General features: G+C 39.6%; 2 protein-coding genes across 5 annotated transcripts; both read left to right on the forward strand.

Annotated features, from left to right (window-relative positions):
• The first annotated feature begins 9,014 nt into the window (after positions 1–9,014).
• On the forward strand, positions 9,015–25,973 carry MS4A7 (membrane spanning 4-domains A7). Its single transcript, XM_038569321.1, is given in 8 exon segments — positions 9,015–9,170; positions 13,270–13,429; positions 17,821–17,955; positions 19,378–19,434; positions 21,163–21,369; positions 24,727–24,828; positions 25,777–25,826; positions 25,828–25,973. Coding segments are annotated over 7 exon segments (732 nt in total). The 5' UTR covers positions 9,015–9,170; positions 13,270–13,282; the 3' UTR covers positions 25,862–25,973.
• A 5,380-nt stretch (positions 25,974–31,353) lies between these two features.
• Positions 31,354–58,544, forward strand: MS4A14 (membrane spanning 4-domains A14). Of its 4 annotated transcripts, none has more exons than XM_038569322.1 (7): positions 31,354–31,626; positions 33,509–33,637; positions 34,019–34,108; positions 39,999–40,049; positions 42,881–43,030; positions 45,754–45,852; positions 56,295–58,544. In XM_038569322.1, the coding sequence occupies exons 1-7, from the start codon at positions 31,489–31,491 to the stop codon at positions 58,341–58,343; spliced, it is 2,706 nt and encodes a 901-aa protein (XP_038425250.1). In that variant the 5' UTR covers positions 31,354–31,488; the 3' UTR covers positions 58,344–58,544. The 4 variants fall into 4 exon arrangements, with proteins under 4 accessions (XP_038425250.1, XP_038425251.1, XP_038425252.1 ...); XM_038569323.1 differs by lacking the exon at positions 34,019–34,108 and adding an exon at positions 39,228–39,308; XM_038569324.1 differs by lacking the exon at positions 34,019–34,108.
• Positions 58,545–60,948: the final 2,404 nt, after the last annotated feature.

Below are 60,948 nucleotides of genomic sequence, written 5' to 3' on the forward strand. Positions count from 1 at the left end.
CTTGGAAACTAGCCCTTTATCTGATATGTCATTTGCAAATATCTTCTCCCATTCTGTAGGTTGTCTTTGAGTTTTGTTGACTGTATCCTTTGCTGTGCAAAAGCTTCTTATCTTGATGAAGTCCCAATAGTTCATTTTTGCTTTTGTTTCTTTTGCCTTCGTGGATGTATCTTGCAAGAAGTTACTATGGCCGAGTTCAAAAAGGGTGTTGCCTGTGTTCTTCTCTAGGATTTTGATGGAATCTTGTCTCACATTTAGATCTTTCATCCATTTTGAGTTTATCTTTGTGTATGGTGAAAGAGAGTGGTCTAGTTTCATTCTTCTGCATGTGGATGTCCAATTTTCCCAGCACCATTTATTGAAGAGACTGTCTTTCTTCCAATGGATAGTCTTTCCTCCTTTATCGAATATTAGTTGCCCATAAAGTTCAAGGTCCACTTCTGGATTCTCTATTCTGTTCCACTGATCTATGTGTCTGTTTTTGTGCCAGTACCACACTGTCTTGATGACCACAGCTTTGTAGTACAACCTGAAATCTGGCATTGTGATGCCCCCAGATATGGTTTTCTTTTTTAAAATTCCCCTGGCTATTCGGAGTCTTTTCTGATTCCACACAAATCTTAAAATAATTTGTTCTAACTCTCTGAAGAAAGTCCATGGTATTTTGATAGGGATTGCATTAAACGTGTATATTGCCCTGGGTAACATTGACATTTTCACAATATTAATTCTGCCAATCCATGAGCATGGAATATTTTTCCATCTCTTTGTGTCTTCCTCAATTTCTTTCAGAAGTGTTCTATAGTTTTGAGGGTATAGATCCCCTACCTCTTTGGTTAGGTTTATTCCTAGGTATCTTATGCTTTTGGGTGCAATTGTAAATGGGATTGACTCCTTCATTTCTCTTTCTTCAGTCTCATTGTTAGTGTATAGAAATGCCACTGACTTCTGGGCATTGATTTTGTATCCTGCCACGCTACCGAATTGCTGTATGAGTTCTAGCAATCTTGGGGTTGAGACTTTTGGGTTTTCTATGTAGAGTATCATGTCATCGGCGAAGAGGGAGAGTTTGACTTCTTCTTTGCCAATTTGAATGCCTTTAATGTCTTTTTGTTGTCTGATTGCTGAGGCTAGGACTTCTAGTACTATGTTGAGTAGCAGTGGTGAGAGTGGACATCCCTGTCTTGTTCCTGATTTTAGGGGAAAGGCTCCCAGTGCTTCCCCATGGAGAATGATATTTGCTGTGGGCTTTTCATAGATGGCTTTTAAGATGTCGAGGAATGTTCCCTCTATCCCTACACTCTGAAGAGTTTTGATCAGGAATGGATGCTGTATTTTGTCAAATGCTTTCTCTGCATCCAATGAGAGGATCATATGGTTCTTGGTTTTTCTCTTGCTGATATGATGAATCACATTGATTGTTTTACGGGTGTTGAACCAGCCTTGTGTCCCAGGGATAAATCCTACTTGGTCATGGTGAATAATTTTCTTAATGTACTGTTGGATCCTATTGGCCAGTATCTTGTTGAGAATTTTTGCATCCATGTTCTTCAGGGATATTGGTCTGTAATTCTCCTTTTAGGTGGGGTCTTTGTCTGGTTTTGGAATTAAGGTGATGCTGGCCTCATAGAACGAATTTGGAAGTACTCCATCTCTTTCTATCTTTCCAAACAGCTTTAGGAGAATAGGTATGGTTTCTTCTTTAAACGTTTGATAAAATTCCCCTGGGAAGCCATCTGGCCCTGGACTCTTGTGTCTTGGGAGGTTTTTGATGACTGCTTCAATTTCCTCCCTGGTTATTGGCCTGTTCAGGTTTTCTATTTCTTCCTGTTCCAGTTTTGGTAGTTTGTGGCTTTCCAGGAATGCGTCCATTTCTCCTAGATTGCCTAATTTATTGGCGTATAGCAGTTCATAATATGTTTTTAAAATCGTTTGTATTTCCTTGGTGTTGGTAGTGATCTCTCCTTTCTCATTCATGATTTTATTAATTTGAGTCTTCTCTCTCTTCTTTTTAATAAGGCTGGCTAATGGTTTATCTATCTTATTAATTCTTTCAAAGAACCAACTCCTGGTTCTGTTGATCTGTTCCATAGTTCTTCTGGTCTCGATTTCAGTTGAGTTCTGCTCGAATCTTTATTAACTCCCTTCTTCTCTTGGGTGTAGGATCTATTTGCTGTTTTTTCTCTAGCTCCTTTATGTGTAAGGTTAGCTTTTGTATTTGAGTTCTTTCCAGTTTTTGAATGGATGCTTGTATTGCGATGTATTTCCCCCTTAGGACTGCTTTTGCTGCATCCCAAAGATTTTGAACGGTTGTATCTTCATTCTCATTAGTTTCCATGAATCTTTTTAATTCTTCCTTAATTTCCTGGTTGACCCTTTTATCTTTTAGCAGGATGGTCCTTAACCTCCACGTGTTTGAGGTCCTCCCAAACGTCTTGTTGTGATTTAGTTCTAATTTCAAGGCATTATGGTCTGAGAATATGCAGGGGACAATCCCAATCTTTTGGTATCGGTTCAGACCCGATTTGTGACCCAATATGTGGTCTATTCTGGAGAAAGTTCCATGTGCGCTTGAGAAGAATGTGTATTCAGTTGAGTTTGGATGTAAAGTTCTGTAGATATCTGTGAAATCCATCTGGTCCAGTGTATCATTTAAAGCTCTCGTTTCTTTGGAGATGTTGTTCTTAGAAGACCTATCGAGTATAAAAAGAGCTAGATTGAAGTCACCAAGTATAAGTGTATTATTATCTAAGTATTTCTTCACTTTGGTTAATAATTGATGTATATATTTGGCAGCTCCCACATTCGGGGCATATATATTGAGGATTGTTAAGTCCTCTTGTTGAATAGATCCTTTAAGTATGATATAGTATCCCTCTTCATCTCTCACTACAGTCTTTGGGGTAAATTTTAGTTTATCTGATATAAGGATGGCTACCCCTGCTTTCTTTTGAGGACCATTCGAATGGTAAATGGTTCTCCAACCTTTTATTTTCAGGTTGTAGGTGTCCTTCTGTCTAAAATGAGTCTCTTGTAGACAGCAAATAGATGGGTCCTGCTTTTTTATCCAGTCTGAAACCCTGCGCCTTTTGATGGGGTCATTAAGCCCGTTCACATTCAGAGTTACTGTTGAGAGATATGAGTTTAGTGTCATCATGATATCTATTCAGTCCTTGTTTTTGTGGAATGTTCCACTGAACTTCTTCTTAAAGGGGAATTTTAAGAGTCCCCCTTAAAATTTCTTGCAGAGCTGGTTTGGAGGTCACATATTCTTTTAGTTGCTGCCTGTCTTGGAAGCTCTTTATCTCTCCTTCCATTTTGAATGAGAGCCTTGCTGGATAAAGTATTCTTGGTTGCATGTTCTTCTCATTTAGGACCCTGAATATATCCTGCCAGCCCTTTCTGGCCTGCCAGGTCTCTGTGGAGAGGTCTGCTGTTACCCTAATACTCCTCCCCATAAAAGTCAGGGATTTCTTGTCTCTTGCTGCTTTAAGGATCTTCTCTTTATCTTTGGAATTTGCAAGCTTCACTATTAAATGTCGAGGTGTTGAACGGTTTTTATTGATTTTAGGGGGGGGGATCTCTCTATTTCCTGGATCTGAATGCCTGTTTCCCTTCCCAGGTTAGGAAAGTTTTCAGCTAGAATTTGTTCAAATACATATTCTGGCCCTCTGGCCCTTTCGGCGCCCTCGGGAACCCCAATTAAACGTAGGTTTTTCTTCCTCAGGCTGTCGTTTATTTCCCTTAATCTATCTTCATGGTCTTTTAATTGTTTGTTTCTTTTTTCCTCAGTTTCCCTCTTTGCTATCAACTTGTCTTCTATGTCACTCACTCGTCCTTCCACCTCGTTAACCCTCGTCGTTAGGACTTCTAGTTTGGATTGCATCTCATTCAATTGATTTTTAATTTCTGCCTGATTAGCTCTAAATTGTGCAGTCATGAAGCCTCTTGAGTCCTTTATACTTTTTTCTAGAGCCACCAGTAGCTGTATAATAGTGCTTCTGAATTGGCTTTCTGACATTGAATTGTAATCCAGATTTTGTAACTGTGGGAGAGAGGACTGTTTCTGATTCTTTCTTTTGAGGCGAGGTTTTCCTTCTCGTCATTTTGCTCAGTGCAGAGTGGCCAAAAGCAAGTTGTATTGGGAAAAGGAGAAAAAGAGAGGAGAGAAAGAAGGAAAGAAAAGAGAAAGAGAAAAAAAAAGGGAAGAAAAAATAAACGAAAAGAAAAAAAAAGAAAAAGAGAAAGAAAAAGAAAGGAGAAAAAAAAGGGGGTGGGGGAAGGAAACCAATCAAAAAGCAAAACAAAACAAAACAAAACAAAACAAACAAAACAAAACAAAACAAAACAAAAAAAAAGAACCACCGGGGAGTATCTTCTGATTCTGTGTACTTTAAGTCCCTTGGCTTCTCCTGGAAGTTGTCAGTCTAGCTGATCTTCTGGGGGAGGGGCCTGTTGTGCTGGTTTTCAGGTGTTAGCAGTTGGGGGAGCCGCTGTGCCCCTGCCTGGTGCAGGGCTCGGTGGGGGTTGTTTACCCCGTGAGGCCGCAGGAGGAACAGCCCCAGTGGCGGGGCAGCTCTGGAAACCTGGATTCAGCTCCGGCAGGAACTCCGTCTGCAGGGCCTGGAGGCTCCGGGCGGGGCCGCTGCTCTGCTCAGCTGGGGCAGGAGCGTCCTTGCTGTCCTGGGCCCTCCCGGCCTCTGCCTGTCCCGGGGGAGGCGGGATCCTGGGCTGTGTCCCGGCGCCCTGTGCTCCGGAGCCTGCGCTGGTGGATTCGCGCTCCCGGGCCCCGCAGCCCCCTCCGCGGAGCCGCCGCCCGAGCCCCCCCGAGCTGCTCCTGGAACCGCGCAGCCCCCTCCGCACGGAGCCTCCTCCTCTGCCCGAGCCCCTCCGAGCTGCTCCCGGGGCCGCGCAGCCCCCTCCACGGAGCCGCCCCCGAGCCCCCCGAGCTGCTCCGGGTCCCGCCGGGTCCCCCGTGCGCGCTGCAGCCCTTAGGGAGCTCGGCGCACTCTCCCGGGGCGCAGGTGCCTGTTAGTGTCCCCGGAGCCCGAGGGCATCCCCGCCCTCCTGGGTCCTGCTCCACCTCCCCGCGAGCCCCTTTCCCCCGGGAAGGTCGGTGCAGCTCCTGCTCCTCCGGGACGGGGCTCTCCTGTCCTGGGGACACTCGCCCCGGCCTCAGCCCGGCTCCTCGCGGGCCCCTCCCCCTTGGAGGCCTTTTGTGTCTTTATTTCTTTTTCCCCGTCTTCCTACCTTGATAGATGCGCGAACTCTTCTCACTGCAGCATTCCAGCTGGTCTCTCTTTAAATCTCAGGCCGAATTGATAGATTTTCAGGATAATTTGAAGGTTTTCTAGGTAATTTGGTGGAGACAGGTGATTTGGGGACCCTGCTCTTCCGCCATCTTGCTCCTCCCCCCGCTTTATGAAAATTTAACCAATATTAGGAATCTCAAATCACATGTGTATGGAACCAGAAGGTTCATAAAGATTTTATCAGATAAGATTTGACACGTGTCAAAGAGTAAAATAAACATCATCAGAGCTACCAAACAGAAAGGAAAAAAGGGAAGAAAGAAAGAAAGAAAGAAAGAAGAAAGAAGAAGAACGAAAGAAGAAGAACGCAATAAATAAAGAATCACGCCACACAGAACTAATCAAACATCAGAATAGAAGAATAAAGAACGAACGAAAGACAGAAAAAAGAGAAAGAAGAAAGAAAGAAAAAGAAACTAAGTTTATGTGTTTTTACCTGTGTGCAGTAAGGAAACAACCTGGAAAGGAAATTCATTAAGAAATCACTGAGTGAGGGATCCCTGGGTGGCGCAGCGGTTTGGCGCCTGCCTTTGGCCCAGGGCGTGATCCTGGAGACCCGGGATCGAATCCCACGTCAGGCTCCCAGTGCATGGAGCCTGCTTCTCCCTCTGCCTGTGTCTCTGCACCTCTCTCTCTCTCTCTGTGACTATCATAAATAAATAAAAATTAAAAAAAAAAAAAAAGAAATCACTGAGTGAGGAAAGTCAAGATTTTTCCAACTGTAAGAAGGACGTTTCTTATTGGGAGGTGTTATGCTGAGTCAAATAAGTCAATCATAGAAAGACAATCATCATATAGTTTCACTCATACATGGAATATAAGAAATAGCGAAAGGGACCTTAAAGGAAGGGGGGAACTTGAGTGGGGAACAATTAAAGAAGAAGACAAACCATGAGAGACACCTAACTCTGGGAAACGAACAAAGGGCTGCAGAAGGGGAGGGGGGTGGGGGTGACTGGGTGACGGGCACTGAAGAGGGCACTTGATGGGATGAGCACTGGGTGTTAGACTATATGCTGGAAAATTGAATTTAAATATTTTTTTTAAAAGAAGGATGTTTCATGATGGTTATGTAAATTAAAGACTGAAAACTAGCACTCTGGCTGGGGAAAATGAGTTGTTTAGAACAAGTCCTGCCGTTCAAAGTTTATAATCATTTATCAGCTTCAGTTGGTTGAATCAGTTGTTAGGAGACATAATATTCAGTTTTGATTTATTTCCTAGAAATATTTACCTCTCACACTCAAAGTTAATTGCTAGCCAAAATTATAGGAAAAAAAAAAAACTGGTGAAGAAATTTTGGTCTTCAAAATGCCATTAAAATTTGATATAATATAGGTGTGGGTGTGTGTTTAAAAATGAAATATAAAATTCTTCCAAATGCATTTTAATGATATGTGCAACGTGATGGTAAAATGATTTCATATCCTTACACTGCTACTGTCTGGCTTAAGAAAATAGGAAGAAATCTTCTCAAGATGTGTCATTTCACAGTTTTTCAGATATTTTCAGCTATATCTTCAAATGAGTTCATAACCAGCTTATGTGAACTATGGACAGAATCCAGCTCACCAAGATGAATGCACACACTTCAACAGAAATGAGCTCACAATTCAACACTAATTGTAGCAAGATAATTTGCTTCTTCATTGTAGGGCCTCCCTATCTTTCTCACAAAATCATGGTGATTTCATTCAGGAATGGTGCCGTGTAAAGCTAAAAAACAGTATTTTCTAGCCCCCCTTGTGGATGGAAATGGCAATTCCATTGTCCCCCTTGTGGATGGAAATGGCAATTAAGACATGAGACTTAAGAAGAATTTTGCTGAAGATTCTTGGAAATGGGTCAATTTCCTGTTTAGGTGCTAACCTTCCTCTGTGCTATCTTCCTTTTGCCTCCTGGTGGGGGAGCACCCAACTTGCTACTACCATGCAGCTTCCATGAGGATGAAATTCTACATTGATTATGGATATCTGAGCAGAAAGAGGGAAAGGAGGAGCTCGAATGTCAAAGAATACAATGAACTATGCTCTCCTGAATAGTCTGCATCTCCTGTTTCTGGAGAAAAGAAATCTCAGTCATCTCTGTTCCAGATTGTAGATCTGAGATATACTTCATGTAATAACTTCAGGGTCAGTCTGGGCCAAGGCGGGTGGGAAATTGGGAAATCGCTAGACTTTCACCCTTGAAGCAAATTTAGTGCCGTGAGTCATTTGCCATCTACAGCACCAGGACTCTGAGAAGGGCCGAGGAAATTCTAATCAATACACAGGAGCAGGAATATAGAGTAAATGTAGAAAAACTACACATAGAGACCAGAGATCAATCTAGACGTGAAATGAACTTTTCTGTAAAGGGGGTTGGAGAAGGTGTTGGGAAAAGAACACAGATTTTTCTGAATTCTAATATACGTCAGACTTATGCTGGGCACGCTATATAGACTTACATATATGACTTAACATACGACTAAGTCCTCACAAAAATTCTGAAAACATTTTTATTATCATATTATATATGAGAAAATAGGTTTTCCCACAAATTCCTTCTCAGACTCAGAAGAGGTGTAAGAGAAAGCTCAGCAACCAACATCCTTCTTTGACAATTTGTTCAAAGCAGGTCGCAGACCCAGAGGAAGGTCTGGACCATGAGAGTTTTCCTCAGTGATGATGATGATGTTGGCCATGGAGATGAAGATGATGACAAAATGATAGACTGTGGCCCCGATGAACACCTGGACCCAGCTGCCACCAGGACTTGGATTCTAGTCCTAGTTCTTCTGCTGACGTGATGAGTGATCTGTGTTAGGCTCTTTCAGTACTGTCACCTCATTTGGAGAATAGACTATTGGACTAAAATTCTCTCCAAGCATTTTATGAGTTTCTTAAACACCCCCGGCTTAGATTCGCTCCTTTCTCAGGGAAGCATCTGCTTCAGACCCTCATTCATTGCATCCTTCCCCAAATGTGCCTGGACTTCCCTGAGCACAGAGTCCTTAGGAAGATATGAAGCCAGAGAAGAAGAAGTACCCAAGAGAAGAAAGAGCTACCCAAAGCAGTGACAGTTGGGCAGCAAGTCCACATAGGTTGCTTTCAGTTTGCCAAGAGCCTGGGGAATGGAAAAATAAATAAATTTTCCCAAATCCAAAATGAACATCATTGCTATCCCTAGTTACTGAGCGTCTGTTCTTTGTAAGCTCTTTGCTTCCTTGCTCTTTAGTTGTCCCAACAGCCAACAGTGGGAGCATTATTACTCATCCCTCTTAGTAGACAGAAAACTCGGTCTAAGCTAAACCAGTTGACATGCCTAGAGGAATGGGGGAAATGAATTGCATCTGGGATCGTGCAAGTCACTAGTCTTCACAAGCTCTTTATTCTTGTGCATTTCTTGTAATCTGTGTCAGTTTTCAGACCTTGAAACTTAGAAAGAGGAAGCAGAGGTACTTCTCCCGCGTAGATGTAAGTACAGCGAAGCTCATGTCTTGTGTGATCACAACTACTTCTCTGAGAATGGGGCAGGAAGGCTCTGGGGGAAATGAATTCTAATAAGGATCATGTAAGTCACTAGTCTTCACAAGCTCTTTATTCTTGTGCATTATTTGCATTCTGTGCCAGCCTCCAGAACTTGAAATTTAGAAAGGGGAAGCCAAGATAAATTCATGCATGGATGTAACCACAGCAAAGCTCATGTCTTGTGTAATCATGACTACTGATCTGAGAAAGGGGCGGGAAGTCTCAGAGGCTGGAGGCCAGAGGAGCAAGGTCATTCTGGCAGGAATGACCAGTAGGAAGTTCTGGCTGAGAGTTCCCCAACAGAGAGCTGGCCGACCCGCTACCCTCACAGGACTGGGCTGCAAAACAGGTAGGCGTCTTGGTTGGGAAGCTCAATTTTGGGGGGAGATGACTGTTCTTGGAATAGCCAGCCAGGAATCAGATTCTTATTCTATCTTTCTTCTGAGCACCTGCCTGGCCAATGAGGCAATTCCCTGCTCTGGTCATGGTGTACCCACTGTTAAAATAAGAGAACTGAGTGAAACAATCCTTAGGTTTCCTCTAAGATTTGAGTTGATGATTTTCTACAATGCTCTGCACAGAATGTGCTCTCAGAAAATACTGTGCGATTAGACTGGATCCTGCATTAGGACCCATTGTTCCATTCGACTTCTGTCATATAAAAAATTGTTGCATGCAGAGCAATTGTCCTCTAAGCTATGATTTGTCCCCAAAGTGGAGGTTTTAGAGATGTCTGGAAAAGTTGTGGGCCATCCTAAGTTTGCCTCTGCTTGATGGATGTGGAGGGACCAAGCATCCCTCTCAGACTGTGGAGTCTGGGCATGATGGCATCAGTCTGGAGTCTTCCTGTGGAACCATAAAGAACGCTGGCGCCGCAGGATTCCTTCTAAAAAGTAGCACTATGTATGTCGTAGCCTTAAACTGCATAAATCCACTTCTAAATGTTACTCTAAGGAGATAACTGAATAGGTGAGGCAGCACAGAAGTGCAATGATGTTCACTATCCATAGCATTGTTTATAATAATAAAGAGAGAGAGAGAGAATCTAAATAACCGTGACTGGTTAAATGAATCTTGAGACATCTATTCATTTGAATACATTGGCTTTTTTATTGTGGTAAAATATACATAACACAAGATTAAGCATTTCAACCATTTTTAAGTGCATCACTCAGTGGCATTTAGTACATCCTCATCCTGTGCAACCATCCTCAAATTGAACTCCAGAACTTTTCCTTCCACAGACTGAAGCTCCACGCCCATTAAGCACTAACTCCACACTTTCCTCTCCTCCTGGTAGCCATCGTTCTTTCTGTCCTGATGAAATTTTGAGCTCTCCAGGTGCCTTCCAGAGTGCAATCGTACAGTATTTGACTTTTTGTGACTGGTTTATTTCACTGAGCATATTGTCCTCAAGGCCCATCTATGCTGTATCATATGTCAGAGTGTAGCATTTGGCTTTTGAATTTAGGATTTTTATTACCTACATTCATTAGCATCAGACGTATCCACAGAATAATGCTGAGTGCGAAAAGATTTCTGGCTGCCGTGGATGGAATGATTCTGTTTAGATAGAGCAATGAACGTGTGGAAGCACGTTTAGAGAAAGAGAAGGGAAAAAATGCAAGAATGCAAAGGATATGTAAAAAACGGTAGTTATTGCACGGAAGTTGAGATTTAAGGAATTTCGTTTTCCTCTTCAAAATGTATTTCTTTTTTTGATCTGTTTGCTATGTTATACACTTTTCTAAACAAAACAGTTAAAAAATAATAAAAGAAAATAAATGTACATGGTATCCGAGAGTATTGTAAGCGTCCCAATGAGGCTTCCACGTCCTAGCCTTGGGGCCAGAATCAAGTATATCCTGTGGTCCTTGGGTATGAGGACTGAAAAATATAGGGAGAAATCCTATAGGAAAGAATCTAGGACTAGAGACTTGTGTTTTTAAATCCTTAAGTTGGGATTTTATCTATCTATCTATCTATCTATCTATCTATCTATCTATCTATCTATTAGTTTTTTGCTGTGGTAAGAATACTTAACATGAGATCTACTCTCTAACAGATCTCCAAGTGTACAGTACTGTATGTCTAGCTATAGGCCCAGCGCTGTGCAGCAGATCTCTAGAACTTATCCGGCACAACTGAAATTTTATACACATTGTACAGCAACTCCCCATTTCTTCCTCCCTAGAGCCTGGCAACCACCACTCTAAGTCTTTGCCTCTGTTAGTCTGTTTCAGATACCGCATGCAAGTGAGTCGCTCAGCATATGTCCTTCTATGATCAGCTCATTCACTTAGCACAGCATCCTCATGGTCAGCCTCACAAAGGAGGAACTCCTGAAATTTGTGACAATGTGGGCGAACCCCAAGAGACCAGGGACTAAGATTAGAAAGAGGAGGGGTCTACTTAGCACATTCGGGGTTAGTAAACTGCAGGAATGTGGCAGAAGCCAGTTTACCAGAATATGGGAACAAATGTCTAAGGCCAGAAATGCTCCTGTGAGTGAATATGGAGCTGGAGAGTGGTAGTCAATGGACTCGGGCTATGAGGGAGGGAGGGTAGAGGGGCTGAGGGTTGTGTGTGGCTAGATGGGCATGTCCACACCTACCAGGGATATAGAGGAACCCTGACACCACAAGGCCTGGGTTCAAATATTGCCTCCATCATATGCTAGATATATAATCTTGTGCAAACTATTCATCTTCTATAAGCCTCATTTTCTCTCTTTTTTTTTTAAATTTAAATCCCAGTTACTTAACATATAGTGTAATATTAGTTTCAGGTGTACAATTTAGTGATTCAACAGAATTGATTTATTCTGCCTTTTAGTTTGGTTGATGTTTTCCTTCACTGAGATACAAAGCAGAAGCTTTCTATCTGATGAAGTCACAATAGTTCAATTTTGCTTCTGTTTCCCTTGCTTTCGGAGACGAGCCTAGTAAGAAGTTGCTACGGCTGATGTCAGAGAGGTTACTGCCTATGTTCTCTAGGATTTTAACAATTTCCTGTCTCATATTTAGGTTTTTCATCCGTTTTGAATTTGTTTTTGTGTATGGTGTAAGAATGTGGTACAGTTTCATTCTTCTGCATTTTTTTGTCCAGTTTTCCTAACACCATTTGTTGAAGAGATTGCCTTTTTTTCCAATGGAAAATCTTTCTTAATTTGTCAAAGATTAGTTGACCATTTGTTGTGGGTTCATTTCTGAGTTCTATGTCTTGTTCCATTGTCTATGTGTCTGTTCTTGTGCCAGTACCACACTGTCTTGAACACGACAGCTTTGTAATATAACCTGAAGTCCAGAACTGTGATGCCTTCAGCTTTGTCTTCTTTTTTCAATATTACTTTGGCTATTTGGGGTCTTTTGTGGCTCCAAAAAATTTTAGAATCATTTGTTACAGGTAGCTCTGTGAAAAATGCTGTTAGAATTTTGATAGAGATTGGATGGATTTGGTCAGACAGTTTTGCAAATACCAGATAATAATAATTATATTTGCTACCATGTATTAAACACTTTCAATGTGCCAGGCTAAGCACTTGTGTATTTCGTATAAAGAAAATCACTTGAATTTATAGTCCTGAGTTTCTAATGAAAAAAGTGGAGTTAATAACACCTAAGTTGTTATAAATATTGGAGCTACTATGGCCCTAGTGCGTGGAATTTAGCAGGATTTATTTATTTATTTATTTATTTATTTATTTATTTATTTATTTATAAAGAATTTATCCATTCATGAGAGACAGAGAGAGAGAGAGAGAGACAGAGACACAGGCAGAGGGAGAAGCAGGCTCCATGCAGGGAGCCCAACACAGGACTCCATCCTGGGTCTCCAGGATCACACCCGGGCTGAAAGCAGCGCTAAACCACTGAGCCACCTGGGCTTCCCTAGCAGGATTTAAATAAATGTTCATATAACAATTATTGAGCTAACATAGGCAAGGGGGTCATTCATTGTGGGATGAGAGCAATACAAGAAAGAGATGTGAACTGGGATTAATCACCATCTTAATGGAAAGAAAACAAGACTATGATGGAAGACTGAGCAATATAGTTACAGCATAAAAGTACAATATTGGGACCTGTGGTACAGGGATGCACCGCAAGTGGAGCAGAGGTACACAGGTACACAAGGGAGGCTGGAAGCAGGGATTGTTGGAAGGACAGTGACATGGATACTCTCAAGGCTGCAAGGCAAGTTCTATGTGAATTGTTCACCTCTCCATTGTGGGACTCCTCAAAATGTTTAGTTTTCTCCCAGTGACATGCTTTCTGCCCACAGTGAATGGACCCAAGCATGCTGGCCTTCCAATGTGTCCACTGCTTCCCACATTCACCTTTGTTCCTAAAGGACAGGTCACCCCTTGGACAATGGAGAAAACCTTAAATGGTTTCACATCTTCAAGTCAAACTTCGGGTCCTAACTGAGTTCACTGCCTCTTCCAGCATCGTCAGCACCATGCTATCACAGCTGAAGACCAAGGGAATCTGTGACTCTTCTACTCCAAATGGAATTATTGTCCTCAAAAGAGAGAAACCTAGACACGGCTATGAAAAAGAAGGTAATCCACAGAACAATCTGCGGAAAGAAGCTACAGTCCTTGGAGTAAGTGGCTGTCATTATAAGGGGGACACTGGGGAAAATACTAGGAATGTCCTCAGACTACAGATCTGCAGTGGATCTGGAAAAGTTCTTTCTTTCTTTCTTTCTTTCTTTCTTTCTTTCTTTCTTTCGGGAGGGAGTGAGTGGTGGAGTGAGGTCTTTTCTTTGTGTCGGGGGGAGGGGGGAGGTAGTCGTGTCGGGCTTTCTTTCTTTTTTCTTTACTTCTTTCTTTCTTTCTTTCTTCTTTCTTTCTTTCTTTCTTTCTTTTTTCTTTCTTTCTTCTTTCTTTCTTTCTTTTTCTTTCTTCTTCTTCTTTCTTTCCTTCTTTTTTTTCCCTTCTATCTGACTCCAGCCTCTTTGGGACATGAAATGGGGCTTTAAGGGAAGACTCTACCCTCCTCAGGCCTTTCTGTAAACTAAAACCACTAGGTGTCCACTTAAATCTACACAAGGAAGTCTCCTGTAATTTGTTTTTAATATAATAGATTTTAGATTTAACCACGTGATTTTACTCAATAGGATTAAATTAGATCTTTCCATTTTGAGCTCATTTCTTAACCATTTTGAGATGAGACAATCTGGACTAACCTCATTGTACATTTTCTCCTTCTTTGCCTGACTGCAATGCATCAAAGCGTTCACAGTCATAATCCTTCATATCTAGGACTTTAATTCCCACATGGCTCTGACTATCCCCTTTTAAGACCTAACTCCTATTCCTTTCCAACTTTGGAAACCTGTCTAGTTGTGGTCTCTGGAATTCAGAGTCAGTGAACAGCATGATCCTCTTTATTTCCCAATTTGTTTCTCAAAGGTCTCTTTATTGGTTGTGCAGACAGAAACCCAGCTCCCAGGGGCACTTTGTTCACTGTGGCCCTCGCTTCTGGGCAAGGAAGTGAAAGTAGTGTCTCCTTTGTTTCTCGTGGACACTTCCAGATCAATCTCCTCCTCTCAATCTCTAAAAGGTCCTACTTCAGAATCTCATGTCACCCAACTAAGTAATTCACTCTCACTTTTTTTTAAAAAAATGTATTTGAAAAATTCTTGAGTACTGGAAAAAATTATTACCTCAAGTAATTTAAACAGTCATGAACTTCAAAAGGTTCCGTTAGGTAATTCTAATATTAGGAATAATTGAGAATTGATAGGAGAATTAAAATTTCAGAAGACAGTTTAATTTAAAAATCTAAAAATGATCCATGTTTTAGAAAACAGCATTAAATGATGTATTGGCAAATTTTGAAAAGTGATCATTCTTATAAAAATCATTTGAGGAATAGGTTGCCTGAAAATCAAACCAATTAATGTTTCTCATCCTCCTGTCATTTACCAATACTCACTCCTTAATTTACTTCTTCCAACAGTAGGTTCCGTACAGACTTGCCCTGCTCCCTACAACCTAGCCTACGTGTGGCCTAGAATCACAAACACATTTCACTGTGTGCTTCGGCAACCAATAAGGGATTCTGTGAATACACTCATTCATTCATACATTCAGCTGTCATTTTTGAGCACTTTCAGTGTGCTGGCTACTATTTTACACACTTGGGATAATAGGTCAATGATAAGGTTAAAAGAAAAAAAAAGAAACAGAGCTCTATTCTCAAAGTCCTCTTGCTATACAGAGGAACTCTGGGTCATTGCCACTTTTATTACTCCCCTGAAACTCCTAATGCTTCTTCCTTCTCCATTAATTTCCTTGATTCCTAAAATACTGAGAAAATTGAGGCAATCTGGAGAGAATGTCCACAAGCTGCTACACGTCTGCAATTACATCTGTGCCATATATTTTCCTTCCCCTCCCCATTACCAATAAGATGGCCATCTTCTAATTGAAGATTATAACCTTCCTTTTTGTGCAGTAGATCCCATTCCTTATTACTTGTTCCATTAATTCTCCCTATTCCCTCTGCACTTTTTTTTTTTTTTTATCAGTTCCATGAGCAGAGAATCTTACTGTGATTTCTCCCATCTTGAGAACTAAAGAGTAGAAACAAATTATTACTTCACGTGCTACTGCCTCACTGGCTACTTGCCTTTCTAGCAACACTCCTTTAAGGGACAGGAAGTCAATGTTTCCAGTTTCTCTTGAATAATATTCTCTCTTTAATCACATCCAATGGCATTTGTCCCCTTTGCTCCACATTAGTAACCCAATTTCTGAATCTCTGTTGTTTATGTTCTTGAACTAAAGAAGTGTTTAATGCAGCTGACTACTCTCTCCTACTTGAAACATTTTAACCACTTGGATTTGTGGACTCTACATTCTTCTGGTTGTCCCCCTTCTCTCTTGGCTGCTCCTCTTAAACTCCTTTGTTGTTTCTATGTATTTCCCAGATCCTATATTTGGAGTGGCAGCTTAGTCATTGATCCTATTTTGCTTCTGTATCTGCTGCAATGGTGATCCCATCCAGTCATATAATTTTAAATATTATCTTCCCTAATGACTTGGAGGGAAAAAAAAGACTATACCCCTTACCTGGCTCTCCTCTTATATATCCAACAGCCTATGTACATTTCCACTTGGTTATCTTCTAGATATTTCTCCCCTAATCTGCCCCAGACTGAAATCCTAATCTTTGTCCCCAAACCTACCCCTCATACAACATTTCCCAGCTCAGATCAATGTCAATTCCATCATTTCAGATGCTCAAACCAAAACCTTTGGACACAACCTTCACTCCTATGTTTTATAATCCACATTTAAAGTGTTAGCAAATCCTACAGGTTTAATCTTCATTGTGCATCTAGAACCCAACTACTACTTACTATCTCCACTGTCAACATGTTCTTTCAAGTCAACATCATCTCACCTGTGAATTACTGCAACACCCTTTTTATTGATCTCCCTGCTATGTTTCCTTATAATCTTATCATCTATTCTCAATGCAGCAGTAGAATGATCTCCTGAAAATACAAATTGCATCATGTAATCTCTTTGCTCAAAATTATCCACTTTGCTTCCTTTTTCACTCAGAATGAAAGGTTACATGGTATGCCTGAGTGGCTCAGCAGTTTGGCGCCTGCCTTCAGCCCAGGGCGTGACCCCCGGGTCCCAGGATCGAGTCCCACATCAGGCTCCCTGCAGGAAGCCTAATTCTCCCTCTGCCTGTGTCTCTGCCTCTCTCTCTTTCTGTGTCTCTCATAAATAAATAAATAAAATCTTAAAAAAAAAAAGAATGACATAGGTAACCAATGTTACCCTGTGTCAACATTGGTAAAATAGCCTACAAAGCCTTACAATGGTTTGTACCACACCGTCAGTACTTCTCGGATCACATTTCCTACTACTTTGCTCTTAACTCATTCCATACTTTCCAAGGAACATATCTTTAAAGGACATAATAATGGCTAGTGGCAGTGACTTTCACTTGCTTCATTTCCCTGGTGCTAGCCCACAATAGCTATTTAATAAGTATCAGTTGTATGAATGGTTGAATTCTCTTGGCTTTAGGTTATTTCTCCCATGTTTCTATCATCTTTGAATTGCATGTGCATTAAACAGCAGGTTTGAGTGTGGGTTCTAGATCAAAGCAACAGGGCTAAATCCTAGATCTTCCACTTGATTATTTGTGTGGGTTTGTACAAACTATTTTAACTCTTGGTGCCCCATATTTCTTATCCATAAAAGATGAGTTGAATAATCAGAGTTTAGAAAGTGTTCAACAAATATAGAGTATTATTATTATCACTGGTGATCATGAAAATAGTAATTATTATTAAAATCCAATTATGATGAACATAAGATGAACTATGACACTAGAGACTTTCTACTCTATTTTATTTCAACTGAAATTGAGTCCTTTTATTAACTCTCTTGATAAGTTTGCTTTCTACATCCATCCAACTGGGCTACTGTCCAGAAAAATTTTCCTCCATTTGCTTTTCCTAGAACAACAACAAAAAATTGTTCACTATATTTTTCAAAATAAAGTCAAAATGCACATATCATCACTCCCTGACTTGTTAGTTTAATAATCCTATCAGAAAAGGAGCGGTTAGTTATACATGACTTTCTCTTAGAGAATGCCTTCTGGCTCCTTCTAACACATTTTATTTTCCTTTTAATTTGATTTAATTAATTTATTTTTTATTAGAGATATATTGATTACACAAAAGTGTAACAGGGGAAGCAGGAGAGGGAGAGACAAAATCTAAGCAGGCTCCACACCCAGCATGGGGCTTGATCTTACAACCTTGAGATCATGACCTGAGTTGAAATCAAGAGTCAGATGCTTAACTGACTGAGCCACGCAGGCACCCCTTTTTTTTTTTCCTTTTTAATATGATAAATTATAACATATTTTATACTCTATAATCACAATGTACATTCAAGCAATTACTTTCATCTGTTCAAAGAATGTTCCTAGAATTTTCTTTCTTGTCTCTTGTAGATTATCCAGATCCTGTGTTGCCTGTTGATTTCAAGTTTGGGGGCCATTTTGGTTTCTGGTCCCTACTCTTCCCACGTCAAGCCAACAATTTCCACCATTTTGATGTCTGGGTACCCATTTGTAGGAGCTCTATGTGTGAGTAGAGTGGGTTCTCCAAGAAAGAACATGCTTTTTAACACTAAGTAGGTGCTAAATGACTCCCAAGAGGTAGGGAGAGAGGAGAAGGCAGCCAAGCCTCTGACTTTCCCTGTGTCATTAAGTTCCTATGTCACAGTTCTTCAACTCAAGAAGAGCACCAGAGGGGCCTAATCCCTCCTCCTGTGTCACCATCCCAGGGAGTGGCTGGTTGGGGCAGGCGGCAAGAGGGTAATACAGTGGGCATACTAGTACAGCATTTCTTCCCTGGCCTCACAGCCTACCACTGGAAAAATGGAAGAGTTTTCACTTTTTTTCTGCCTTTGATAAGGCCATTGGATTTCCTCCAGTTTAAGAACAATCAAGTAGAGAGTGAAAAGGTCATTTTTAAAATAGAATGAGCACCACTGGTAGATGCCATAGGTTTGCAGAGAATTAAACTGGCAATGGTATAACTCGTGGGAAGCAAGGACACTTATATGTTTAGAGGAATCTTGAGAACTTAGAAAACTTTTTGCTGCTTTTTATCTAAATACTTATGGAGAAGCACCTAGTAGATCATTTTCTTTGGAGATAGCCAGGGCCTAGTCATGCCTCTCACTGAGGGCCACTTATTTGTCCAAGTAGTAGAAAGGAGAAAGAAGTGCACGTTCTGGGCAGATGGATTCTACCAAAGCACCACGTCTACACGCACAAAGCCTTTGTGCAAACACAAACTGCGGTGACGTAAGGAAGCCCTGTCTCCAGAGCATAACTTGTCCTCCTATCTCTACCTGGTCAGTAGCTGTGGCTCCCACACTCCCTTGCCAAAGGAAGAAATGGCCACTCTGGACCCCCCTTGTGACTACCCAACCCCCAAAGGCACAAGCTTAGCCAATGCTTTAGCATCTCAGAGCATTCTCCCTCCACAAGCTGGATCCTTAACAGCACTGGGCTCAACTACTGACTTCTGGGGCTTTAGGATGAAGGGATCTTCACATCTGTCCCTGTACTTCCTACCTTTCTCAGCAACCAGTCTAACTCAGGCCCCTACAGCAATGCTTGAAGCTCACATTTCTGTAGCTCCTTTCCTAAGTGCCTCTGTTGGCCGCTCCCATCATCCTACCGCTTCAAGTCCTTGGTCTCTTTCTCTCTTGTAACTCAGTCCTGCTTTCCATCCATGTGCACCTCCTCTCCAGGCCGCCTCAGCTCATGGTGATTTTTGCTAACATAAATCCAGATCCACTGTGTATCGGCCCAGGCTTCAGAGTCAATGTAAGCATCCAGAGAGTGGAACTCAGGCCTCTCTACCAATATGGACCCACGCCATTCCTAGGCTATCTCTCTAAAAGTTTTACATTACTTCTTGATTGATGGATAATAACATGGTGGCCACATTTCCACAAGACAACTGAACTGATTATTTCTCTCTTTTTTGAGCAGTTTGCCATTACGGGATCCCTCTGCATTATTTCTGGGAAAAAGTCAACTAAACCCTTTGTAAGTATGAGAGTTATCAAATCTCAGCTCATTGGGGAAAAAAAGGAACTTCAGAGTTAGTCTCGTTCAAAGTTTCCATTTGACAACTTAAGGAAATAGGGCTCCAAGCAGGGGAGAGAGCCCAAGTTCTCACTGCTGGTCCACTGGCAGAATGGGATGTAAACATCAAATTATCTGCCTTCTAGACCAGTGCTCTTCTCCTACACAACTTACTCCTGGGTCATATTCCAAGCTTAGAGCAGATTTACCTCAGTTGCTTAAACAGTAGAAATATTTTAAATATACTATGGAGTCTTTATAGTTTGTTATCTTGGTCCTAAATATAGTAAACAACCATCTCAGATAGAACCTAGAGATCTTTTTCTGGAAAAACCTGTCTCATAATGAGTCAATTTCCCTAAATGGCAAGGTCAGAGGCACAGGGATGTAGGCTTAGATTCTGTAGATCTAAGGAATTATCAGACTGTGGCCAATTTCCTGACAAAGGTCACAAATATGTGGTTGGGGCCTTTGATCCTCTCCATAACAACACTCTCCTTTCCCCTGTCACAAGCTCACAAAGATGACTTAGGGAAAAGCCACATCCTGACTCAGGAAGGTCCAGGGTCTAGTTAGCTATGGATGAGGGTACATAATATGGGACACGTTCCTGATACTTGAAGCTAGAATATAAACCTAAGAACCAGTGGACAGAATTTTGAAGAGTTCATCTCACTGGATGGAGTCAGAATTCTGGACTTGGAACCAGGATACCTACACTCTTGTCCAAGCTCTGTCACTGACCAATTTGTGTGCTTAAAAAATTCCTTCCTTCTCTCGGCTTCAGTTTTCTCATTTATAAAATGTGGAAGATGAACATGTGGATCTCACAGGTGGTTTCCCAAGTGTCCTGAGTACCCTAAAAAGGAAAACAATACTTGGGGTGACCTGGCACAATGTGGGCTCTACACATAGGACACAAGAAAATACGTGGGCTCCACGGCTCATATGGCAGCTCTGGGCAATGGCACTGCCCAATCTTTCTGCTCTTCCTTCAGTAACTCAGCACTTGAAGCCACATAGCTACCAAGCCCAGGGAGAAGGGGGCAGAGCAACCATCCTCCCAACACATGGCATCCTACAGTGATATTCAAATAGGAAAGAGCATGTGTGGAGAACCTGGCACAGAGTCTAGGACATCAGTGTCTTTACAGAGGAACCATATTCTGTGAGAACCCTTTACCCCAAAATGTAGAATGTGACCCAGCATGCGGCACATTGGCGCATGTGGTTCTCAGGCTTGATCCACCTATAGATAGATATTCTAGCTCCTCCAGTTTTCTCTTTTAAGGAAAGAAAAGCCATAGATTGGTCTAGGCCCTCTGAGAAGGTCTTAAAGTGGAAGAATTATTCTAGGGCTGTGGAGGAAGTCAAGGACTATGCTGGTAGTGGCTTGAGCAGTGCCATGTCTGTCTTCAGTGCTGCCGAGAGTCAAGGATCCAGAAGCCCTATGCTGAAGAAGGAATTGCTCATGCATTCTCTCACTCAACAGACATTATGAATTATATCAGGTGACTAGATAGTGAAGCGGGATACAGAGGTGAATAAAACACAGTCTGTGCTACCAGAGTATGCGGATTAGAGGGCAAACAGGCTCAAGGAAGCACCATTGCGGTGCGATGGATAGAGGTATAGCAGCACCACTTGCTGCTTCTGCCATGAGATCCCCATGCAGAACTTCTTTTTCAGGCCATGAGCAGCCTGACCTCAAACGTGGTGAGTTCTCTCGCCGCTGGAGTAGGCCTCTTCCTCCTTGCTGATGGCCTGGTAGCCCTGGGGACTGTCTCTCAACGCTGTGACTCAGAAAGGGAATATCTATCCTCCCTGCCTTATTCGATGTACTATTACGCGATATATGAATTCAAGGAATGTCTCCTGGCTAGCGTCAGTCTGACGGTAAGTAGTTTCAAACTCAATATCCTGTCATATGAAATCTCAGCTTCTCTTATTTGCATAATCTCTGGTTTTGCAGCAGTTTGTACTTTCTTGATCTGAATCCTGGAAGCAGACATAAAAAAAAAAAAATGTGGTTGAATGAGTCCTGTCAGCAGATTGTAAAATACAGGGGATGAATTGTGCCAAGTCAAAACAGGAAATCAAGAAGGGCTGTGGGTTCTAGATATTTCTCCTCTGGTAAGAGAAATAAGCAAAAATAAACTACTGGGACTACATCCAAAATAAAAAGCTTCTGCACAGCAAAGAGAACATCAATAAAGAGAAAAAGCAATATACTAAATCTGATAAGATATTTGCAAATGACGTATTCTATAAGGGTTAATATCCAAAATATATAAGAACTTATACAACTTAACACTGAAAAAAACAAATAACCCAATTAAAAACAGGCTGAAGGCATTAACATATATTTTCCCAAAGAAGACATACAGATGGCTGACAGACATGTGAACAGATGTTCGACATCTCTTATCATCACGGAAATGAAATTCAAAACCACAATGAGATATCACCTCATACCTGTCAGAATGGCTAGTATCAAAAAGATAAGAAACAACAAATGTTGGTAAGGATGTGGTGTAAAGGGGACAACATGCACTACTGGTGGGAATGTAAATTGGTGCATTTCCAGTCATTATGGAAAACAGTATGAGGGCTCCTCAGAAAATTAAAAATAGAAATACCATATGATCCAATAATACCACTACTGGGTATTGACTCAAAGAAGACAAAAATACTAGTTTGAAAAGATATATGCACCCTTGTGCTTTTTGCAGCATTATTTACAATAGCCAAGCTATGGAAGCAATTGAAGAGTCCATTCACAGATGAATGGATAAAGAAGAGGTGGTCAGCAGTCTTTCTTACATTAAAAAATAATCCATTTTCAATTGGTTTAGCTCTCAGGGCGCCCCCCTTTGTTGAGCAAGCATTTTCCTCCTCACAGGCATAAATATCCCTCCTTATTTGAATTTGATTTGGGATTGATGTAGCCACATTAAGTTAGCTATAGAACTTGGACTTTAAGCCCAAACACATAATTACTGCACTTTGGCCAAGCAGGTCTGGCAGAGGGAGAAGGGGATGGGAGACTGCCCAATAGATTCCACTCCTAGCATAAATGCCAGCATCTCTGGGTAGCATTTTCTTGCTACTTCCCCGCCCCCCACCACCACCACATGGATGGTCATCACTTGTTCATGATAAAAATCCTGACTTAGTCAATCCTCTCTATACAGTCTCGTAATTTTAAAACCACAAACTTTGGCCTTTTAAGAAGAAAAAAAATTCTTCCCTTGTGACTCCTCCAACAGGAGCCAGGGAGACAAATATAATACCTCTTATTCCCTTCTCACGGATCCCAGAAAATGCGTGCAAGTTTCCGGACTCACAGCCTCCTGTGAGTCTGCCTATGTGACCCAGAGGTTGTCAAAAGCAATCCCTTTGATCTTGGAGCTCATGGAAGTGGAAGGGAACAGAATGTTAGAAATATGTGTCAGGAAGCCCAGGAGCTAGCATAACCCTGGTGCAGGGCAAACATCAGGCAAAACCATGAGGTTGAGGGAGACAGCCTCCCTGTTGGGATATTGAGGGTTTAACTCCATGAAAACTACTATCAATACATTAAACTGCCTCTTGCTTTCAGACAACCAGAGAACTTCCTGCTAAATCAGATAAATCACATAGGACTGACCCCAAAAGCCCACTCTTTCTTTATCAATACAAAGATAACTTAAGTAACACATAAAAACATTTTAAATATCTATCTGAAGTTGAAGAAGGAAGGAAGGGAGGATGGAAACAAGGAAAAACTCACGGAAGAAGGCATCTTATGTTCCAGGAGCTAAGAAGGATCCTGCAGCCAGGTAACCAAACAAGAGCTAAGACCAGAAAACCAGAGAAATCTGGATGGGAACACAGGTGTTTCAAGCTGGGTTATGACATTTTAATGCCCATGACAAATCTGAAGTTTTTTAGCCCCCCCCATTGAGCGCTCTGCAAAAACATTAGAAGCAGAGATTGAATGTTTATTCTATTAATGAAAACAAGACAAGGAAAACTCTGCCCAACATCTCACTAAGCTTTAAGAAACTCCACCCTAAAAGTTTCTGGGATGAATTCATCTCACCAAACCATGTGCAGATATAGACATTATCCAATTCCGAAATTACATATAAAATATAGGAATCTCAAAATACAAGGATTAACTTAAAGTTTGTTCTTGGGTCTGTGGAACTCCTGAGGTTCTCTCAGAATCAAACCAAAAAAAAAAAAAAAAAAAAAGAATCAAACCTAAAATTTCCATCTAAGGAGTCATCCATAAACCCAATCCATGTTAAAAAATTCTCCCCCCCCATGTACTGACATCATCTGAGAATAAAGATATTTTGAAAAACATTAAGAAAAAATGGAGAACCGCAGCAAATGGAACAAATATGAAAGTTAGTTGCTCAAGAATTGGAGGTTATATACTAATTTCGAAGACCATAATAAAAATATATTTTAAATGATATAAAAAAGGAATTAAAACCAAAATGAAAGAACATGACAGTAAGAAAAAAGGAACAAGTAGATTTGAGAAAGAACTATACAGTATGACTAGAAATGCAAAGCATAATCTTTGAAATTAAAAGTTTAGCAGATCAGTTAAATAGCAGATTCAACATATCCAAAGAAATAGTGAGATGAAACTTAGGTCTGTTTAATCATCCAGAGCATAACACATTACAATAGAGATCTGAAAATCTTAGTGACAGGTTAACAGACAGGGAGGGCGCAGTGAACATGTAATGTGAGCTCTGAGAGAATGGGCAGGGTGGGGGGGAGCATGCGAAGAGAAATAACTGGCAAAATTTCAGAATTTAAAAAAATTCGGGGATCCCTGGGTGGCACAGCGGCTTAGCGCCTGCCTTTGGCCCAGGGTGTGATCCTGGAGACCCGGGATCGAATCCCACATTGGGCTCCCGGTGCATGGAGCCTGCTTCTCCCTCTGCCTGTGTCTCTGCCTCTCTCTCTCACTGTGTGTGTGTGACTATCATAAATAAAAAAAAAAATTTAAAAATTCATGAGATTTCAGACTGAAGGCATGAATGGAGACTGTTTCCGGATAAATAAGAACTCCACACTAGAAGCATCATAACAGTAAAAATGACTGGAGATGAAGGCAGGGTTACTCCCCGGCTCTAAGACAGAGCTGTTGCTGCTTATTCCCTCTTCTGTCTACTGCCAGGGCTCAGCCTTCGCCTCTCAGTCTCCTCTCTCCAGTCAGGCCCCAACCATCCCTGGCTTGATTCACAGGGGCTGCTGGTGGTGATGCTCATCTTCACTGTGCTGGAGCTCCTGATGGCTGCATATGCTTCTACTCTTTGGTGGAAACAGGTGCACTCCAACAACCCTGGGGTGAGTACTCTGACATGTCACCTGGCATCTGCTGGGTCCCAACTTTGAGCTATAATGATCCCGGTGTCAGAAAGAGGACTCAACTATGGGTCAAGAGGTTCATTGTAGAAGGTGACTTTCGTAGTGATGAAGAGTTCTAGGAATGGGTTTCTTCATGATGACACTGGCATCCGGGTACCTTCTGGCCAGCAGGCCAGTTAGAGAATTGCTTAATGTGGAGTTGAAATGGCTTTAGAAATCCTGCCCCAGGACACCTGGGTGGCTTAGTTGGTTTAGTGTTTGCCTTTGACTCAGGTCATGATCTCAGAGTCTTGGGATCAAGCCCCAAGTCAGGCTCCCTGCTGAGCAGGGAGTCTGCCCCTCCAACCCTCCACTTGTGCTCTCTCTCAAATCAATAAATAAAATCTTTAAAAAAGAGAGATCACTTCCCCCAATCCCTTATAAAAGAATCAAGGCTTGCATAAAGTCACATGGAGAATGAATGATGCAAACAGGCTGAGAATGAAAGCTTGCATCTCCTCCCTCTTCTCACAGACGCAGCCACCTGCCTCCCTGGATTCTCCATGGCCCCATTCCCTTGTTAATGTGATAAGATCTTACTGGGGCATCTCTGATATGTTTATGTTTTTGTGCTTTCTTCCTTACCTCCTCTTAGGGCATGACTTTACAATTAAAGATCCTTGCCTTTCTTGTAAAGCCGTAATTTATTTTTTAAAGGAAGCTATTTAAAGGGATTGAATAAATTATGATTCAGTTATGGTCTTAGTAAATGGTAGCGTGATCAGCAGATTAAAGAATGAAATTTGTTTGAACTATTGATGCAATCATACATTTTGGTAAAGGCTACTACTGTACCACATATGGGGGGAATGCATTCTAAAATATGGGTCAAAGAAAGCCTCCCAAATCAGACTTTAATAACTACTAATACACTTTCTTTTTTTCTAGAGTGCATTTTCCTTGCCTCTGTCACTAGGTCATATCCAACAGGCCAAAAAGCTCTTCCAGGTCATGGATAGGAGTAACACCTTAGAAGAAAAAGGAGGAGAAATCCAGAGCTCCTGGAAAAGTGTGATTAGACTTTCCTGAAATTTCAACGACTTAGACACCAAAATAAACTTTTAGAAAACAGCTTTTGTTTTGCACTTGCTCAGTGTAATTTCATTGCTCTTGAAAATAATCTCTCAAAAGCCTGAGTGGGTAAACTGAACAGAAAGTGATTCATCTACCCCATGACTAAGGAGAGAAAATGTGCACTCCTGTGTGTGTGTGAAGAGGCCGAGTCATGTAGCTATGCAGGCTCCACTCCTGTATTATTTTCACACTCATAGTGCTAAACATTAGATATCAGGGACTGCAAGAACTTTTAAATTAAAAGTACTTTAAAAATATATGACTCCAGGACAGCCTGGGTGGCTCAGCCATTTAGCACCATCTTGGGCCCAGGGGGTGATCCCAGAGACCTGGGATCCAGTCCCGCATCAGGCTCCCTGCATGGAGCCTGCTTCTTCCTCTGCCTGCGTCTCTGCCTCTCTCCCTCTCTCTTTCTCTCTCTCTCTCTGTTTCTCATGAATAAATAAATAAAATCTTAAAAAAATATATGGCTCCATTTCTGCCAATTGAATGAAGTCAATTTCTGTCAAATGAATGTGGCTCTATATTGTCTTATTTAATGACTTTATTCTGAAATATCTGGCTTCAAGATTATAATTTAGAACAATGCTCTTCCCCATCTGAGTCCTAGACCAAATAAGAAATCATCCATATGGAAAGAATATCCACTTTATTACTGTATTGAAGTAAACAACTCAACCAACCCAATAAAGAGGGTCTCAATATTGTCCCCTGGGTCTAAACTTTGGGTCCTGCCCCAAGGGGAGGATGCTACAAAATGCACACATATGTTTTCCAAATGACATATATGGAAATGGTCATAGAAGTAATATACATAATTGCCTCCAAAAGGAAACTATCCAAATGACTATAAACAATAAAAGAGAAATAAAAATAGTGGTGCGTTCACACAATGGAGTTCTAACCAGTAATACAGTCTGAGTGGACAGACCATAATTACATGCAGCCATATAGATAAATCCCACAAATATAATGTTTGTGGGGAAAAGGCCATGTACAAAAGAGTACATTGATATGATTCTATGTGTATAAAGTTTAAACACAAGCTAAACCAAGAGAGTTTAGAAGCAGGATAGCGGTTACCATTGGGGAGGAGGGTGTTACTAGAAGGGAATCCACACAGTCTATGGGCTTGATCTGGATGCTGGTGTTGTACATATATGACTTGTGTTCTCTTGTTTTTATGCTATAATTGAATAAAAAATTTTTGAAAAAGTTACTTTTGACCCCTTGGCCCGTCTAGTTATTAAGCCATCCTTCACTTCTCCATAGTCCAATCCCTTTGAAATATCATCTTCCAAAAACCGTGGAGTCATCTTTCGTGCTTCTATTTTTTTTCACACACCCCATCCAGTCTATCATTAAAACTTACTAGTTCTAACTTAAAAAATATTCAGTCTGATTATTTGTCATCATCTCACGAGTACTCTGGCTCATAATCTCCCATTGGCATTACTGCAGTGGGCAATCAACTGGGCACCCCCACCACTTGGTCTATTTTCCATTGGCAGACGTAGATTTTTTTCCCCCATCTAAAATCAGACCATGTCATTCCTCTGCTCGAACCCATTTTCTTTCATTCCTAATAAAGGCCGTAGTCCCTAAATGTCCTTATAGGACCTGAACTCTCATTTCTGTGCTCACTTCGGCAGCACATTTGCTAAAACTGGAACTCGCATTTCTGCTCTGACCTTCTGACTACTCGTCCTCGTTCCCTCTACTCCAGTCCAACAGGCCTTTTGCTATTACCTGACATATACTTTCTTTAGAAATTGTACACTGGCAGTCCCTCCACCTTGAATACTCTTCCTGCAATTTTTTCCCATTGTTTCTTCTTTTACTTCTTTTGGGTCTTTCTTCAAATCTTTTAATTGCAATAAAATTTCCCCCACCAGTCTACATAAAATTATGGGCCTCTCTCTTGTTCACTTGTTATTTTTTTCCCCAAAGCACTTACTACCTTCTGATACACTATGTATTTTTATTTGTTCATTAATTGTATGTCTACCCTTACTAGTCTGTAAGCTAGGGCACTCACTCACGGCTCTCTGCTGAGGTTTTCAGCTCTCCTTGTATGTTTTCAAATGCATATTTGTGTGTATGTATTAATATTTTACACTGAGGGATGCAGAGCCTTAGAGAGTCCTTCTTATTCTGTAAACCAAGCAATGCAATAAAATAATCCAGATCTATTTTTTTATTTGTTTGTTTCTCTGTTAATAGGAAGGCTCTTCAGAATATTTGGAGAATTGTATTTAGAATTATCTGGAATAATATTCCGAACTGATAGTAGATGCAGTAAGGACAATGCATATTTCATTTGCAACTCCCCTCTGTTCCCCCTAACCTGGTTGTCTTTCATAAATGATATGACCAGCCACTCAGTTTTTAAAGTCAGAAATTTGGGAGTCATTTTTTACTCCTTCTTTTGCCTTCCTATATTCACTTTGGGACTCCAATTAGGCAAGAACCACTAGCAGGAAGGTCAAATACATTCACCTAGGAAGAAGAGTGAATGAATGGTTCCAACCAAGTCCAAGCAGACCTTGCAGATGTTGAACATACGTACTAGAATTCTGGGTTCTATCAGTGTTTTAGAAATAATTTCAGTTTCCCTAAAAGGAAACTCAAAATGGCCGAGCCACACACACTCAAATCCTTATCACAAACTCTCCATCCTTCCTTCCATCTTAACCAACAGGGGTGAAAGATTCTCTCTGGTGGCCTGATGTAAGCAGTCATATTGAGAAAGCAAGGAACTGAGGGCATTCAGCTGGAGAAACCCAGGGCTGAGTCATCCAACCACAAGGAAATAAATTCTGTCAATAACCTGACTGTGCTTGGAAGTGGGTTTTCCCCACTTGAGTCTCTAGATGGAAATACAGGCTGTCTAATACCTCGATTGTAGTCCTCCACGTGAGACCCTGAACAGAGGCAACCGACTAGGCCATGACTCAACTCCAAAAATTGTAAGACAATAAAGGTGTGTTATTTGCATGGTAGTTCATAGCAATAAAACTAACAACTAACTAACTAGTATGGTTGCCTTGAAAATAGAAGAGGGAAGCCAAGCTCAAATTTTGGCTTTCACCCTTACCAGCTGTAATGTTGGGCCCCAGTTTCCTCTTCTTTAAAATGAACATGATAATAAAGCCTACCTTCCAAGATTGTTGGGAGAGTGACATGGTAGCACATGCAGAAGGATGAATTTAATGAGGGAGTAATAAATATCACACCTTTATGAAAAGCGGTATTGGCACATGCTAAGTGTTACCGTCAAATGCTAAGAGTGGTCTTCTGCAGGTGAAAAGCAAGGAGAATGCCACTTCCACCCAAAGGATATCACCCTGCCCTTAACTGTCATTTCACTTCTCCAAGGAACAGCCTCATTCCTACCTTCTGGTGTGAGTCTGTGGGCTGATAGAGCACCCATAGGTTCTGCTTGTAAGTCAGAAACAGGAGATAGGGCTGAGGCTGACAACTATAACCTAGTTGAAATAATAAAATGAGATGTGTTTATGAAATAACCAAGGCGGGGCAGCCCGGGTGGCCCAGCGGTTTAGCACCGCCTTCAGCCCAGGGCCTGACCCTGGAGACCCGGGATCGAGTCCCACGTCGGGTTCCCTGCATGGAGCCTGCTTCTCCCTCTGCCTGTGTCTCTGCCTCTCTCTCTCTCTCTCTCCCTCTGTGTGTGTGTGTGTCTCTCATGAATAAATAAATAAAATCTTTAAAAAAATAAAACAAGGCAAATAAAATTTTAAGTGTCTCCTACTTAATATTAGTTTTCCTTCCTAAAACTCAGGTGTTCTGCATGAAGACAGTTCTTTTCCATCATTTTAAAAGAAAAAAAATCATATGCTATTAGTCAATCCACACTCCTGTCCAATTTTCCAAAATGTAAGTAAAATAACCATGTGTGAATAGTAAATTAACAGGTTATAAAAACGCTTAAACTACTGTAATTCCTTGATTGCCAAATCATCACAATGGTTAGTAACAAATAGATGCCTTTTTTTTTTTTCAGTGCATGGGTGCAGGCTGAGTCAGCACCATCCTGGGTGCACTTCCTCTTTATTGAGACGGTACGCTTCTCAAAATTTCTCCACATGATTCTGATGATCTATCAATTCTGCTTACAATTTAAATACAGACTTGTCCCACACTTTTCATTGTTTAAAATGTTGCCTTGCACTTTGGGTACATAAATTAAAATTTACTTGAATAAATGTTGGTAGAAAAATGTTGTATTGAGAAATATGTATCCTCTCTGAAGTTTGGATGTGAAACACAGTCATTCTTTCAGAAAAAATAAAATTAAATTAACAGAGAACACAGTCTGCAATTATTTCTTTATATTAGTGGTTCTCAACCTGAAATGATTTTGCCCCTTACTCCCACAGGACATTTGGCAATGTATGGAGACAATTTTGCTTGTCACAACTGGGAACATGTACTAGCATCTAATGAGAAGAGGCCAGAGACCCTGCCAAATATCCTATAATGCACAGAACAACTCCTTCCAGCAAAGAATTAGCAGAACCCAAATGCCAGCAGGGCTGAGGTTGAGAAACCTCACTATCCATGGTTGCCACAAACTAGGAAAAACTCAAGATAACATTTTTTTTAATCTGTGAAATCATTTACCTTTGTGGTTTAAATAGTTAAAATACTAATAAATACAGGAATATAAAGGATTAAATGTAAGAAGCAAAGTTCCAAAAGGCACTTTCTCTTCTTTTCATTGTACCTGTCTATACAGGTAAGGGATCGATCATTGTGGGCGTTGGAAGTATATTTGCATTTATAATCAGGGAGGCTTTGAGCAGGGTTAGCTTTACGCGGCTTTCTGAAAGCTAAAATATGCTCTATTAAAGCGTCAGCTACATCTAGTCCTGTACCTTCTTAAATATGGATTTTTACACTACTAAGGAATAAGATTGAACATCAAGTGAGACAATTTATCAACTGTAAGTGGGAATCTCCTTTTGAAAGAGAGTGGAAGAAGCACGAATTTGAGAGACAGACAGGTGGAGTTTGGCTCCTTTCCTTAACCCTTAGTGTGTTACCTTGGGTAACATAGTCTCTCTGTGCCTCGGTTTGGACACTATATAATTGTAAAAGGATAAAGGTTAATAGATAATAAAACAAACACTGTCTACAGTACCTAGAACATAATGGATATTCCATAAGTTTTAGTTCCTTTATATCTCGTGAGCCTAGGTATTGGGATTTGTTTTCATCTACATCGTCTATTTGTTTTGTGTTTGCAAACTGTTTATAATCAAACTGACAGAAAGTATGTCTTCTGGAAAATTGGATGGATCTTCCACCAGGACTCAGGGGGCTGGATGTGCTCTAGAATTCTTAGACTCTATGACTCAATGACTGTGATTCTGTGGTTCTAGGAGCGAGGAGAGCAACCACGAAGGTTCATTGCTCCATGTAAGACTGATGGAAGACCATGGTTTTGGCTGCAGCGATCACTCACTCACTCACTCACTCTTAATAGAGTTCTGCCAATGAATCATGGAGTCATCATCTGAAGTCAAAAGATCGGCCCATGTCATCACTATACAACCAAATGATACAATACTGACTGCATTTCCCTATGGACCTCAGAGCTCTCTGCTGGATTTCCTGAAGGGAGAGCCAAAAGTCTTGGGGGTAAGTCCTCTCCCATCTGCGGGTTTTCCTGGAAAGGAGAAAAGAAGCTGTTTTTTTCCAGGTGTGTCTGCCTGGAGGCTTTTTCAGGAAGGGACTTGATTCCCCTTCTTTTTTTTTTTTTTTTTTTTTTTTGTCACTTTTCATCTTAATGTTTCCTTCTTGACTAATCATAAAAACTTCTAAGTCACTAGCTTGTACAAATAACCTTGATCTTCAGTAGAAGAACCAATATATAGCAAATATTACCATTTCCCTGGTTTTTGATAAATAAGAGAAATAAAAGTTCTGCTTAGAAATGCACAGTTTGCCTTGTAAATGTCTTATTTATAAGCATGTCTTAGAAATGCTTCTGGAGGCTTATTTAATGCTGGAAAAAAACAGTATTTATTTATTTATTTATTTATTTATTTATTTATTTATTTATCATCTTTATTTTTGTTGTTTAAATTCAATTAGCCAACATATATAGTAAATTATTTTCAGATGAAGAGTTCAGTTAATCGTAAGTTGCATATCACACCCAGTGTTCATCACATCACGTGCCCTCCTTAATGCTCATTACCCAGTGGCCCCGTCCCCCGCCCCCCAGTAACCCTCAGTTTGTTCCCTATAGTTAAGAGTCTCTCATGGTTTGTCTTCCTGTCTGATTTCATCTTGTTTTATTTCCCCCCTTCCCCTGTGCTCCTCTGTTTTGTTTCTTAAATTCCACATATGAGTGAAACCATATAATTGCCTTTCTCTGATTAACTTATTTTGCTTTGCTCTAGTTCCATGCATATCATTACAAATGTCAAGATGTCATTCTTTTTCGCTGGGTAGTATTCCATTGTGTATTTATCACATCTTCTCTACCCATTCATCTGTTGAGGAGCATCTGGGCTCTTTCCACAGTTTGACTATAACTTCCTAACACTGAGGCAATCCTAGGGCTTTTCATGAGGAGTTAGTACTGCTCTTTGAATTCTATCAGAGAGGATGAAGGAAACTGGTATAATTTTTCCAAATATTTTATTGATAAGGTGACCTCAGGACATGGTGGCGCCTCCCTTGGAGCTAAAAGCCATTCAAGGAGAGGTTAAACTTCCCCTTTGTGCTGTCACAGGCATTGGGAGTTGTTTGAAAACTATATTCAAAGCTCATAGTAAGCCACAAACTAGACAAAACATTTTCAGTCATACATGCACCTAGAGGAGGGCTGTGTACACAGACTCCACCCTTTGTAAAAGAAGAAAATCACTACCTGTGGTCAATGCATGGGGAAAAATCCAGAATGCTTGAAGAGAAGCTCTGTTCCAAGAAGAGCTGCCCTCGCTGCAAGAGCACCACGGTACAGACTCCTAACAGCCTGATAAGCCCAGTGGATTACTGTCACCTCTAGACAGGCTCCTGTCTGAGGAGCAGAAGAGGACTCACCCCAGCCTCTTCACTCTAGATCAGCACACTTCAAATTTTTAGAGAAGTGGGCTCCAAAAGCATGCACTGGGTGCGGAAAATGTGTGTGTGCTGGGGACTGGGGACAGGAGGAGGATGCTGGAGCTATAGACGGGAAAACGTGCAAGGTGAAGAGTTTGCAGTCTCTGTCCTCAAGGAGCTTACAAGTAGGCCAGGCTTATATTTAAATCTGTCTGGTGCAAGGGAAATTGGTAATACGGGGGATTCAGTAAGTAGCGAAGGATGAGAGTGAGGGTCACGAACCTGAAGGACCAGGTGAGTGTGGTGAGGAAACAGACAACGGAAAATCTGAGGGCAGCTGGCAGGTGGAAGGGAAAGGCATTCATGTGGAGGGAGGTGTGACGTAAGCAAGGTGGTATGCCCAGGGACCCGGAGGAGCCCAGTGAGCTGGGGCACTTCTGATCTCATGGACCCATTTCTTTCCTCACAGGCTCTCCAGATCCTGCTTGCATCGATCATTGTGGGCGTTGGAAGTATATTTGCATTTAATTACATCAATTTCTCCCAGAGGTTTCCCCTCGTTTTCCTCACAGGATATCCCTTCTGGGGAGCACTTATTGTGAGTACTGTCAGTTAGGAGCTTTGGAGAAATTATGGTCAAGATTATGGTCAAGACTGGTTTGAACTGCCCCAGGTCCTGGCATAATGAATCCCATGAATATGGTCCCCAAGGAAACCAAATTGTCCCTTCTGTGGCCAGAGAAGTGACTCGTTTAGTCATTGCACTACCAACATCACAGAGGTAACTTCTCCTAGGTGTACAGTGCTTAAAAGTTCCCAAAGCCCTGTGCGTAGAATAAGTCATTTGCTCCTTATCACCAACGGGAGATCAGACGGGCAAATGTCCTACTCTTTTCTTTGCAAATATGGAAATGGAATTAAGAGTAGATAACAATTTTTATTTGAGTACAGATGACACACAATGTTACATTACTTTCAGGTGAACAACATACTGATTTCACAAGTTTATACATTATCCTGTGCTTACCACAAACGTAGCTACCACCTGTCGCCAGACATCTCTACTGAGGTATGAGCGACTGTATGCTTCACGCTGTGCCATTTATTCGCATGACTTATTCATTCCATAACTGGAGGCCTGTATGCCCCTCTCCCTTTCACCCTTTTTCTCCAGCCCCAACCCCCTCTCCTCTGGTAACTGTCATTTCGTTCTCTGTATTTATAGGTCTGAATCTGTTTATTCATTTTTTTTTGAGATTCCACATGAGTGAAATCACATGGCATCTTTTCCAGTTTGACTTATTTCATTTAGCATACTACCTTCTAGTTCCATCCATGTTGTCTCAAATGGCACAATTTCATCCTTTTTATAGCAGTGTAATATTATATTCCCCTGTATGTACCACATCTTCCTTATCTGTCTATCAATGGACGCTTAGGTTGCTTCTGTATCTCGACTATTGTAAATAATGCTGCAATAAACATAGGGGTGCGTATAATTCTTCCCAATTAGTGGGTTTTTTTGTTTTCTTTAAGTAAATAATAAGTAGTGGAATTACTAGATCATATGGTCTTTCTATTTTTAATTTTTTGAAGAAATTCTGTACTATTTTCCACAGTGGCAATACTAATTTACGTTTCTACCAACACTGCATGAGAGTTCCTTTTTCTCCATATCCTCATCAACACTTGTTATTTCTCTTTGATCTATAAATGTAAGGAGACACCAATTGTGGTTTTGATTTGCATTTTCTTGGTGATCAATAATGTTGAGCATCTTTTCATGTGTCTGTTGGCAATGTGAATGTCCTTTTTGGGAAAACATCTATTCAGGTCCTCTGTCCATTTTTAATCAGATTGGCTTTTTGTTTTGTTTTGTTTTTTGGTGTTGAATTGTGGAAGTTCTTTATATATTTGAGAGATTAACCCCTTATTTGACATATCATTTGCTAATACCTTCTCCCATCCATTAGGTAGTCTTTTAAAATTTTGTTGATGGTTTCCTTCACTGTGCAAAAGCTTTTATTTTGAGGTAGTCCCAGTAATTTATTTTTACTTTTGTTTCCCCTGTCTTAGAAGACATATCCAGAAAAATGTTTCTATAGCCAGAAAAAAATTACTTCCTGTGTTCCTTTCTAATATTTTTATAGTTTCAGGCTTAGGTGTGATTAATCTTGAGTTTATTTTTGTGTATGGTGTCAGAGAAAGTGGTTCAGTTTCATTCTTTTTTACATGTAGCTCTCTAGCTTTCCCAGCTTCATTCATTGAAGAGGCTGCCTTTTCCCCATTGTATATTCTTATCTTCTTTGTCACAGATTAATTGAACATATTATCATGGGTTTATTTATGGGCTCTCTATTCTAATCTAATGATCTATGTTTATATTTTTGTGCTACTACCATACTGTTTTAATTACTGCAACTTTGTAGTATATCCTGAAATCTGGAACTGTGACACCTCCAGCTTGTTTTTCTTTCCCAAGATTGATTTGGCTACTCAGAGTCTTTTGTAGTTCCATACAAATTTAGTACTCCTGTACTACTTGCTCTAGGTCTGTGAAAAATTCTGCTGACATTTTGATAGAGATTGCATTGAATCTGTAGATTGCTTTGGGCAGTATTAACATTTTAGCAATATTAATTCTTCCAATCCATGAACATGGGAATTATCTTTCCATTTATTGTGTCATCTTAAATTTCTTTCAGCTATGTTTCATAGTTTTCAGAGTACATGTCTTTCACCTCTCTGTTTAAGTTTATTTCTAGGTATTTGATTCATTTTGGTACAACTGTAAATGGAGTTGTCTCCTTTTCTTTCTGCTACTTTGGTATTCGTATATAGAAACACTACTGATTTCTTGGTATTAATTTTGTATCCTGCAACTTTACTGAATTCATTTATTATATCTAGTAGTGTTTTGTTAGAGTCTTTAAAATTTTTCTATGCATAATATCATGTCATCTGCAAATAGTGACTTCTTTAGCAATAGTGTTGCCTCTTATTTCTTTTTCTTGTCTGATTGCTGTGGCTAGGACTTCCAGTAATATGTTGAATAAAAGTGGTGAGAGTGGACATCCTTGTCTTGTTCCTGATCTTAGCAGAGAATTTCTCAGTTTTTCACCATTAAGTATGATGTTAGTTATGGATTTTTCATACATGGCCTTTATTATATTCTGGCTTGTTCTTCTAAACCCACTTTGTTGAATGTTTTTATCATGAATGGATATTGAATTTTATCAAATGCTTTTTCTGCATTTATCAAATTGATCATATAATTTTTATCATTCTTTTTCTTGATGTGATGTATCATGTTGATTTGCAAATATTGAACCACCCTTGCAATAAATCTCACTTGATCATGGTGAATTATCTTTTTAATGTTATTGTTGAATGTAGCTTTCTAATGTTTTGTTGAGGATTTTTGAGTATATTCATCAGGGATATTGGCCTGTAGTCTTCCTTTTTTGTGGTGTCTTTGTCTGGTTTTGGTGTCAGGATAATTCTGGCCTTATAGAATATCTTTAGAAGCTTTATTTCCTCTTCTATTCTTTGGAATATTTTGAGAAAAAGAGATGTTAACCTATTTAAATGTTTGGTAGATTTCACCTGTGAATCCATCTGGTCCTGGACTTTCACTTTTTGAATAGATTGTTTTTGTTTTTGTTTTAGACAGAGGACAAGCACATGTGGGGAGGGGCAGAGGGAGAGAGAGAATTTTAGGCAGGCTCCACACACACTGCAGAGCCTAATCTGGGGCTCAATCTCACCTGAGATCATGACCTGAGCCAAAATCAAGAGTCAGGTGCTTAACTAACTGAGCCACTCAGGCACCACAGTAGAATATTTTTTATTACTGATTCAATTTTGTTACTGGTAAGCAGACTGTTCATATTTTCTATTTCTTCTTAATTCTGTTTTGTAAGATTGGATGTTTTTAGGAATTTATTCATTTCTTATACGTAGTCCAATTATTTGGCATAAAGTTTTCATGATATTCTCTTATAATCCTTTGTATTTCTGTGGTGTCAGTTGTTACTTTCCCCTCTCTCATTTCTGATTTTATTTATTTGGGTCCTTTTCCTTTTTTTTTTTCTTGATAAATCTGGCTAAGAGCTTATCAGTTTTGTTTATCTGTACAAAGAACCAGTTCTTGGTTTTACCGATTTTTTTTTCTATTTTTTAAAGTCTCTATGCTATTTATTTGTACTATGCTTTTTATTATTTCCTTCCTCTACTCACCTTGGGCTTTGTTTGTTCTTTCTTTTTCTAGTTCCTTTATATGTAAGTTAAATTATTTGAGTTTTTTCTTCTTGAAGTAGGCCTGTATCACTATATTATTTCCCTCTTAGAACTGCTTTCAATGCATCCCAAAGATTTTGGACCAATGTGTTTTCATTTTCATTTGTCTACATGTTTTTTTTTAATATCTTCTTTGATTGCCTCATTGACTCATTGGTTGTTTAGTATCATGTAGTTTAATCTCAAGAATAGATAATAACTTATGAATATCTAGCTAGCATTCATAGAATCATAGACTCTCATAACTTAAGAAGAATTCTAAAGATGATTATTATGGTTTCATCCCCTTATTATTCCCAGAGACAATTTTATGAATGCCACTCATCGAGTTAATTATGAAGCCATACATATAATTCTTAGTAGAGTGTTATTTGTATCTAATCCCCACAGCTTTGGTTCCTAATCTTCTGCCACAATATTTAAGGGGAGACTCAATACACCTTCCCCCACCAGAACATACCCTCTCAGGATGGTAAGAATACTATCTGTTTTAATTGTTTAGAAGCTAGAATCATGCCTGCTGCATAGTAGATATAAATGAATTCATCACTCAATGAACAAATGAGTGAAATAATAACTAAATGAGGCTATTGTCTCTATTAAAAACCCAGATCTCTTTTGATAAATACAAACATGCCATACCTTTTCTATAATCTGCATTTCAAAATCAACTAGCAGTGTTTTCATTTTCCAAATATAAATAATATAATGACTATAATTTTCATACTACACATCCTGCACTGTAGAGAATCAAAAAGACAAAGCCCCACTTCCCCATTTCACAACAGAATTTCCCCAGTGTGACTGTGTGTGATCTACTTGCATGAATTCTAGTGAGATTCTCACATACCGCTCTTTAAAACTCCACTCTCCACTAAAATGATACTTGCTAGGCCCGTACTCTATCTTTGGTAGAGCTGCAGGTACTGAGCATAATGAGGGAAGTAATGAATTGCTCTTCTTAGAAATAGATGGGGTTTGTCATATAATAGGGAGGCTAGAAGTGGAAAAGTAAAAAACAAAACAAAACAAAACAAACCAAAAACCCCTCCACAGATGTGTTATTTTACTTGCACTCGATAAGAGAGAAGTTCCAGATGCCCTGTGAATATTTAAGGAAGATTTCACCTGGCTTGGAGATCAGGGAAGTGCTTTGCACATAGGTGTTCACTGGGTGGAGTGGAAGGAAAGCATGCCCTGACAAAAGCAAAGCATAAGTGAAAGGCTTGATGTGGGAAAGAGCAACAGAAAGAAGACCAATGAATCTATGGTAGTGCTACAAAACGAAACCAAAAATGTAGACTGCAAACAGGTCATGCCCTTTGTAATCATATTAACAATATGGAATTTTATTTAGTTTTTATTTTTTTAAGATTTTATTTATTTATTCGAGAGAGGAGAGAGAGGGGGAGAGAGAGAGAGAGAGAGAGAGAGAGAGAGAGAGAAGCAGAGACACAGGCAGAGGGAGAAGGGTCTCTGCAGGAGCCCGATGAAGGACTCGACCCCAGGACCCAGGGATCACACCCTGAGTCAAATGCAGATGCTCAACCCCTGAGCCACTCAGGTGTCCCAAGAATATGGAATTTTAATATGAGATTAAAGAAAACCTGCTGATAATCTTTAAAGAGGAGAGTGACATTTGAAGACTGTCATCTTTAAAACATCATTGGTTTTTCTGAGTGGTAACTGAATCCTGAGGATGGTAGCAGCAAACCTGGGACAGCTGGTTGGGAGGAGGCTACAAGAATCCAGGCATGGAAATGGCAGTGGAGATAGAAAGCTTTGAGAGTGATTTGGAGGTAGAATTGATCCAGTGGGGATCCATTGTGGGCAATGAAGTGAATGGAGGAATCAAAGGTAACTTTCTGATCTCTGCTTGTCACCTTGAGGTCCCTGAACACCAAGATCCAGATGTCCTCAAAGTCCAACACCAATTCCTACAAGAGGTTTCTATGCCCAGAATATTAAAAGTAAGAGGGCTCCACTTTGGGTGACAGAGTTCTCATCTTCCCTGAGTTGTACTAGACTCTATATCCCAGATAAAGAAGTGGCTGAGATAATTATATTAGATGCAAGCCCTCTTTTTTTAAATTTTTATTTATTTATGATAGTCACAGAGAGAGAGAGAGAGGCAGAGGGAGAAGCAGGCTCCATGCACCGGGAGCCCGACTGTGGGATTCGATCCCAGGTCTCCAGGATCGCACCCTGGGCCAAAGGCAGGCGCCAAACCACTGCACCACCCAGGGATCCCCGAGATGCAGGCCCTCTTATCACCCTTTAGAGTGTTCTGCTTGAGAAAGTCTCCTTCCACACCTCCAACACCCTTCCCTTCCCTCCACCAGGCCCAGAGCCCAGAATTATCTTCCAATTTAGAGCCCAGTTCGGAGAAACATCTCAGTGGTACCGTTTGGACCATAATGAGGGGCCTGCCTCTCTCAGCTGATCCTATTGTTCAGTGCTGAGTATGCCTAGCACGATATTTCATTTTGCATCGGTGCCAGTGCCTACTCTTCTTCCTCCCTGATGCTCAGGTTGAAAGACTTCATGGTCCAGGAGATTTGCAGACGTACAGATTACAATATAACCTCCAAAGGAAATTATATTGTAAGGGAGTCAAAAACACATCACCTGTTGACTTTTATCTCTTTTCTTCTTAACAGTATGTTATTACAGGATACCTCACAGGAATCAATGACAAGGCAAAATGTATGGTAAGTTACTTTTGTGACTTCTATGTAATTTAAGATAATCTATTTACTTTACATCGTCTTTGTGTATGAAACCTTTAGTAGTAAAGGATCTCAGGAATATCCTTAAACATCAAGTTTTGCAGTTCCGGTCATTCCTATTTGCCAATGTCACCACTAACCTTTACCCTTCTACTAGTTCCCATTTCCCTGGTCAAATAATCTGAAAGAGTTTCTTGTTGGAAACCATTCTATATTCCTCTAACTCAATTGGTTTTTAACTGGGAATAATTTTGCCTCTTCCCCCAGAAATATCTGACAGTATCTGAAGACTTTTTTAGGTGGGACAACTAGGTTGCAGGCTACTATTGTCATCTAGCAGGTAGAAGTGTTTCTAAACATCCTAAAATGCTTAGAAAAGTTTCCTATAACAGAAAATGATGATCTGAGGGTGTCTGGGTGGCTCAGTTGGTTAAGCGTCTGCGTTCAGCTCAGGTCATGATCCCAGGACCCTGAGATTGAGCCCCGCATCAGGCTCCCTGCTCAGTGGGGAGTCTGCTTCTCCCTCTCCCTCTGCCTGCTTGTGTGTATGCTCTCTCTTTTTCAAGTAAATACATAAAATCTTTAAAAAAGTGATCTAGCCCAAAATGTCTGTAGTGCCAAGTTTGAGAAACCCTGTTCTAACCAAAACCAATCTCAGGATCACTGTAATCTCCCTGCCCCTCACCCCCACCTACAGAAGATTTTCTTTGGGACCTGCCCAAAGTCTGAAGAAAAGAGTCTGGCATTGATGTCAGATCATTGTGGGCTGGAGTCAAGGCTATCACTCATTGCTGTGTCAACTTGAAGGGAAAAGTACTTCAAAGGGTTATTCTGAAAATTTAGTAACATATTACATACAGGGGCATCAAGCGGCTCAGTCAGTTAAGCATCTGCCTAGAGTTCAGGTCATGATCCCAGGATCAAGCCCCAATCAGGGTCCCAGCATAGCAGGTGGTCAACTCGTCCCTCTTCCTCTGCCCTTCATCCCCACTCATCCTCGTGCTCTCACTGTCACTCTCACTCTGCTCTCTCTCAAATAAACAAATAAAGACAAACTTTTAAGAAAAATATTACATATAAAAGATACTTAAAAGTTTGTACTTCTTTCTCACAACCTTTTTTTTTTTTTCTCTCTGAAGATGTAAGGCTTCTCTTGAAGCCATTTTAACCATGTTTTTATGGTCCTCTGCCATTTTCCTCTAGGGATAGCTACAGACCATAGGACAGCTCTGACGGGATAGAAGTCCCCATCTCTCTCTACCTGTAGAAATAAATACAGACAATGCAAATAAAGCCCCAAATGCTATTCTTCTCTCCACATCAATTCCTTTCAGAGCGGAAGAATAAACGAAAGACCTACCCCTGACCCAGTGGGAGCTACACAGAGGCAGGCAGATCACTATGGAGGCACAAACACTGAATCGGGCATCAGAAGATCTGGCCTTCCCTCTCAGCTCTTCCACCAACTGCAGGGTTGCTTACAATCACTCCGTCCCTGAACCTTATTCAGCTGTAATGTGGGGATAGGAAGTGATCTGCCTACATCACAAAACCATAATGAGGGTCAGATGAGACAAAGACTGGGCATATTCTCTGTAAACCATAAGGCACAATACACATTGGGGGATTGCGGATCTAGAAATTTTAGTTCATTAAATGTCCTATGGGAGCCAGAAGAGAGCCCAGAAGAGCAAAGGACTGAGGACTTATAGAGATAGAATATCTGTCTATCCTGTGCATTTTCCACCAAAGTGCCTATTTATTGTAAAGACCTGTGCTTGAGGTAACCCTTAAGTCATAGGAATATTTCCAAGTCCTGCCGCGTTAAGCCACAGCTGCTCCAGGATAGGACAGGCTGTGTGAATGCATCACTGCATGCCCTCACAACAGGCATACACAATCAAGATCTAATAAATATCTACTGATTTGAAATATGAGGTTTTTCGTTGTTTTTCCTTTTTTAAAAAAAAGCGATAGCAGTGCTGGGAGAGGTATGAATAAGACAGTCCAGCATACGTATGTGTGTGTGTGTGTGTATAGGAAGAGAGAGTAGGGAATTTGGTGGGGCAATCTGGACTTTTTTATATATCTTCCATGTTGGGACACTGCAATCAAAAAAGGAAATCATTAAAACCCAGTGTAAATTTGTTGCCATCAGTAAATATGTTGGTGATATGGTTGACTACTGTTTGAATCCCTGGAGGAATGAATGTAAGTCACACAAAGGCAGGACCTGTGTCTCTTTGTGTCTCATGGGCCTTATGCAGTCCTGGACACATAGTTGGGGCACACTAAAAATTTATTAGAGTAAATGAATAAATGGATACTACTCTAAAATTAGGTGACATTATTCTTTCTCTCTCTCTCTCTCTTTTTTTTTTTTTTTTTTTTGAGGTAGAAATTTAAATTCGAAGAGATTAAGTTATCTTACAAGGTCCTAGTTCACTAGGACTCAAACTCAGGTCTAATTACAAGGTGAAGATACTTCCTAACATACCATTTTGCTTGCAGATTATGAAAGATGGTGCATTAGGATAAAATGAAAATTTTTTTAGCACTAACTATAGAGCACTCCTTCTTCTCTACTCATTCTCTTTCTTGGCTGACTGGCTCATCCTAAAACTTAGTTTGTCTTCTGACTTCAGTGAATCACTATTTAACTTATCATGCCTTTCAAGCATACTGACCTGACGGAGTAATTCATCCCTGAGGGGTATCTGGAAATACAAAAGCACTACAAATTTCTTACATGGTATTTTTGGTTTCATTTCATTTTTATTTATTTTAATATTATTTTTAAAACTATTTTCTAGGGACAAGGTGTCACGGCCATGAATGTTATCAGCTCCTTGGTTGCAGTGGCTGGGATTATTCTAACCATTATCAGCTACAGATATCAGCACAAATACTGCCAGACGCCTTCCCTCGAAGGAATCTGTGTTATAGGTAGAGTTCTTTACAATGTAAGTGCTCCTACTCTGTACGGTGAGTCTATACCATCTGATTTGAACTAGGATCATGATGCATCAATTCATTAACTTTGATTCCAGTAATGGAAGTTAGTTAGCATTTGAACTATTGGAAAGTGTACTATGATGCAGGATCTGATTCTGATCTTGTAAGCTCTCCGAACCTGTTTTCTTTGTGTGGAAAATGAAGATGATAAGAATATGTCCTGCATTGGGTTGTCATGAGAGTTACTTAAATTAGAATAATACTGCCTGGCACAGTGTAAACAGTCAATAGGTTCTAGCTATTACTAGTAGTATTGACCTGGATTTGGATCGAATATTACCTTTTCAGAATTAGTAAAGAACAAAACGGTCTGAAAAGTTTACCCAATTGGGGCACCTGGGTGGCCCAGTCAGTTAACTGGCTGCCTTGGGCTCAGGTCATGATCTCAGGGTTCTGGGATCAAGCCCTGAGACAGGCTCCCTGCTCAGTGGGGAGTCTGCTTCTCCCTCTCCCTCTGCCCCTTCCCCTGCTTATGTGCATGCATTCTCTCTTTCTCAAATAAACAAATCTTTCTTTAAAAAGTTTACCCAATTAATACTAAAAATAGAATATAGTAGGAGAAGGTGTTTGAGCTACTTCATAAAGTATTTTTGTTATTTTATAACATAAGTCATTTTACATCAATATAGCAATTTCATTCATCACAGCAGATGAGCCAGGAAACCAAACTGTAGGGGTCATTTTTAGTGTTTATCCTAGTAAATATTCAGTGGCTGTCACTTTTATGCTGACATATCAATGCCTCCAAAAGGCCTTGCCCTTTACTTCCTCAAGTAAATCCTGGGCTTTCATTTTATTTCTGTCAGCCACATCTTGAAGGCTTTGGTCCTCGAACTTTAATGGGATTTGACCTGTTTGGGAGTGAAAGAGAATCACAGGAAACTGTCTTTCCTAATAAAGAAGGAAAGAGAAAAGAGCTACCAGTTCCTGGACACAAGATCTTATTTGATCCTGACAATGATCCATAAAAGCAAGCATAAGGACACTCTCATATGTTCTGAGATAAACTCCAGAATCAGTCTCAAAAAAAGTTACTAAGGAAAGCCAGAAAAACTATGAGAGGAACACAGTCCTGTCCTAATTGGGCCAAGACATACAACATCATAATCCTTCACTCTTTTTTCTAGTGGACAGACCACCACTGCTGTACACGTTAGTACGTATCAGGAAGAAACTGTATACTGACAGGGTTAAATCTCCAGATTTTTGACTGTGTGGATGAGAACTGCAGGATTAGTGTTTACATACAAAATCAGGGAGGATCTGTTCCGAGACTCCACGTGTATGACTCGTGATTCCTTGGTGAAATTCCAGTGTCACAAATAAGCTTTTTTTTTAATTAATTAATTAATTAATTAATTTATTTATTTATTTATTTATTTATTTATTTTAAGCCAGAACAGTGGATTCTAGACATCTCCTGAATGGACCTCTGTCTCAAAGACCAATCCACTGTCTACATTGTTGCCAGAGCCATCATTCAAAAATGCAGATCTAAGCACATTACACAATAGCTTCTTGTGAAACAGGATTAAGACCCAAATCTTAAAAGGTTTACAAGACCCTGTAACAACTACCTCTCTACCTTTCCAACATTGTTTCAGGTCTTTATCCTCCTCGCTCCACACTTCTGGCACCTTCTCAAATTCCTTAATGTGGTAAATACCCACTGCCCAGGGCCTTCAGACCAGCTGTCTCTTGCTTCAAACGGTTCCCGGTCTGGTGCCTACCCTTTTCCACCTGCCCAATTACAACCCCTCCTTGTTCTTGAACCTTAGTTTAAACTTCACTTCATTGGGGAATCCTTCCTGATTGCACCTCTACCTTTCCCAGTGCTGGCCTGTCTGGATCTCCCATTATAGTAGTGCGTAGCTCCCAATACTTTCTCAAAGCACTTAATGCAACTTAGCAAAGTAAATAATTGTCTACTTATCTGTCTCTGTTTGCTTCCTTATTATGATACAAGTTTCACAATGACCAGGAGGCAACTTTATGGTAGACACTTCATTTTGGTTTTATCAACAAATGGAATATCCAAGCTTCTGGATATGTTGCAGGGAAACCAAGGTTCAGACAGACTCAGTTGCTTGACCAGGTTACGTGTGACCTGAGTGCACCCAGATCTTCCCGTCTCCCCCGCCCAAGCTTTCTAGACATCGTGCTATTTCTTACACTGCTTTTTGATCTAACTATTACGTTAAGGCACAGTGGGCAAAACAGCAGTCTGTGGGCTATATCCAGTCTGCATTTTGTCCTATTTGGTTCCCACAAGTGAATGAATAGCCAGACATTTTCACATTAAAAATATGCACATCCTGCTTCCTTAGGAAAGGAAAATACGTCACGGGGCCCACGTTCCCACATGACAACTATTGCTCAGAACTGAGTAATGGATGCATTCTGGGAATACCTTTATTCTCCATCATCTCCCCTCCTAACTGGTTCACTCATTTGGGATGGTTGCCTGGTCCCCATAAGCATTGACGTTTGTTATCTCTGCTTATAAAAAAGAGGTAAGATGAAAATTGTCCAATCACTGACGGCTATGGGAGCTTCTGAAATGTGTTATTTCCCCTTGTTGGTGTTACAGTGTAAGAAGTCCTTGGCTTATATCTTTAAAATGATAGAGCTTTCATTCCAAATGCCATATATTTATCCTCATTATTTGCAGGGAATTTTGTCAGTCTTACTGATCATCAGCATAGCAGAGCTCAGCATCGCTGTGACTATCGTCTCCTTCAGAAGCAAGTGCTGGACAAACTCCAATGAGGTGCGTTCAGTGTTGTTCTAAGAAAGGGTTCCCACTGGGACACTGCAAGGAGTCCTGTTAGTTGCCAGAGCAGTTTTCTCAGATGCTGAACTGCAGCTTCTAAGGTGAGAGAGGTCAGGGAGAGAGAAGTTTAACATGATGGTTCACTCCACCCTTTGAGATAACTACGCTTCTTTTTCCTGCCCTCTCTGCTATCTGTTCACCTCTGTTCAGACATAGCTCGTCCCCCTGCCAGTCTGCTCTATATAACCACCCTCACTTGCACGTGCCAGCTGTATTAATACTTTTGCTCTTCTAGTGGGCATATAGTAGAATTTCATTGTAATTTTAATTTTCACCTCCTTGATGACAAATGATAATGAGATTTTTTTTGCGTTTATTGTCCTTGGTATCTTTTTTGGGGGGAAGGTGTCTGTTACTACCATTAGCCAACAGTTACTGCATTATTATGCATTAATATTACAAGAACTTAAATGATTCTTTTTTTTAAATGATTCTTAATATAAGTTCTTTTTTTTTTAAGAGATGTGTATTGCTATTTTTTTCCAGCCTTTGCCTTTCCATTTTCTTAACAGTTTCTTTCAAGTAAAAAACTTGTTGAAGTCCAATCTATGATTTATTTTCTTTTATGATTAGTCTTTTCTGTGTTCTAACAAAGCTTTGCCTACACCAAGATTGCAAATATTTTCTTCTCTACTTTCTTGTAGAGGTCTCACAGTTTTAGCTTTTGTGTTAAGTCTGTAACAGATTTCAAGTTACCTTTTACATATTATATAGCTGTGAGGTAAGAAGTTCATGCACCCCCTGCTATGAAGATATCCAGCTATGCCAATGCTATTTGTTGAAAATGCAACGTTTTCCCCCTTGGCATCTTGGTTGAAAATCAATTGACCTCTTATTCATAGTTTTCTCTTGGACACTATTTTGTCTCATTGATCTGTAGGTCTGTCCTTCCACATATTCCACACTGTCTTAATTTCTGCAGCTTTAGCGTAGTAATCTTTTTTTTATCATGGTAAAATATTCATAACATACTATCTGTCATTTTAGCCATTTGTTCAGTATACGATCCAGTGGCATTAAATATATTCATAATGATGTGTAATCATCACCACTATCTATGCTTAAAACTTTTCATCATCCCCATACAAACTCTGTGCCATAAATATAATTCCCTTTTCCTCCTCCTTCCAGCCCTTGGTAACTTCTAGTCTATTTTATGTCTCTACATCTATTTTCCATTATCTACTGATTATTCTAGATAATTCATAAAAGTAGAATCATATAATACTTTTTCTTCTGTATCTGTTTTACTTGACTACACATAATGTTTTCCAGGTTCATTCATATTTATTTATCAAAATTTCATTCTTTTTATAGATAAACAGTAGTCCATTTTGTGTATATTCCACATTTTGCCTCGTCATTCATCTGTTGATGGACACAGCTTTTTTTCACCCTTTGGCTATTGTGAATAATGCTGCTAGGAACACTGGTATAGAAATATCTGTTCTAATCTCTGAGGGTGCCTGTGTAGTACAGTCAGTAGAGCATCTGGCTATTGATTTTGGCTCAGGTCATGATCTCAGGGTTGTGGAACTGAGCTCTGTGCTTGGGGCAGAGTCTGCTTGGAATTCTCTCTCCATCTCCCTTTGCCCCTTGCTCACTCTCTCTAAAATAAATAAATTTTAAAAAAATCAATTGACCATACATATGAGGGTTTATTTCTGGACCACATTAGTCTATTTACATTAGTTTATTTTGACTACATTAGTCCATATATCTGCCTTTATGTCAATACTATACTTACTTAATTACTATAGTTTTTTATTAAATTTCAAAGTTGGGAAGTGTGATTCTTTCAACATCGTTCTTCTTTTTTTAAGAATATTTTTTTGATCTTTTGGGCCCTCTGGAATTCCATATGAACTTGAGAAATGGTTTTACCATTTTTGAGAAAAAGGCTGTTGGAATTTTAATAAGAATTGCATTTAAGCTGTAGATAGCTCTGGGTAGTATTAGCATCTTAACAATGTCAAATGTTCCTATGATGAACACAGGATGCCTTTCCATTTATTTAGACCTACTTTAATTATTTTCAACAATATTTTGCAGCTTTTAGCACAGAAATCTTTCATCTCCTTGGTTATATTTATCCCTCAGTATTTAATTATTTTAGATGGTATTGTAAATAGAATTGTTTTCTGAATTTTCTTTTCTTTTCAGAATGCTAATGGCTGATATACAGGAACACAACTGATTATCACGTGTTGGTCTTGTGTGTTGTACTTTGCTGAATTTATTTGAGCTTTCTTGTCATTTCTTTGTCATGTTCCCTATATAGGATTATGGCATCTATGAAAAGTGATAGCTTTACCTATTCACTTCCATTTTGGATGACTTTTACTTCTTTTTGTTTAGCAATAATATGTACAGCTTCCACTACCGTGTTGTGTAACAGTGGTGAAATCAGGCGTTCTTGTCTGAATCTTGATTTTAGGGGGAAACATTTCAGTCATTCACCATTTAGTATTATGTTGGTTGTATATTTATCACATGAGGAATTTTCTCTCTATTCTTAATTTTCTGAGAGTTTTCTTTTTTTTATCATTTATAGGTATTGGATTTTGTTAAATGCCTTTTCTTCTCCTAGTGAGATGATCATGTGGATTTTCCCCCTACATTATATTAATGTGACATTTATTGATTTTTTTCATATTGAACCATTTTTGTACATGTGGCATAAGTCTCATTTGGTCATTATGAATAATCCTTTTGATATATTGCTACATTTGACTTACTGATGTTTTGCTGAAAATGTTTGACAAGAGATATTAATAATTTTATTTTCTTTTTAAATATTTATTTATTCATGAGAGAGAGAGAGAGAGAGAGAGAGAGAGAGGCAGAGACACAGGCAGAGGGAGAAACAGGTCCCATGAAGTGAGCCTGATGTGGGACTCGATCCCAGGACTCCAGAATCACTCCCTGTGCCGAAGACAGGCGCTAAACCGCTGAGCCACCCAGGGATCCCAGATATTGATAATTTTCTATTCTTGCAATGTCTTTACCTAGCTTTAGTATCAGGGTAATGTCAGCTTCATAGAATGAATTGAAAAATTTTCCCTTCTCTTCAATTTTTTGGAGGAGTTAAGAGAATGAATGGTATTAATTCTTCATTAAATCTTTAATAAAATTCACCAGTTAATCTATCTGATCCAAGAGGGATTTTTTTATGTTTCTTTTTGAGTCAGTGAAGATATTTTGTGTGCTTCAAGTAATTTGTTCATTTCTTGTAGAATATCTAATTTATGGGCATACTATTCTTAATATTTTTATATCCTTTTAATCTCTGTAATAATATAGCCATGTCCTCACTTCCTTTTTTTTTTCAGATTTTATTTTTATTTATTTGAGAGGGAGAGAGAGCAGGTGCAGAAGCAGGGCAGAGGGTAGGAAAATGGGCAAGAAGACTCCTTGTTGAGAAGGGAGCCCAGACATGGGACTAGATTCCAGGACCCTGAGATCATGACCTGAGGTGAAGGCAGATGCTTAACCAGCTGAGTGCCTCCTCATTTTCATCTCTTATTTTAGTTATTTGCTGTATCTTCTTTACTTTTTTTCTTTTTTCAATCCAGCCATAAGTTTGTTGATTTTGTTGATCTTCTCAAAGAACCAATATCTGGTTTCAATGATTCTCTCTATTGTTTTTCTATTCTATATTTTATCACTAATATTTATTATTTTCTTCCTTCTTCTAGCTTTGGGTTAGTTTGTTTTACTTGTCCTGATTCCATATACAGTTAAGGTACTGATTTGAGATCTTCTTTTCAAATATAGGCATTTACAGCTATATATTTCCCTCTTAACAAAGCCTTTGCTGCATGCCGTAAGTTTCAGTATGCTATTTTTGTTTTCTTCAATATCAAAGTATTTTCTAAATTCTTTTTTTATTTCTTTTTTGGCTTGCTGGTTGTTTAAGAATATGCTGTTTAATTTCCACATATTTGTCAATTTTTCAGCTTTCCTTGTATTATTAGTTTCTATTTTTATCCAGGTATGGCCAGAAAAGATATTTTGCATGGTATCTTTCAAAACTATTGAAACTTGTTTTGTGGCATAATATGTAGTCTCTCCTGAAGAATGTCCCGCATGCACTTAAGATGAATGAATGTGCTTTTTGCTTTTGTTGGTTGGAGTGTTCAGTGTATGTCTGTCAAGTCTAATTGGTTTACTGTGTTGGTTATCCCTCTGTTTCTTTACTTATCATCTGTGTGGTCATTCTACCCTTTTTGAAAGTAAGGTATTGAAGCCTCCAACTATTCTTGTAGAACTAACTATTTTTCCACTATATCAATTTTGCTTCATATATTTTGAGGATCTGTTATCAGATGTGTGAATGTTTATAATTGTTATATCTTCATGTTCCATCAAAACTTTCATTAATATATAAAGTATTTCTTTGTCTCCTATAATCTTTTTTTGGTTTAAAGTTTATCTGATATAGCCCCCTCCCCAAGCGTTCTCTTGGTTGTTTTTACATGGAATTATTTTTTCAATAATTTCACTTTCAATTTCTTTGTGTTTTTGAATCTACAGTCTCTTGTACACAGTACAAAACTGAACTATTTTTGTCTTGTTTTTATCCATCCAGCCAATCTTTGTCTCTTGATTGGAGAGCTTAAACCTTCTATATTTAAAGTAAATACTAATAAAGATGAACTTACTTCTACCATTTTTTATTTATTTTCTAAATGCCTTATTGTGGGTCACATAGACTCTATTCATGTTTTTAAATTATTTTTCTGTTCCTCAAACTTAATAATTTCAACTGTTCTATCTTTAGGTTTCTTGATTAGTTCTTCTGACTGCTCATATCTGCTTTGGAACCCCTCTAGTGTATATTTAATTGTACTTTTCATCTCCAGAAATTCCTTTGGGTTCTGTTTTATAATTTATATCTCTTTACTGATATTCTCATTTTGTTCATACATCATTTTCCTATATTTGCCCATGACTTTCTTTAGCTCTTTTAGCATCCTTAATATAGTTGATTTAAAATCTTTGTCTAGTAAACATGAAGTCTGAGCTTTCTTGGGTATGTTTGTGTTCCTTAATTTTCTTCCACTGAATAGGCCAAACTTTCCTGATTCTTTGTATACCTTGGTAAAAGTCAACATTTGAGCCTTATACTGTGTTAACTCTGGAAATTAGATTATCCATCTGCCTTAGGGCTTTTGGTGGTTTTTGTTTGTTTGTTTTTATTGGTGTAGAGCATCTCTATGCCAGAGATAAGCTTCAGGACTTCTCAGGTCTTTTCTGAGCCTGCATCTTTTTCCTGGGCATGCATAGTGGGTTTCTACGTTCTCCCATAAATACCATTGTTTCTAAATATCAAGAAAATAAAATAAATTTTAAAAAATCAAAAAGAAAATAGTGGAAGTTGAGTAATTTCCTATAGAGCTATTTCAGTTAGGATGTGTTGAAATAATGGAATCTAGCCTCTGCACCTACACATCAGTGATTAGAAGCAGCAATCTGCAATTAAAACACAGAAACCTGATATTTGGAAGACATGATCCTAATTGGCCACCAAGGCTCCTGAAATATAGGTTGCCATCCCCCAGCTGCCTGTCAAAGGCTCAGAGTGGGAGATAAGTAGTCACTCTGATGCTGAAGGCTTAAATTGACTTACATAACGCATGAATTTACCAGCCAAATTTTCCCCTGGAAGTTGCAAGTGTTCACATAGACTCCAGAGTTGCAAAATAGTTATTTCAGAGTGTTTCTGCCAATACATTTGTTGTCTGGATGAATACATTAATTCCAGGAGTTTCCTATTCTGCTTTCTTCCCTGAGGCTCCCCTAGAATAATAATCCTTAAAATCAGATAGTATAAATCTTGCAACTTTGTTGGTTTTCAACAACAATCTTTTCTAATTCCCAACCATAGATTGAAAAGGTTTATATTTTACCCTTAATTATGATATTACCTATAGGGTTTTCATAGTCTAAATTTATCCTCATTTGTAAAGAAACTTTTTTATCATGAATGAATATCAATTTTTATAATTTTTCACCTCATGCTTACACTTTTATTATTTCATCTGAGCCCAGGTATTTGGCATACTGTTCTTTTCTTGATACAACACAGAAGAGTATGAAACTCTTTACGAGCAATATTAAAATGAGTTACGCTGAATAACTATTCAATTTAATTCCACAAAAAGGGTTTTTTAATGGCATAGTAATGTGCAAAGTATAACAGGGAATGCAAAGGTACTATGTAATATGCACCCTGATCTCAAGAAAAGGAAAGGGAAAGTGAACTCTTAATATTTACTGAGTAACTTCTCTGTGCCAACCACAATGCCCAAGGCATTATTTTATATAGTCTTCAGTCATAGCAATCCTGGAGTAAAGTGTAACTGAAGTGGTTATTATAAAGAAGCATGTATTAGAAATTAAATATATTAGATAGAGAGAAAAGCACAGGATCTAGAATTCAACTGCAATGTATGACCCCTAGCTTCACAAGTAATAGCTCTGTGACACTGACTGAAACCTCAGTTCTCTGAGTCATAAAACAAGGTTAATAATCTCATAAGGATATTATAACTATTATTTGAGATGACTTTGGAACCTTGTCTAGCATCTGGTAATCACTGATGAGTACATTTAAAGTTATACACTTAAAGTCTTAAATAAAGTTAAAGAAATTATAATTCATGCCTTCAAATCTTTCTTTTTGCAAATGAAAAAAAAATACTATTCAAATGAAACGAATCTTTGAGGATGAGTAAAAATGCAGAAATATCCCCTACAGTGCTATTGATCTTTGCATAAATAGTCTTTCAAAGGCAATAAAACATAGATGTGAAAACAAATTAGAAGGTGGAGAATGACAATGTGTAGTATAAGAGAACACGGAGACTCATTTTAGGCCAGCCATCAATCAAATAGGTAGTCACAATTAGGTTATTTAATCACCCAGAGTGCCAATCACTTCATCGAACAGAACAAGTAGTCTCTTCTTACTCTATGGATGACCTAAGAAAGAACATAGGCCGACAAAACTAAGTAGATAGGTCTGTAATGACAGCCTTTCTCAAAAACAAAACAAACAAACAAAAAATAAAAACAAAACTGAAGAACTGGAAGCATTGGCTAAAGGTGGTATCAGATGCTGTCATTTAGTTGCTTAAAAAACTTCCATAGATCTCACTTGTCTGTAGAGGAAAGCGCAAATTTCCTGCCCTAGTGTCCTGATATATTCATGCTGCTGTAACAAAAATACCACGGACTAGGTGGCTCAAGCAACAAAAATTTCTCAGAGTTCTGGAGGCTGGAAGTCCAAGATCAGAGTGCTAGTAGATTCAGAGCCTGGTGAGCACCCACTTCTTGGTTCATAGATGCCATCTTCTCACTGTGTCTTCAGATGGAGGGAAGGGAAAGGGTGCTATCTGGGTTTCTTTCTATAAAAGTATTAATTCCATTTATAAAGGCTTCACCCTCATGATCTAATCACCTCCCAAAGACCCCCACCTCCAAATACCATCACTCTGGGGATTAAGTTTTATGAATTTAGGGGGAACAAATTCAATCTATAATATTCCATCCATTCCTGCTCCCCAAATTCCTGTCCTTTTCATATGAAAAATATATTATTTACATCCCAATTGCCCCAAAAGTCTTATCTTGTTTTAGCATTAACTTTAAAGTCAAGTCCAAAATCTCATCTAAATATCATCTAGATCAGATACGGTGAGACTCAACGTATGATTCATTCTCCTTTAGTTGTGAATCTATGAAACCAAACATGTTATGACACCAAACTTCCAAAATGCTATGGTGTATTCTTCCAAAAGGGAGAAATAGGAGAAAAGAAAATTCATGTCCCAAGTAAGTCTGATACCTAACAGAGTAAACAAACCTTAAGGCTCAGGAATAATTCTCTTTAGCTAGACGCTCTGACTTCCAAGCTCACTGTGGAGGTGACATCACCCTCATGGGTGAGCAGGAAGGCCCCACAGTCATTCTCTCCCTGAGCTCTGCCCCCTGCAGCAGCTCTCTGACTGGGCCGTATAGTCCTTGCAGGCTGGAATCCCAAGCCCACGGCTCTGTCAGGAAGTCCTGTCTTTTGAAATCTCAGTGGATGTGGTCGCAATCCCATGGCTCAGCTGGTTGCAACCCATGCAGCAGTTCTCAACACTGGCACAGCTCTGCGCCCCCAAGGTGAGGCATTCTGGCTCAGCTGGAAACCAGAGAGGTGGTCCTACCCTTAGAAACCATCCTTCTTCCAGGGCCCTTTACTCTGGGCCCATGGTAGGAGTGGCAGCCCTGATACACTCTGAATCACCTTCGGTGTCGTTCTTCCATTGTTTTGGAGAATAGGTTCTGGCTTCTATTGAGACGGCTGATCTATACCAATTTCCTCATCAGGCAAAAATTAAGCCTCATAGTCTTAGTGTTCTCATTTTTAGCAATGTGGGTAGACTGGGAATCTTCCAAACCATCAAGTCCTGCTTCCTTTTTGCTAGAGAATTCCATTTTTAAGTAATTTCTCTCTTCTCACATTTTACTATTAGCTGCCTGAAGGAGCCAACCCTCACTTTCAACACTGTTTAGAAATAGCTTTGGCTAAATTTTATAAAATACTTATTGTTAATTATTAATAATATCATTTACTACATGAAGTTTCATCATTTCATTCACTATTGCACGTTTTACCTTCCATTAACACCAGAACACAAATACAATTTGGCCGAGTTCTTTGGCACTTTATAGCCAAGATCACTTTTCTTCCAGCTTCCAATAACCTATTCCTCATTTCTGTCTGAGACCTCAGCAGAATCACCTTTATCTTTCATATTTCCACCAACATTTTGTTCAGGAGTACTTAGGTATTCTTTAAGAAGACCGAGACTTAGCCCTCGACACAAGGGTTTGAAAAAAAAAAAAAGAAGAAGAAGACCGAGACTTTATCTATGGCTTTTATCTTCCTGGACCCTCACCACGACAGCCCTTAATGGTCCATTCACAGCAAGATAAGCTTCTTCTAGCAAGCACCTTCCAAGGTCTGCCAGGCTCCAAACATCACCCAGTTCTACATCTACTTCTACATTTTTAGGTATTTGTTACAGCAGCACTCCCACTTCTTGGTATTGATTTGTGTCTTAGTCTATTTGTACTGCTATACCACAGATAGAGTGGCTTAAACAACAAAGATTTATTACTCATAGTTCTGAAAGCTGGAAGTCCAATATTAAGGTCCTGGCAGATTCAGAGCCCTGGTTCATAGTTGTTAGTCTCACTGTGTCCTTGCTTGGAGTAAGGGGCAAGTGAGCTCTTTGAAGTCCCTTTATAAAAGCACGAATTCTATTTACAGAAGACCCAGCCCCATAATCTAACTCCTTCCCAAAGAGCCTACCTCTAGATACCATCACATTGGAGATTAGGTTTCAACATATAAATCTGGAGGGACACAAGCATTCAATTTATAGCGCCTAGCACACCATCTAGCAATGTCTAACTGCTTACCCTCTCGTCACATAATACTGCATCGTAACCTTGTGTTTTGGTGCCCATTGTTTATTTCTACCTGGATTTCAACTCCTATCTTACTTCATCTGACCTTTTTGGATAAGGAATTCCTACTCAACCATCAGCTATTACTCCTCAATGAAACATTTCATGGTCCTCAAAATCTGATGATCCTCTACATTCCCACAAAGAGCTTAATACCTATTCTATAAGAGCATTTGCTAAATTGTATTGCCATCTCTTTATATCGTGGTTACCTATCATTGTGAGCACCTTATAGGCAAAACCCACGTCTAATATTTTTTTTATCTCCAGTATCTAGTTCATCTAGTAGGTCAACAGTAAATCATAAAACTGAATATATGGGGGCACCTGGGTGACATAGTTAAATAATGGACTCTTGCTTTCAGCTCAGGTGTGATCTCAGGGTTGTGAGATTGAGCCCTGAGGCTCCACACTCAGAATGGAGTCTGACTGAGCCTCTCTCTCTCTCTCCTTCTGTTCCTCTCCCCTCTCCCCCTCTCTTCTGTACTCACTCTCTCAGTGAAATAAGTAAATAAATCTTTAAAAAAACCTTGAATATATGAATACTGAGTGGATAATTTTAAATTTCTGAGAAGCTTTATAATATTAAGTATGGGAAGAATACTTCAGACAATCAAATTCCCCTTTTCAATATTTGAGATAATAGTAGGTGATGACTTGTCCAAAATAAAACCAATGAGTTGATGGCAAAGCCAGTGCTAGTAGTTATATTTGTTTTCTGACTCCTTGTGTAGGTATTATGTTCTATCTACTATCTTAAGGCAGAGATGAAAAATCACTTGGGAATACAAGAAGAAAAGAATATCAAAAGTTGATTGTTACATTAATGTTTCCCCTACCCCTTGGTTTTATAGATTGTATTTTTCTTGCCTTCGGATGTTACTCAAGATAGTTCATTATCTGCCCCTGAAGAAAATGCTGCAATACAATTTGAGTTTCATGAACAGTCTTCTACTAATGATTCAATATCAAACACACAGCCTGTTTTCATTGGAGGTTATACTTTCTTCAAGTTAAGAATCTCAAAAAATCCTTTAACCTTTCGATATTCAAGGAGGAGAGGTAGCAATACTTATTATACATCTTCTGAGTCTGTGCTAGATGAACAACGGAAAAGTATCCCTCCACTTTCACAACTTTATGAGGAAGAAACTAAACTGAAACTTTTTCCTCCTGCATCAAAGAAAAAGCCCACGGAAAATATTCTGCCTACTACACAAATAAAAGATGAAGATCTAAAATCTGCTATCACACAACTCGCAAAAAAACAAACCCAACTGCAGCAGTCCCAAGCTTTGCCATCCCAAGTTTCTCCATCCTATTCTGTAAAAAAGCCCCAACAGTTATCACCTAAAGACTTTCCATCCCAAGCTTTGCCAGCCCAAGTCCTAGTATCTGAAGCCCCAAAACCTCATTTCATGCAGCCTCATGGCCTAACATCAGAAGACATGCCATACCAAGACATATCATCCGAAGACCAACAATCCCTAGGCATTGCACATCAAAATTCTCCTTATCAAGACATATCATCCCAGAACATACCATATCAAAGCATGCTATCCCCACATCTACCACCCCAAGACATACCTAACCAAAATCTGCTTTCCCAGATACAAACTCTGCCTACACAAGTCATGCTATTTGAAGCCCCAACATTCCATGCTGCACAGTCCTCTAATATACAACGCCTAAATCAGCAGTCCTTAGAGCTTCAACAACAAAACCAACAATATATGCAAGCAGCATATCAAGATATGCAATCAGAAGTCAAGTTACTGACCCAAGAATGGAAATCTAAGGAGGACTTCCATAGCAGGAAATCCTCAAAGTGGCAATCCCTAGACTGGCAAAATGAAAATTCGCAATCTCTAAAGTCACCTAATTTAGAGCAACAAAACAAAAGCTTGCAATCTCCAAAACAGAAAGCCCCAGACCAGCAAATTCAAGGCCAACAATCCCTAAAAAGGAAATCCCTAGACCAGCACATCAAGGATTGGCTATCTCCAAAGAGGCACTCTATAGATAAGCAAATCCAAGTTAAGCAAGACAGACAGCAACACCTAGATCAGCAAGCTGAGGTCCAGGTGGTCCAATGGGAACAATTACAAAGGCAAGGTGAAGATCAACAGGACGGAGAGAAGCAATCTCCAATGAGACAACACAAAGAAAGACAAGATAAAGCTCTACAGGTTTATAAGGGGCAAGCCATCAAGAAACAAAGCAAATACCAGCAAACTGAAGACCTGCAGGTACAAGAGGAGAAATCTCTAAAGCAGCCACATCAAGATGGGCAACTCCAAATCCAGGAACACCAAGGCTGGCAATTTTCAGGCCAACAATCCCAAGATTGGAAAGCTCAAGGCTGGAGAAGCAAAGACTGGAAAGTGCAGGAAATGCAATTAGAAATGCCTCATTCCCTAAAGTGGGAATCTCAAATCCAGCAAACCCAAGATCTATTAGAAAAAGAATCCCTAAAGCAGAAGGCTCTACACCAAGATGTCCAAGCTGTGCATGCCATAACTCGACCTCAACAATTACAGAGCATTCCATTTCAAGACAGTCAGTATCAAGATAAGCACCAACAAGACCTTAAATACACAGATACCCAAAAAGAAGATATGCATACAAACACCATGCAAACAGACAACAAATCAGAAGACATGAAAAGTGAGAGCCAAAACCTATACAACCTGCAGATGGAAGACAAAAAGCCAGATTGTAATTGTTCCTCCTGCCAAAGCTCAGTGCAAGACACACATTTCACCTCTACATCCGATATAAACTCAGAACAAGATGTTCAGAAAAACATTTCAATTTGCTCAACTACATACCAAGAAGATATAACTTTAACTACCACCTCATGTTACCCGAAAGACCAACAGCATTCTGAAGACTCTGACTAACGTGCATAATCTACCCAAACGCCATACTGCTCCCAATTATGAAAACAAAATAAGGGAAAACAATATAGTCTCCTCCAACCTATGTTCTCAAGCATAGCTGCTACCTTTTTCACTCGCAGAAAACAAAGGCCATGCATAACACTCAAAGGATTTGTCCTTAATTAAAATAAAATGGTAGCTAATATTAATGCTGTATCAGAACTTTCTGAGTTTGAAGAAGTAGTTCATATTTAAACTTTGTTATCAGTGTTAGTGTTTCAATTTGTTGTCACCAATTCATTTTACAGCTTAATAATTTTTTTGTTGAAGTATAGTTGACATACAACACTATTAGTTGTAGGTATACAACAGTGATCTGCAATTATATACATTATGAAATGCTCACCACGGTAAGTGTGATTACCATCGGTCACCATACAAAGTTATTGGCAGTATAATTGACTATACTCCCTATGATGCACTTTTCATCTCTACGACTTTATTGTAAAAGTAAAAGTCTGTACCTCTTAATCCCCTTCACCTACTTCGCCAACCCCTGCCAATGACCAATTCTCTACTGATGAGCCTATTTCTGTTGTACAGCTTAATATTTAATGGACCTACTTTTCTATGGTGCTAATCCTCCTTCCCTCCTCCTCTGTGTATTACAGGGGCTTAATAAGTCAAACAGGAAGAAATCTATGTAGGTTCTTTAAGGGCTCAAGAACCAAGAGTCAGTGAGAAGTAAAAATCAATCCCACCTTCCCCTGCTTTGCTGTTTCCAATCATCCAATTTACTCCTCTCTCCACAAATCTGTGTTGAGGATATGTATAATCTGTTTGTCCAGTTATTAATGAGATCTAATGTGACAATGAGCCCAGAATGTATATAGGAAGAGAATGAAACATACTTAGGGACAGGAAGGTAGGAGGCAGGGAATGGCAGAGGTGAAAATGTCATAACAATGTATGACAAACTGTGATATATTGAGTGAAGTTCTACTTCCATATGTCTGCACTCACTTGTAATTTATCAACTCTATGACCTCAGTGGTCAAAGGAAATTGACCTTTAGTGGTAAGATCTGTGGTCAAAAGCCATGAGTTACCCTGCATCCTCCAAGGCTAGTAACTTTTTTCAATCCTCTTTCTCCTCAATTTCTTAGATACATTTGGAGTTGTAAACCAGCCCTTCTCTCTGCAATCTTCACTCTTATTGGCTCCTGCAATTTTCTTCCCATTTCAAAAAGTCTAAAATAAGTATTTCCAGGATTCTCTCCAACTTCTTCCTTTTTTGAAATCACATACACACATCACATAATTATCTCATATCCTTGTGAATAACCCCAGACAGTGTCATAGCTATGTCTTCAGCAGAATTCCATACAAAGGCTCACTTTGAATAAGCACTCAATCATTTTTAAAAGCATAATCTCTCCATCTACAGGTGAGGGAACTTATCTGTGGTAGAATAATGAGGCATGGAGACGGAGAGACGAGCAATCCTTGTTGCCTTTTCCTCTGTAGTAACGTCAGCTGCCTGAGCTTCCCAAGTTGGTTCAACTTTGGTAGGGTCCTTACCTGAGTTGGCCTTCAGCTCTTAAACCGTTGCTACTTTGTATTCAAATCACTCTGAATAATACTAATTCCCCCATTTGCTTCAGCTAGATTAGCATATATTATATGGTTCTTATATGAGGTGTTTAACTTTCAGCCCACAAATGCAGGTGTTCAGGAAATAGATATTTGCAACTCTTAATCATATTCTTTGAGAATCCAACCCACGCAGTCAGTTCTGCCCATTTTTCTCCATACCCATCCAACAGACTCACACATGAACACACTGATGCACCTATGCAGAGGGTCTTGTAGTCTTAAAACAGTGTAAGCCATTGGAGAGGTGATTCCTGTCATCATTGGCCAGTCCACACCAAAGAGCGCTGAGAAACTCAGTTCTATTAGACTCTAAGTGTCCTGTGAATTTGACGCTTCTGTACCACACTTGGAATACAGGATTTTCTTCCAAAATTGCAAAAAATACAGTTCCTAGGTGCTGGACTTACAATGTGAAAATGTAAGAAAGTTAAAGATCATCCTCTCTGAGTTTTTTCCATCCCACTGGGAATGCTAGGGAGCAAGTCAGAAGCCCCTAATGTCCCCTGAGCCCACAAGCACCTTTACAACCTGCAGGAATTCCCCTTTTCTCTGCTTTTCCAAAGGCAATTCTCCCCCCTTACCTCCCCTTTTTGAGATACCTTGCACTGTCCCACCAATGAGTTTGGGTCTAGAGCTGATGAATCAAATGTATTTAGGAGCCAATAAACAAATGTAAATGAGGTAGCTGCTTATAAAACAAGGTGAAGGAGACTAGAGGGAGGGCGGCCTGGGTGGCTCAGGGGTTTAGTGCCGCCTTCAGCCCAGGGTGTGATCCTGGAGACTGGGGATCGAGTCCCACATCGGGCTTCCTGCATGGAGCCTGCTTCTCCCTCTGCCTGTGTCTCTGCCTCTCTCTCCCTCTGTGTATCTCATGAATAAATAATTTTTTAAAAAAAATAGAGACTAGAGGGAGCCAGAGCATTTATGATTTATTTAAAGGCAACCTATTTTCTTTTAAACTTACTGCTAAC

This window comes from Canis lupus, chromosome 21 (genome assembly GCF_011100685.1).
Source record: "Canis lupus familiaris isolate Mischka breed German Shepherd chromosome 21, alternate assembly UU_Cfam_GSD_1.0, whole genome shotgun sequence".
Taxonomy (NCBI): domain Eukaryota; kingdom Metazoa; phylum Chordata; class Mammalia; order Carnivora; family Canidae; genus Canis; species Canis lupus.

Excerpts from the sequence above, each read along its gene's own strand:
- MS4A14 (XM_038569322.1), top strand. The coding sequence starts at position 31,489 with ATGGAGTCATCATCTGAAGTCAAAAGATCGGCCCATGTCATCACTATA. Across the intron at positions 34,109-39,998 it reads CGCCAGACATCTCTACTGAG|TATGTTATTACAGGATACCT; the intron begins GTATGAGCGACT and ends TCTTCTTAACAG. Across the intron at positions 40,050-42,880 it reads ATGACAAGGCAAAATGTATG|GGACAAGGTGTCACGGCCAT; the intron begins GTAAGTTACTTT and ends ACTATTTTCTAG.